General features: G+C 39.7%; 1 long non-coding RNA gene across 2 annotated transcripts; it reads left to right on the forward strand.

Annotated features, from left to right (window-relative positions):
• The first annotated feature begins 742 nt into the window (after positions 1-742).
• On the forward strand, positions 743-29,694 carry LOC126937634 (uncharacterized). Of its 2 annotated transcripts, XR_007719802.1 has the most exons (4): positions 743-902; positions 8,810-8,973; positions 17,730-17,822; positions 29,125-29,694. It is a non-coding gene; the product is annotated as an uncharacterized LOC126937634 (long non-coding RNA). The 2 variants fall into 2 exon arrangements; XR_007719803.1 differs by lacking the exon at positions 17,730-17,822.
• Positions 29,695-72,089: the final 42,395 nt, after the last annotated feature.

Genomic DNA, 72,089 nt, shown 5'->3' on the forward strand with positions numbered 1-72,089 from the left:
CTAAAGGCCAGCTCCTTGATGTCACGGAGTCCTCTGGGGAGAACTGATGGTGGAAGCGTGTACTTGTTTGTGTCTTTACGTGGTGGAATGCAGTCTTTATTTTTTATTTTTTTGTCAGGCAAAATATCTTATCCTTGTTGGCAAGGTGCCCTACAAAATGTAAAACGGAGTCTTTTCCTAAGACGGAGTTAGTTGCATGAAGAGTGCTCCATACAATGTGATAGGTCAGTTTAGCCTCTAAGCCATCAGGAATTAGCCAAGTTTGGTAAGCAAGGACAACAGACTCTCAGAGAGTCTGTCAGATTGTTATGCCCCCCAACAATGCTGCATAACAAACAACCTCATGACAGTGACTTAGAGCAGCAATCGTTTATGTTCCGTGGATCTGCAGTCAGCTGATGCTGACTGAGCTCTGTTTCTGGTGCCTCTCATCCTTTTCTTGCCACTAGAAGGTTGACTTTTCTGGATTCAATGGGCTAGTCTGGGCATGTTCTTCTCATGGCAATGGCAGAGGCAGAAGAGGGCAAGCACAGTCACTCAAGAGAGCATTTGATCATGTCATGCCCACTAACCTTCCATTTGTCAAAAGAAGTCACATGCCTGAACCCGAAGTTGAGGATCAGGGAAATATACTCCTGTTTTTCAGTGAGAGGAACTTCAAAGTCATATGGCAAAGAGTATGGATAAAGGGTGGGGTGAAGAACTGGGCCATTAATGTGCTCTCTTTCAGGGAGCATCTGGATTTAAGATGCCAACAGAAGAAAGAAGCATCTCATGGGGAAATGCTGAGAAGGAGCATATAAGGATGTCAGAGGGGACCAGAACATGGCAGAGTCCGGGAAGTAGAGGGAATGGGAGATTCCAATAGTGTCCAGTGCTTCAGAGGAGACCCATGAAATAGGGTAAGAGAAAAAAACTTGGTCAAAGAGAACATTGTTAATGATCTTGAGAGACTCTCTAAACAATCAGGCTCAGTTAATCTTTTAGTAGCAAGGCTGTGCTGGCTGATCATCTCTAGTCCAGAAGTGAACGGGTGTTTGTCTTGTTTTCTTCATCAAAAGGGGAGAAAGAAAACTTTGGTGAAACATAATGCTGGCTCTTTATGAAATATTTTGATGTGCATTTTAAATGCACATATATACCTGATTTTCTGTGCAAATTACCCTTGGTGTAAGAAGAGAAAGTTGCTAAGTAAGCAATTAGAAAGGAGAAGAGTAATATTTACTTCAAGTTTGATGATTTGCTAGCGCATGCACGTATCTAGAGGTAAACTGTGTTCTGAAATCCAAATTCAATAAGCGGAAAATATTAAAACACAATTGTTGATTAACTCAGTGAGCAAGTCCAGCGCACACATCATGCCAAAAAGATATTACCCAGCACAAGCTGCACAAGGTTGCAATCACAGAGCAAAGTGTGCACAGGTCGTGAGGATTTGGTAATCAGATTGAGCTAATCAAGGAAAAATTCTGTGACTTCACACACACAGAGTATCTTAAATTAGAACTGTAGTTGGCAATTGCATAGATACCTTTCTTTGCAGTCCCCAATGTGGGAAAAACTTTTTTCTATTTTGATCCAGTACTGAGAGTATCTGATTTGGAAAACACATCTGCTTACAGTCTTTTGATTTTTTGATAAAAGTTAAATCTTGGTTTTGACTAAATAGAAAAAAACCTTGGTGAGACCTTAATGGGTTTTGGGACCCTGTTTTCTAATGTCTTCTTGACCATTTTCTTGAAAACTCCTTCAGTTGCCATAAAATTTGCTTTTCCATATCTTGAATGACCTATACAGGTTTGATCAGCCAGAGTGGATAAAAATCACTCACCATAATACAAACACATGGAAGAAAAAGAGACACAGGAAAGTAAACAACATGCATGACAGAACACGCACAACTTACCGTGCTCACCGCTTGAGAGAGTGCTCAGTAGGGGGTGTAAATCGCCACTGACCAAGTGTGTCCATACGATCTGTCACTCACTCATGGTTCAGAGCAATGGGCATCATTCCGATGGTGAGAGGACATACTGGATGTTGTAGCGGACAGGACTTTATATAATATGCACACACATTATACACATATAATTTATATATTTATAAAATATATGTTCACATATCTATGAATGCATTTAAAATACCTTTTGAATACACTATATATTGTGTATTTTTCCAAACAGAAATTATTTCAAAGACAAATAGAATTTTAACAAACCACCTGAGTAGATGTAGATGGCTTTTTTTCCCCCATTGGGAGACTGCAGTTTTGCCTTTTCAACTGTGTTTTGTCACTAATTTGAAATTCTTCACTGCTGTGCTGTCAGTTGAGAGGAACGCTTGCAGATAAGCTCATAGAAACACCCAGACAAGAAGCATTTTAAGTAGGGCAAGTGAGCTGGGTTGTAACAAATCTGGAACAAAATAATTAAGGACAGAGAGCCTCATTTTATGTTTGTGAGATGACTTTGTGGGGGAGGGGTGGGATTTAAAGGTACAGAGCATTGGTAAGGACTCTGATTTAAATTGGTCCATATAGGAAGTACCACGGGTGACAGTAAACATGAAGATGTCTGTCCCTTCAAAAAAAAAAAAAAAAATCTTTTCTGGTCAGGCACAGTGGCTCACACCTGTAATCCCGGCACTTTGGGAGGCCGAGGCGGGTGGATCACGAGGTCAGGAGTTCAAGACCAGCATGTTCAAGATGGTGAAATCCCGTCTTTACTAAAAATACAAAAATTAACCAGGTGTGGTGTTGGGCGCCCGTAATCCCAGCTACTCAGGAAGCTGAGGCAGAAGAATCACTTGAACCCTGGAGGCGGAGGCTTCAGTGAGCCGTTGCACTCCAGCCTGGGTGACAGAGCAAGACTCTACCTCAAAACCAAAACAAAACAAAACAAAAACTTTTCTTTTTTATTTTTCTTCACCTATTTGTTAAAGTGAATCATGTCGGAAAGCTGTGGAGACTCTATAAAATGAAAGCAATTAGTGAATATGCCGCAAAACTCATTTATATTCTTTCCTCCCAATTCATTTATTATTTGACGTATGTTTTTTGATAGAGTTCAAATGCATAGGAGTATATTGTGGTGGGCTAATGGATGGAGAGTACCGAAGGAGGGAGGGGGAACCGTCGGGTCAGCAAGCATCCCATTCCCAAAGCCTGTAGATCCCTGGCTCTGCCTCCATTGTCCAAAGTAGTTTATGCCTCTGGCTTATCTAAATACACGTTCTAAAATCCTCACACTCACGCTCTTCTACAAAAGAGCACTTACAGACACGAGGCAGTAGCCTGGCCCAGTGTAGCCATGCGCATCAGGGCTACCTTCTTTTGCTCTTGGCCCTTGTACCTGTCCCTGTAGAGTGTCAGCCCACATGCAAGGAGCTCGTGCTGGTGGCATTGAACTTTGACAGCATCCTCTGCAGGTAATCTGCTTTTATGCCTTTGTTTTCTTCTGGCTTTAGAGTAAACCATTACTTGGTTTTATTGTTTTTGTTTTTGAGACAGGGTCTTGTTCTGTCATTTAGGCTGGAGTGCGGTACATGAACATGGCTCACTGCAGCCTCAACCTCCTGGGGTCAGGTGATCCTCCTGCCTCAGCCTCCCAAGTAGCTGGGACCACAGGCACATGCCACCATATTGGGCTAATTTTAAAATTTCTTGTAGAGAAAAGATTTCATCACATTGCCCAGGATAGTCTCAAACTCCTGGGCTCAAGCGATTCTCTTGCTTCAGCCTTCCAAAGTGCTGGTATTACAGGTGTGAGCCACCGCATCCAGCAGTAAACTATTACTTTGAGGATTCTAACTGCATCTTAGAGAAATTAAGAAGAAAGGGTTTCGTTGCTCCTATGTCAGGAGAGCATGGAGGAATTCAGGGCGAGGGAGGGGAGGGCTTGGCCTTCCAGGTTCTTGGCTTAGAGGAGGTGAGACCGGGGCTGATGGAGGAGCAGGGTAACTCTTCTCTAGATCTCTTTCCTACAGATGGTTTGCATGTAAAAATAAGGCAGATTGTGAGGTTTCTGTATTGGGGCAGAGTCCTTCAGTCCGTTGAGATGAGCTGCATTTACTTTAGAGAGAATCACATTTGCAGCATTACCCGTTAAAGCTCTTCATTAATTTTCTGTTCGTCTATGCCACTTTTCATATGTGCTGACAAGATGCACTGTTGATATTTTAAAAAGTTAAAAGGCTGGCAGAGTGGCTCATGCCTGTAATCCCAGCATTTTTTGAGGTGAGGCAGGAGGATCACTTGTGGCCAGGAGTTCAAGACAAGTCTGGGCAACATAGCCAGACCCTGTCTCTAAAAAAAAAAAAAAAAAATTAGCCACGCATGGTGGGCATGGTGGGCATGGTGACACACACCTGTAGTTCCAGCTACTTGAGAGGCTGAGGCAGGAGGATGGCATGAGCCTAGGAATTAGCGGTTATAGTAAGTTGTGATTGCATCACTGCACTCCAGCCTGGGCAACAGAGCAAGACCCTGTCTCTAAAAAAATTAAAAAATGAAAAAGCTTAAAAACACAATTTTCATACAAATATAGAGTAAGTGTATGTAAAAGATTTAACTAATTAATGAGGGTACCAGAAGAATGACAAAGGGGATATAAAGGCAGATATAAGAAGCTGATATCTATATTGTTATTTATATCTATCTATATCCATATCTATAGCTACACGTACATACATACATATGTAGTGAGTAGGCAAGATTGCTGGGATAGGATCACACAAAGTTAATACAAAATAGTTAATAAAAAACTGCTTCCTATCCTCCTGGGCAATAAAGCTGTAAGTTTTGGGGTTATGGTCTCTACCAGTTAGAAATCACTTGCTATTTATCAATCTACAAGGTAACATCTAACTTTACCCAGTCTGGGGCTTTATCAATTGTAAATGAGGAGTCAAAGTGAAGTTACATGCCCTGGAGCAGGATTGGCAGTTGAGAGCTGGAGCCCCAGCCTGCTCTGTGGAGCCCAGGAACACAGCACACCTATTCATCTGTGCATCACCTGTGGCCGCTTTTATGCTAGTGTGGCAGAGGTGAGTAGTAGCAACAGGGACCATATGTCCCGCACAGCCAAAAATATTTACTATCTGGCCCTTTACAGAAAAAATTTGCTGGTCCCTGCTCTAGAGGCGCAAGTCAGATACCCTGTAGGTAGCCTGCAAGGAGTCCTCTAGGATAATCCCAAAGGCCTGAAGATCCTTTTGCCTTGTTTTCATGTTTGGTATAATTTTTTCAACAATATTATGCACATGTACAAAGATGTGTGTTTAATCTTAAAAAACAGTTAAACCCTCAATGAGTGAATATTCAAACTAGAGAGAATCTCACAGCTCTGGCTAATTCTTATTGCTTTTCAACAATTACCTTGCTCCAGGAAAGACGCCTTGACCTCAAGCTGCACCCCACCCGGGCTGGGGGGTCCCAGCATTTGTGTCTTTATTTGCACTCTCTCTTTCTTCATATTCATGTGTCCTGCAGGAATGGCTGTGTAACTTGTGGGGCTGCAGTGCACAATGAAACTGCAGAGCCCTTGTTCAAAAATTATTAAGAATTTTAGGACAATGACGTAGAGAATTAAAGCAAGCACTGTGTGAGACTGCCCAGGTCACGTACTCGTAGCCCTGCCCTGGCCCCACTCATTGGACTTTGATCTCTCTGTGGTATTCACCTTTGCCTCTCCACTGTACAATAATAACATAGTAGGCACTGAACAAACATGTTTTGTGGAATGTTATTAATTATTCAACAGGTGTTGTAAAAAGTGACCCCTTTGATGACTGCATTTTTGAAATTCTATTAATTTTTGAGAATTTAGTGCAAAAAATATTTGTATGCACATATTTAAATGCAAGAACAGATTATGATGTGTATTCAATATATTATCTGCATACATTCACTTTTCACTTTTTTTCATTTTTTTCTTTCTGTTTTTCAGACTCAATAATTCCAACTATCCTATCTTCCAGTTCACTGATTCTTTTACTCGCTTGAATCTACTGCTGAACTCCTCTCCTGGCTATTGTTCTACTGGGTGAAGCAGGATCTTCATCCTCTGACAATGCTGTGTCAATGTCTCTTCTGTTCTCTTGAGTCATTCTGTGTCTGGAGTTGGTTCCTTCCAATGGGTTCGTGGTCTTGCTGACTTCAAGAATGAAGCCGCGGACCTTCGCTGTGAGTGTTACAGCTCTTTAAGGTGTGCCACCTTCAAGAGTGAGCAGCAGCAAGATTTATTGTGAAGAGTGAAAGAACAAAGCTTCCACGGTGTGGAGGGGGACCCGAGTGGGTTGCTGCTGCTGGCTGGGGTGGCCGGCTTTAATTCCTTTGTCCCTGCCCATGTCCTGCTGATTGGTCCATTTTACAGAGTGCTGATTGGTCCACTTTACAGAGTGCTGATTGGTCCATTGTACAAACCTCTAGCTAGCCACAGAGCGCTGAGTGGTGCGTTTTTACAGAGCACTGATTGGTGCATTTTACAAACCTCTAGCTAGCCACAGAGCACTGATTGGTGCGTTTTTACAGTGCACTGACTGGTGTATTTTACAAACCTCTTGTAAGACAGAAAAGTTTTTCAAGTCCCCAGGTGACCCAGGAGTCCAGCTGGCTTCACCTCAACTTCTTCTAGGCTCGTCTACTGGTCATGACCACTTTTCTGGGTCCTTCTGCCTGGTCTTGCTAAATGTGCTGTCCTGCACATTACAGGCTGCCTCACGATTTCTCCCTTGCATCTGCCAGGAGCTACCCCTCCTCCTGGTACAGACGCTTCAGGCTGCCCAAGTGGATGATATTCTGTGGAGAGGCGGAATAAGAGACCCCACTTCCTCATGTTAAATTTGTTAGGGATGTACGGAAACTGAGAACCTCATGTCTCAGTCTTTCACAGTGCTTGGTAGAACAGCATTTGTAATATTCACCTTTCTTTGATTTTCCCCCCTTCACCCACACACTCATACGCCCACATAAAATTTGGACACAGATTAAGGTTTGGAGATACACTTTTTATAACATGGCACTTGGCTTTTCTACCAACTCGAGGTTGTCTCACTGTTCCTTTCTTATAAGTCCTTTCCTGTAAGAATTGTTAGGCCCTTATGGAATACACTTTTCTGTAAGGCCACACCTGACTGGTTTATCAGACAGGATCTTACAGTCCTCCCCCGGCATGGGACATGCTGAACTATACCTCCCCGTGTCGCTCCATCCTCTTCAGCTCCGTGAATATCTGAGGACATACTTTGTTTTCTCTTAATGTCACTTGAACTCTATTCAGACCATCTGGGAGAACCAATGACTCATTTAGTGCAGTGGAGAGCTTGTTTATATTGTAATTAAGCAGACTTACTTAAAATGTTTTATGTACTCAGGGTTTCATATATTTGTCATGTTTGCTCAGAGTCCATATTTAGGAACGTAGTATAGCTGTGTAGGCATATTTGTCGTGTCTTGACGGGTCAGATTGGTCAAAATAAGAGGGAATAGCACATCATGTTTAGGCAGAGATTTGGTTCCAGGCCATCACCCACACAGTTGTAGAAAAAGAAAAAAGCCCACAAATAAGTACGAATAGGTTGTGAGTTTTAATCCATGATGATTAATTCACAGGTTTTACATTTGAAAAGCAGAAAAATGTTTTAAATCAAAAAATAAACTTTAAATAAAACTTCTGACAAGTTTTTCAAAAGACTTTTGAAAAGAAAGTTAACAATTCTATCTTAAAGCCAACACTGCTAACAGTAGTTGTATAGCATTTACTATGTGCCAGGCACTGTTTTAAGCACATTAAAAATATAACTTCATTGAACCCACAGAACAGCCTTAGAATGTAGGTCCTTTTCATTATTATGGTTCTCTAGTTCACATCTGGATAGGGTTCATCTGCTCTTTTGCAAATATGCACTACTGTTTAGAGAAATGGGTCATCACATACATAAGCCTATTGATTTTCATTAAAATATGTGTATAATTTTAAGATGTGTCTGATGAGCATCATGATTTTATCCATTAGCAATTAGTACAATATTTCCCTAATCACAATTGTCTACCTAATGGTTTATTTATATAATAGTTCTCATGAGTCTTTTAGCAGAGTTCAAACATTTTAACAAATAATTTTATATTTGTTTTAGAGAACAGCTAACATAAGGATACGTGATCACTTTGTCAGATTAACTAACCTAATGAAGATAGTTGATATCAATTAAATAAGCAATTGGAAAGAAGAACAAAATCAACATAGCAACTCAATGAGTTGACCTCTGAAAGACTGTTCATGTACATTGGCTGGTACAAAGATACTAGCCAGCCTGTACATCTATATATTATTCATGCAGATCATTCTTTATATATAGTTAATGGCATGCATGTGGCCTGGATTTTCTGGTTGGCTAACTATTCTGTCCCCATAAATATACTCCTGACTGTCAAACCAAATGTCCTGATATTTGTTTCAAAAGCTGTGGCCACTATATGATATAACAAGTACCCGTAAACACTATTGGGATATCAGTGTGACTAAGCGAAACTAGAATTTTTTTCCCCAGTAATCAGTAAGGTGTACCAAGTTTTTAAGAACACAAAACATGAATCAAAATCTCCTTTGAAGTCTAATTCACAATGTGAAAATGTTTAGGGTCAGATTTTCAAAATGTGACCCTACGGTGCACTGGAAGATATTCCCTGGTGAGGGTAAATGAGCAACAATGATAAAATGTGTACATGTAACTGCCTTCACTGAATTTCAGGCAGTGGGTATGGGGCTGCTTTCATTTTTAAAAGATAATTTGGCTTTTTTTTTTTTTTCAGATCCACTTCTTTATTATATTTTTGGAGAACAAGAATCTTTGTCTGGAAATTCCACAAGTATGCCTTCTGCAAGATTAAAAGTGCCACAAAGAACAAAAATGAGCCCAGAACCAGATGCGTGCTAGAAGACATCAGACATGTTAAGTTTCATCTCCATTGACCTGGTAAGCCTGCTAGTATAAATATACTTTTACCTCTTTACATATTATCAGCAGTAGAAAGTACATGGCAGGTTTAGGAGAGCCAGGTAGAATATGGGTTTGAGTTCTGACTCCACCAGCTCAGCACCCTTGTGACCTGCATGTTAGTTAATGAGTGTTTAGAACGTGAACGTTTACATTTTATGCTTAGGACAAGTAGCTGAGGGGAGGAGGGGTCAGAACTACGGGAGCAACTCCCCTTTAGCACTTGCCATTAGAGCAGGGCCTTTGTAATAATTGGAAGTTAATAGGCCGATGTGGCTGTGGTGAAGCCCTGGTGCAATCCATGCTATTGGGGATGGGGAGACTGGGACCCACGTGGGAAATGGAAACATAACAACAAACGTGGAGCACTTCCAGTGTTCCACCTTACATACACTCATCTGTGGCAGCAGGCTATTAAGGTAGATACTATCTTCATCATCTTTATTTTACACATCTAGAAATCGAATCACTGCTAGGTAAAGTAATTTGCCTGAGATGATGCAGCCATGGTGACAGAGCTGGGATTTGAACAGAGCCTGGCTTTAGCCTCCGTTTAATAAACTTCACACCAAATATTTCTCCCAGATCAGGAAGCCACAGCATGCTGCTTTTTTGGGCTTCCTCTGCAACAGGCTCTGGGGTACAGGTCCTGCTCTCTTATGAGTCCCAGACTGCTTTCTTATGGATGAAATGCGAATGCTGATGTCTGCTTTAAATTGTTAGTGGGACGAATGTCTGCAAAGAGTTGCTGCTCAGTGAAGGAGAAAAAACAAACAAACAAACAAACAAAAAAGCTTTCGAGCTACTTTGAGATACTTTAAGAGATATTAAAAAAAGTTAATAGTCTGAATAAATTCAGTAGCAAAACCCAGAAGTTTCCAAACCTAGAATTTCTTTGCTTAAACTTCATCTTTCTTGCCTTTATTCTCCTCAGTATAAATTGTCTTAAGTTTTTTTTCTGATTCTGGAGCATGCCAAGTCTCACTAATGCAGGCCTCCACAACAACGATTTCAGTACTGACCAAGTGGTTAAGTTAAAAGCCAGTGCCCTTATACAAAGGCTGGGATGTAACAAAAGCCCATCCAGAGTTTTGCCTAGGCCTTTCCTGGGCCTTAAAGCATGACAAAATAATGAAGGAATCCTTAACAGGACCCAGTTAGGGTTAAACAAGTTTTATTGTGGATCTGAAGAAACTCCCCAGGCCTCCACAAAAGTTTATTGGGGGTCTGAAAGAACTCCCTAAACCTCTGTGATTTAGCAGGAGACAAGATAAAGACAATTACTCCAGCACCTGGGCCTATTCAGATTAAGTAAATTTACTGAGGCTCCAGAGGAAGGTCTTTAGGACTCAGACCTTAGTGGTAGCTTAAAAGAAGTTAATCACTTATGTCTTGAGATGAATGCACACTTACATGTAGACCTGTAGCTTAGAAGGTATATAAGCTCTGGAAAACTTGGTAATTTTGAGTTGGTCTGGTGATCATTTCCAGGCCTTCTCCCTGTTACAGGTTGCAGAAATAAAAACTCTCTTCCTCCCTAGTTTATCTGCATTTCATTATTGGGCCATGAGAAATAGCAGCCCGGCCCTCAGTTTGGTCTGGGAACAATTCCTAAAGTAAAATATTTTCATTGTAAAAAAAATCAGATAATCAGAAAAATATAAAGAAGTGGAAATTCCCTGTAATTCTACTGCTGAGAGAAAAAGGCTGTGAAAATTTCACTGTATATCCTTAGACTTTTCCCCATGCATTTATACATTTATAGGCACACACACACACACACACACACACACACACACACACGTAAAACTGGGAGAGAGTGGACAAATTGCCTTTTTTACTTAATATAATGTGGACATTTTCCCATGCCAATGAATATAGTTCTACGTCTTCTCATAAAAAATTAAATTTTTAATTTCTGTGAGTACATAGTAGGTGTATATATTTATGGGGTACATGAGATACTTTGATACAGGCATGCAATGTGTAATAATCACATCAAGGTACGTGGGGTATCCATTACTTCAAGCATTTATCCTTTGTGTTACAAAAAAAATCAATTTTACTCTTAGTTGTTTTAAAATGTACAATTAAATAATGATTGACTATGGTCAGCCTGTTGTGCTATGAAATACTAGATCTTATTTATTCTTTCTATTTTTTTGTATCCATCAGCCATCCTCACTTCCCCTTCCTCCAACTCCCCCACTACCCTTTTCAGCCTCTGGAAACCATCATTTTACTATCTCCATGAGTTCAAATGTTTCCATTTTTAGCTCCCACACATATGTGAGAACATGGAAAGTTTGTCTTTCTGTGTGTGGCTTAGTTTGCTTAACATAATGACCTCTCGTTCCATCCATGTTGCTGAAAATGACAGGATCTCCTTCTTTTTATGGCTGAATAGTACTCCACGTGTACATGTAAAAAATTTTCTTTATCCATTTATCTGTTGATGGATAGTTAGGTTGCTTCCAAATCTTGGCTATTGTGAATAGCACTGTAATAAATATGGGAGTGCAGACATCTCTTCAACATACCGATTGCCTTTGTTATGGGTATACACCTAGCAGTGGCACTGCTGGATCACATGATAGCTCTACTTTTAGTTTTCTTGAGGAAACTTCAAACTGTTCACCATTGTGGTTGTACTAATTTACATTCCCATTAACAGTGTACAAGGGTTCCCTTTTCTCCACATCCTTACCAGCATTTGTCATTGCCTGTCTTTTGGATAAAAGGCATTTTAACTAGGATGAAATGATATCTCATTGTAGTTTTGATTTGCATTTCTCTGATGATCAATAATGTTGAGCACTTTTTCATATACCTGTCTGCCCTTTGCATATCTTTTTATTTTGAGAAATGTCTATTCAGATCTTTTGTCCATTTTTAAATTGGATTATTAGATTTTTTCATATAGAGTTGCTAGAGCTCCTTATATATTCTGGTTATTAATCCCTTATCAGATGGATAGTTTGCAAATATTTTCTCCTATTCTGTGGGTTGTCTCTTCACTTTGTTGATTGTTTCCTTTCCTGTGCAGAAGCTTTTTAATTTGATGTAATCCCATGTGACCATTTTTGCTTTGGTTGCCTATGCTTGTGGGGTATTGCTTAAGAAGTCTTTGCCCAGTCCAATGTCCTGGAGGGTTTCTCCAATATTTTCTTCTAGCAGTTTCACAGTTTGAGGTCTCAGGTTTAAGTCTTCAGTCAAGTTTGATTTGATTTTTTTATATAGCATGAGATAGGGATCTAGTTTCATTCTTCTGCATATGTATATCCAGTTTTCCCAGCACCATTTATAAAAGAGACTGTCCCCTCCCCAAAGCATGTTGTTGGCACCTGTGTTGATAATGAGTTCATTGCAGATATATGCATTTGTTTCTGGGTTCTCTATTCTGTTCCACTGGTCTATGTGTCTGCTTTTATGCCAGTGCTATGCTATTTTGGTTACCGTATCTCTGTTGTATATTTTAAAGTCAGGTAATGTGATTCCTCCAGTTTTGTTCTTTTTGCTTAGGATAGATAGCTTTGGCTATTCTGAGTCTTTTGTGTTTTCATATAAATTTTGGAATTGTTTTTTCTATTTTTGTGAAGAATGTCATTGGTATTTTGATAGAGTGCATTAAATCTGTAGATTGCTTTGAGTATTATGGATATTTAAAAAATATTGATTATTCCAATCCATGAATATAAAATATCTTTCCCTTTTTTTGTGTCCTCTTCAATTTCTTACATCAGTGTTTTATAGTTTTCACTGTAAAGATCCTTCACTTCTTTGGTTAATTCCTAGGTATTTAATTTTATTTGTGGTTATTATGAGTAGAATTACTCTTTAAATTTCTTTTTCCCCATTGTTCATTGCTGTCATATAGAAATGCTGCTGATTTTTGTATGTTGCCTTTGTATCCTGCAGCTTTAATTTGTTTAAGTTCTAACAGTTTTTTAGTGGAGTCTTTAGGTTTTTCCAAATGTAAGATCATATCATCTGCAAATAAGGATAATTTGTCTTCTTCCTTTTCAATTTGGATACCCTTTATTTCTTTTTCTTGTATCATTACTCTAGCAGGATTTTGAGTACGATATTGAATAGCAGTGGTGACAGTGGGCATCCTTGTCATGTTCCAGATCTTAGAGAAAAGGATTTCAGTTTTTTCCCATTAAATATGATACTAGCTGTTGGTTTCTCATATATGGTTTTTATTATGTTGAGGTATGTTACTTCTACACCCAGTTTTTTTAAATCATAAAGTGATGTTGAATTTTATCAAATGCTTTTTCAACATCAGTTGAAAGGATTATATGGTTTTTGTCCTTCATTCTGTTGACATAATGCATCACATCGATTGATTTACATATATTGAATCCTTCTTGCATCCCTGGGATGAATTCTACTTGATCATCATAAGTGATCATTTTAAGGTGTTGTGGAATTTGATTTGCTAGTATTTTGTTGAAGATTTTTGCATCAAAGTTCATCAGGGATATAGGCCTGTAGTTGTCTTTTTTTGATATGTGTTTGGTTTTGGTATCAGGGCAATACTGGCCTCTTAGAATGAATTTCGAAAGCATTAACTCTTCTTTAAATGTTTGGTAGAATTCAGCAGTGAAACCACTGAGGTCAGGGCTTTTCTTTACTGGGAGATTTTTTATTATGGCTTCGATCTTGTTACTTGTTATTGGTCTATTCAGGTTTTGGATTTTTTTTATGGTTCAGGCTTGGTAGGTTGTATGTGTCTAGGGATTTATCTACTTCTTCTAGCTTTTCCAATTTATTGGCATATAGTTGCTCACAGTAGCCTCTAATGATCCTTTGAATTTCTGTGGTATCAGTTGTAATGTCTCATTTTTCATCTCTGAATCTATTTATTTATTCTCTTTTTTTCTCAGACTGGCTAACGGTTTGCCAATTTTGTTTATCTTTTCAAAATACCAACTTTTTGTTTCACTGATCTTTTTTGTTGTTTTCTTCATTTCAATTTCATTTATTTCCACTCTGATATTTACTATTTCTTTTCTTCTACTAATTTTGAGTTTGGTTTGCTCTTGCTTTTCTAGTTCTTTAAGATGCCTTGTTAGGTTGTTTATTTGAGGTTTTTCTACTTTTTTGATGTAGGCACTTATAGCTATGAAATTCCCTCTTAGTGCAGCTTTCATTGCATCCCATATGTTTTGGCATGTAGTGTGTCCATTATCATTTGTTTCAAGAAATTTTTCAGTTTTTTTTTTCTTCATTGACCCACTGGTCATTCAGAAGCATATTGGTTAATTCCCACGTGTGGGTATGGTTTCCAAAATTCCTCATTATTGATTTTTAGTTATATTCCATTGTGGTCAGAGAAGACACTTACTATTATTTCTTGGAATGTTTTGAGACTTGTTTTGTGGCTCGACATATGGTCTGTCTTTGAGAATGATCCCTGTGTTGAGAAGATTGTGTATTCTGTAGCCATTGGAGGAAACATTCTGTAAATGTCCATTTAGTCTATTGGACAGATTAAGTCCAATGTTTCATAGTTGATTTTCTTTTTGAATCATCTGTCCAATGCTGCAAGTCTCCAGCTATTATTGTATTGGGGTCTCTCTCTCTCTTTAGCTCTAATAATATTTGTTTTATATATCTGTGTGCTCCAAGGTGCATATATAGTTACAATTGTTATATCATCTTACTGAATCGATCCTTCATCATTATATAGAGACCATGTCTCTTTTTATAGTTTTGTTTTGAAGTCTATTTTGTCTGATATAAGTATAGCTACTCCTGCTTTTGTTGGTTCTCATTGGTATGGAATATCTTTTTCCGTCCCTTTATTTTCAGTCTCTGTGTGTCTTTATAGGCGAAGTGTGTTTTTTTGTAGGCAACAGATTATTGCATCTCTTTTTAAAAATACATTCAGCCAGTCTATATCTTTTGATTGGAGAGTTTAGTTTATTTACATTTTATGTTATTATTGACAGGTAAGGACTTACTTCTGCCATTTTGTTATTTGTTTTCTTGTTTTGTGGTCTTTTCTTGCTTTTTTTTTTTTCTTCCTCTCTTCCTTTTAGTGAAGGTGATTTTCTGAGGTGGTGTGTTTTAATTTTCTGCTTTTTATTTTTAAGGTACTTGTTGTATGTCTTTTGATTTGAGGTTATCATGAGGGCTGCAAATAATATCTTATACCCGTTATTTTAAACTGATGACAAGTTAACACTGATTGCATAAACAAAGAAGCAAGCAAAGAGAGGACTAATAAAATCTCTATACTTTAACTCCATCTCCCTACTCTTTAACTTTTGTTGTTTCTATTTATATCTTAGCGTATTGTGTTATCTATGTTTTAAAAAGTTGTAGTTATTTGTGATCAGTTGATCTTTTAGTCTTCTACTCAGGATATGAGTAGTTTCCACATCATACACATCATAATTACAGTGTTATAATATTCTTTTTTTCTGTGTATTTTGAGTTTTTGTTTTGTTTTGTTTTAATATGGAGTCTCCCTCTGTCACTCAGGCAGGAGTACAGTGGCACCATCTCAGCTCACTGCAACCTCTACCTCCCTGGTTCAAGCAATTCTTCTGCCTCAGCCTTCCAAGTAGCTGGGATTACAGGCTGATTTTTGTATTTTTAGTAGAGATGGAGTTTCTCCACATTGCTCAGGCTGGTGTTGAACTCCTGACCTCAGGTGATCTGCCCGCCTCGGCCTGATCCCAAGTGCTGGGATTACAGGGGTGAGCCACCATGCCTGGCCTGTACTTTGAGTTTCATAACTTCAGATGATTTCTTATTGCTCATTAACATCTTTTCAGATTATTATTCTTTCATATTGAAGAACTCTCTTTAGTATTTCTTGACGGACAAGTCTGGTGTTGATAAAATCCCCCAGCTTTTGTTTGTCTGCGAAAGTCTTTATTTTGCTTTCATATTTGAAGCATATTTTATATAGATATACTATTCTAGGGCAAAAGTTTTTTTCTTTTAGCACTTCAAATATGTCATACCCTCTCACCTGGCCTGTAAGATTTCCACTGAAAAGTCTGCTGCCAGATGTATTGGAGCTCCTTTGTACATTATTTATTTCTCTTCTCTTGCTGCTTTTAGGGTCCTTTCTTTACCCTTGACCTTTGGGAATTTGATTATTAAATGCCTTGAGGTTATCTTTTTTTGGGTTAAATGTGCTTGGTGTTCTCTAACCTTCTTGTACTTGAGTATTGATATATTTCTCTAGGCTTGGGAAATTCTCTGTCATTATCCCTTTGAATATCCTTTCTACACCTATTTCTTTCTCTACCTCCTCGTTAAGGCCAGTGACTCTCAGATTTGCCCTTTTGAGGCTATTTTCTAGATCTTGTAGACATGCTGCATTCTTTTAAATTCATTTTTTTCTTTTGTCTTTAACTATGTTTTCAAATAGCTTGTCTTCAGGCTCATTAGTTTTTTCTTCTGCTTGATCAATTCTGGTATTAAGAGATTCTGATGAATTCTTTAGTATGTCAATTGCATTTTTCGACTCCAGAATTTCTGCTTCATCCTTTTTAATTATTTCAATCTTTTTGTTAAATTTATCTGATATGATTCTGAGTTCCTTCTCTACTATCTTGGAAATTTCATTGAGTTTACTCAACACAGCTATTTTGAATTTTCTATCTGAAAAGTCTTTGTCTTTCTGGGATTAGCCCCTTGTGTCTTATTTAGTTCATTTGGTGAGGTGATGTTTTCCTGGATGGTTTTGATGCTTATGAATGTTCTTCAGTGTCTGGGCATTAAAGAGTTAGGTATTTATTGCAGTCCTGAGCAGGTATTTATTGCAGATTCCCAACTGTAAAGCTGGGAAAACTTTACAGGTATTCAAAGGGACTTGGGTGTTGTGATCTACATTTTTGGTCACTGCAGCCATATCTACATTTAGGGGGAACTTCAAGCCCAGTAATGCTGTGGCTCCCGCAGACTTGTAGAGGTAGTGACTTGGCGGTCTTGGATACGATCCAGAAGTTTTATCTGGATTGCCAGGGAGACACTCTTGCTCTCTTCTCTTACTTACTTCCAAATAAGTAGACTCTCTTTCTTTGGGCTGAGCTGCCTGGAGCTGGAGGGGTGGTACAAGCTCCCCTGTGGCCACCACCACTGGGACTGTGCTGGGTCTGACCTGAAGCCAGCGGAGCACTGGATCTCACCCAAGGCTCACTGTAACCATCACCTGGCTACTGCTTATGTTTACTCAATGCCCTAGGGCTCTACAATCAGGTAGTGGTGAAGCCAGCCTGGCTTGTGTCTTTCTCTTCAGGGTGCTGAGCTTCCCCTGGCTCCAGGTGGGTCTAGAGATACTGTCTGGGAGTCAGAGTCTGGAGTTGGAAACCTTAGGAATCTACCTGCTGCTCTATTCTACTGCAGCTGAGCTGGCACCCGGGCCACAGGATAAAGACCTTCCCACTCTTCCGTACCCTTTCTACAAGCAGAAGAGTCTCTCCTCATGGTCACCATCACCAAAGGCCCATGGAGAGCACTGCCAGGCCACCAGTGATGTTCATGAAAGGACCAAGGGCTCTTTAGTGAATGCTTATAGTCCTGGCATTCACCCTTCAGGGTGGTGGGTTCCCCTCTGGCCTAGGGCTGGTTCAGAAGTGCTAACCAAGACCCAAGGCCTGGAATCAGGGTCCCCAAAAGCCCACTTGATGCTCTACCTCACTGTGGCTGAGCTGGTACCTAAGCTGCAAGACAAAGTCCCCTTGACTCTTCCCTTTGCTTTTCTTAAGCAGAAGGAGTCTGTCTCCACAGCCACCACATCTATGCATATGCTGAGTCACATGTGAAGCCAACACATCCCAGAGTCTCACCAAGGGCTCATGGTATGTACTACCTGTCTGCTGCTATTGATTATTCAGTACCCAAGGGCTCTTTAGTCAGCAGGTCATGGGTCTTGCCAGGACTAGGTCCTTCCTTTCCTGACAGTAGGTTCCCCTTCTGGCCCAGAGTGGGTCTAAAAATGTTGTCCAGGAGGTAGGGCCTAGAATGAGGACGTTATGACTCTACCTAGTGCCCTATTCTACTGTGGCTGAGCTGGTATCCAAGTTGCAGGACAAAACCCCTCTCCTCTCCCCAAGTGGAATGAAAGAGTCATTTTCAGAGTTGCAAGCTATTCTGCCTGGGGTTGGTGGGAGAATTGGAACAAGCACTCCTTTGGCCACCCCGACTGGTGTCTCCCTAGGTCATGTGCTCCCCGAGTCCACGGGCTTTGAGCCCAGCACAGCACTCAGACTTGTCTAGGAGTTGCAGTCCTTGTGGCCTAGACTGCCCTTCAAGTTTTTTTTAGACCCGTAGAGCACTTTAGTCCATGGTGGCGAGGCTTACCAGAATTCAGGTTCTGACCACTAGGATGGATGATTCCCCTCTTGCTACGGCTTTTCTAAATGTTTCCTCCATGGGTGATGCCTGAGTTCTGCCCAGTATTGCTTTCCACTGTGACAGGGCAGCACTGAGCTCCAGTGCAAAGTCCCGCAATCACTGTATTCTCCCTCCCCTAGTTGCACAAATTCTCTTTCCATGCCATGTGGTCACTAACAGCAGATGGGGGAGGGGTGGCTTTGGCAAGTAAAGCCAAACTGCCCTCTTTCCTGCTGCTTTCGGTGATATGAAGTTAAAACCAAGCAGTATGATTGCTTATCTGATATTTGGTTCTTATGAATGTGCAATTTTGTGTAGGTAGTTAAAATTGGTATTCCTGTGAGAAAGACGATAGGTGGAGGCTTCTATTCAGCTATGTTGCTTTGTCTCTTCCTATGCCTTCATTTTTAATTATTCCACAGTGCTTTATTGTGTATGTCTCATAATTTCTTAGAAGTTCCACTATTGAATAGCACTTCCATTGTTTGATTTAAAGCTATTATAAACAAGCCTGAGACGATTAAAGGTAAATCTATGCACGCCTGCTTGATTATTTTCTTAGGATAAATTACTAGAAATGAAATTCTTTGATCAAAAAGTATTCTTGTTTTTAGGGATTTTAATATATTAATGGATTTTGTCAATTCTTTCCCCCACCCCAATGGTATTGCTCTTTCACTCTCATCACCCAGTAAAAGACTGCTCGTTTCCCCAAATATGTAGCAATGTTGGAATCCGTGACACTGAATATTCACTCAAATTTTCACCAATGTGTTAAGTAAAATTTAAAAAAAATAAAGAAAAATTATAAATTTGTATTTTATTGTTTTTATTTGCATTTCCTTGTTTACTATTAAAGTTGTGCATTTCTCAGTTGTGTTTACTAGTCATTTGTATGTTTTCCTTTGGGAAGTGACTATTTATGCCCATTTTCCATTTTCTTTCTAAAATTAATTAATTTAAAATTTTATTTTATTATAGTTTCAGTGGGTACATGTAGATGTTTGTTACATGGATGTATTATGTAACAGCAGAGTTGGGCTTCTAGTATACCCATTATGCAAATAGTGACCATTGTACCCAATAGGAAATTTTTTGACCCTTACCCTCCTCTCAGCCTCCCTCACTTTTGGAGTCCCCATTATCTACTGTTTCCATTTTTATGTTCATGTGTACCCATTGTTTAGCTCCCATTTGAGAGCATGTTGAATTTTACTTTCTGTTTCTGAGTTATTTCATGTAGGATAATGCCCTCCAGCTCCATGTTGCTGTAAAAAACATGATTTTTTTATGGCTGCATAGTATTCTATGTTGTATATACCACATTTTCTTTATCCAATCACTTATTGATGGACACTTAGGTTGAGTCAATTACTTTGCTATTGTGACTAGTGCTTTGACAAACATATGAGTGCAATTGTGTTTTCTTTGTATAATAATTTATTTATTTTCCTTTGGGTAGATACCCAGTACTGGGATTGCTGGGTTGAATGGTAGTCCTATTTTTTTTTTTTTTTTTTTTTTTTGAGACGGAGTCTTGCTCTGTCACCCAGGCTGGAGTGCAGTGGCTTAATCTCAGCTCACTGGAAGCTCCACCTCCTGGGTTCATGCTATTCTCCTGCCTCAGCCTCCCAAGTAGCTGGGACTACAGGCACGTGCTACCATGCCTGGCTAATTTTTTGTATTTTTAGTAGAGATGGGATTTCACTGTGTTAGCCGGAATGGTCTCGATCTCCTGACCTCGTGATCCGCCTGCCTTGGCCTCCCAAAGTGCTGGGATTACAAGAGCGAGCCACTGTGTCTGACCAGTTCTATTTTTAGTTCTTTGAGAAATGTCCATTCTGTTTTCCGTAGAGATTGAACTAATTTACATTCCTACTAACAGCTTATAAGTATAGTCTTTTCTCTGCATTCACAGCAACATTTGTTGTTTTTTGATTTCATAATAGTGGCCATTCTGACTGGTGTAAGATGATATCTCATTCTGGTTTGAATTTGCATTTTTCTGATGATTAGTGATGAACATTTTTTCATGTTTGTTGGCCACTTGTATGTCTTCTTTTGAGAAATGTCTATTCATGTCCTTTGCCCACTTTTTAATGGGGTTGTTTTTTTCTTGTTGTGTTGTTTGTGTTCCTTATAGATTCTAGATCTTAGTCCTTTGTCAGAGGCATAATTTGCAAATATTTTCTTCCATTCTGTAGGTTGCCTGTTTACTCTGTTGATTTTTTTTTTTTTTTTGCTATGTAGAAACTTTCAAGTTTAATTAAGTCCCATTTATCTATTTTTGTTTTTCTTGCATTTTTGCTTTTGAAGCCTTATTCATAAATTTTTCATTTTCTTTTTGGTTATAAGTGCTTTTTATATGTTAAAAATATGAACTTTCTGTCATAAATGCTAAAACTATTTTTTCTATTTGTTATTTGTCTTTGATTTTATGTATGATTTTTCTAATTGTACAAATGTTTAGAATTTAATGTTTTTAAACGTGTCAGTTTTTCCCTTAGATTCTGCATTTGATCTTAAGCTTATGAAGTTCTTTTCCACATTAAGAATATAAAAGCATTTACCTGTATTAATTTTACATTCAATGTTTAAATCTACCTTAAATTTATTTTGGTATAAGACTGATTTAGCCAGTCCTAACTTTTCTTCCATATTAGGCCATATTTTCTGATGCTTCAGAAATATTTAGGATTTTTAGTGGGAATAAAAAAAAAAAACACAAGATGTTGTGCTTTTCAGGTAAATATGAAATATGAGCATCCATAGCTTATAAATCATGTTTTCCTGGTAGCATTGCTGAATTCCTGAACTGTCCATCCTGTTATTGTTAGCTTTGTCACCAAGGCTATGTTTCACTGTGGTCTGGAAACACTTTTCCCTTTGACCAAAGTCTTGAGATTGGCCTTGGGGACATCATGCTTCATATAACAATTAAATGGAAAAGTCCTTGGCACTGATGACACAACGAAGAGAGCAGAAAATCTTTCTTCTGAGTCCCATAGAAATGAAGCAAACAAACCACACTGAACACATGTTGAAAACCTTCTAGGGAGGGGAGCCAACAAGAGTATAGAGAGCGATGAAGGCTGTCTATGTGCTATACTCCTGCACACACCTCATTAACTGTCACAGCTGCACGTTGGGTGGATCTCAGCTTTCTACATAGCCTGTATCAAGTTCAGGACGTCTGGAAATGTCACGCTTGGAAGGAGATCACACAAGCCCCTGCCTGATGCAATGGAGTGGTAACTTGTCAAGAAAATTCTCTCTTGTATCTAGCTGACTTATGCTCGTTGAAATTTGTTGAGTCCCCTTCAAATTTTGTTGGGTCTCTTGGAAACAGCTGGTAATGCGGCCCGCAAGATACTAGGCATTGCCCTCTAAGCTTCTCTTCTTTCACAAGTGAAGCCTCTTTTTATTTGGACAAAGTGACCTCATGATCTGAAGCAATTATCAAATTAACATGAGAGGGACAAACAGGATGTGGCATCAGATTTTCCAGACGTCCAGACAAAATCTTTTCTTTCTTTTCGAATCAGAGGATAATTAGAAACATAGAATGTGCCATATTTTTCCTTCTCTCTGTTTAAAATAGGATCTTGTGGATTAATTAAATTTATTATATATTCTGTTTGCAAAAGAATGTATATTTATCTCCACTTGGTATTCATTTATTAATTCCATTGATATTTATTAAACACACATTATGTAAAAGGACTGAAACTGGTGTTTGAGTTTCTGCCAAGTACTGTGCTAGGTGCTTTTATAGATTATTTCCTCCTTTAATCTGTGTGAAAGAGATATTACACACACATAACATCTGAAGAAGCCAAGGCCCAGAGAGGTTAAGTGACTTACTCAAGGACTTTCAGCAGGCAAGTTTAGACCTGGGATTCAACTGTCTCTATCTTAGAGTGCATGGGCCATTTTTTTCTTGCTACTCTAGGGGTGATTCTTTTTGTTTTAAATTATCTTTTTACTTCTCTCGAAATTAACTGCCTTATTGTGAGAGAACATTGCTTATATGACATCTATTCTTTGAATTTGTGGAGGACTTCTTTGTTACCTTGTACATGGTATGTTTCTGTAAATATTCCATTTACTTGAAGAGATTGCATGTTTTCTGCTAGTGCAGAGTTATATATCCTTTAGATCAGGCATGTTAATTTGGTTTTTTAAATTTTCTGTGTCTTTAATAACCTTTGGTCTGCTGTATCTATCAGAGAGTGTTAAGATCACCTACCATGATTATATATTTGCCAAATTCTTATTGACATTCTATTAGTTTTGCTATATATATATATGTATATATAAAACTATGAATTTGTATGCAACTAATAGCATAGCCTAATGTGTGTGTATGTGTGTGTACATGTATATATATGTATATGTATATATGTACATGTATAACTAATAGCATAGCCTAATTTGTGTGTGTGTGTATATATGTATGCACACATATATAAATGGAAAATACAAAAACTATGAATTTATATGCAACTAATAGCATAGTCTAATGCGTGTGCGTGTGTGTGTATGTGTGTATGTATGTATGTATATGAATGTGTATGTGTGTATATACACACATATACACACATAATACACACACATTAGGCTATGCTATTAGTTGCGTACAAATTCATAGTTTTTATATTTTCCTGGTAAATTGTTCTAGTCACTATTATGTAAGCTTCCTCTTTATCCCTCTCAATGCTTTTTCTCTTAACTTCTATTTATCTTATCCAAATATTGTTATATTAGCTTTATTTTGGCTAGATATTTTCTTGGAAAAAATATATATTCCCTCACCTAATTTTATGCTTTTCCATGTGATGTTTCAGGTATGCTTTTGGTAGCCAGCTCATATTTTTATTTTAAATGCTTTCAGATAAATGCTGTCTTTTAGTAGCAAGTTTAATTGCAAGCACTGCTAAGGCTGGTCTTATTTTTTGATACCTGTTTTTGTGCTCGTTCACATTCTTTTACTGTGTTCCTTTTTGCTCTTTCTCTGCCTTCAGATGGACTCATAAACTTTTCTATATTCCCTTTTCACTCCTCTGCTGGTTGGCAAGCTAAAAGATTACACTTCTTTTAGTGGTTACTCTTAACATTTTAACATACATATTTAACAAAATAGTTTTCTAACAATATGGCAAGTTATATAAAATTTCTATCCTTCTGCCAGAAGTGACATGAACCTCCTTGTGCTGGAAGAACTCAGTGACTGTCATTCTGTCTTGCCATTTTGTGGAGGATTCTGTTTTTTTTTTCTTTTGTATCATCTCCCTACTCGCCATCCATGGCTGCAGATCTACCCCTGTCTGCTCCCTGGCTGTCCATCGTTTTTCTCTCATTTTGCGCTCACCCTTCTTGCTCACTCCTTTGCCAGGGCTCTGGCTCTGCTTGTCAGTTTGCATTTTTCTTCTGTTTTTAGTCCACAGACATGTTTGTCTTGTGTTAGAATCGGGCTGTGACTTCTTTTTACTTTAAAAAAAAGTCTATCATTGTTATGTGTTTGGAGGAGCAGAAATGTGTCAGATCAGAGCTCGCAGTAAGAGAGCTGTTCTGCCTGGAATTCTTGAGAATGATTTTTACAGTGTTCTCACTAGTTTGTAGGGGTCTCAAGAGAAGCCTCGTGATTGAAAAGTGCAGGTCTTTTGTTGTTGTTTGTTGATCTTATATTTGAATGACTCCCATTCTACAGTCCTTTATTTATTTGTTTGTTTGTTTATTTGTTTGTTTATTTTCTGAGGCAGAGTTTTGCTCTTGTTGCCCAGGCTGAAGTGCAATGGCGCGATCTTGGCTCACTGCAACTTCCGCTTCCTGGGTTCAAGTGATTCTCCTGCCTCAGCCTCCTGAGTAGCTGGGAATTATAGGCGCCTGCCACCACACCTGGCTAATGTTTCGTATTTTTAGTAGAGATGGGGTTTCATCATGTTGACTGGTCTCGAACTCCTGACCCCAGGTGATCCACCCACCTCAGCCTACCAAAGTGCTGGGATTATAGGCGTGAGCTACTGCGTCTGGCCCAGTCCTTTATTTTTAACTATAACCAAAGGCTATTTACTATCAGGATAGTCCTTAGCACATAACACACCTTTGTCAAATTGTATGATACTAGGTGGCTGTAGCCACTGTAGCCCAGCAGCTAGCAAGTGGGGGGCAGATTGCACTTCAGTCCCTGCTTGCCTCTTTGGCAGGTGCACATAAACCAAATCCCCCATACAGTGGCTCTGTTTACCAGCAACCTTACTAAATGAATTACTAAGGTTAACTAATGATTGCTACTTACAAACTACAGTTGGCATGTTCTTAGTATTTCCCAATGACACTTTCAGAATTCTTTCCAAAACACTTCATTGTTATTCATCAGTGCGGTTTTTCCTGTTCTTGTGAATGTACTATAGCCAGGATTTCCCTGGCACTTGGGCTCTGGTCAGAGAAGTTTGATATTTCTTGTACTGTGTGTTATAAGCAGCCTCCTTTAGGTGTGGGTGTTTCTCTAGATAGTAGAGGGGGCCACATCTTTTATCATAACTTTTATCCCTGCATGTTATATCTTAAGTGTAAATCTAGGTACAAGCATCAGAGCCTTAATATTTTAATGAAAACTAATATTAGCTATCAATAATCAAGAGAATTCCAGAACACTAATAGTTATTACCAGAGTTATGCTGACAAGTTATTACCAGAGTTGTACTGACAATAGTTATTACCAGAGTTGTGCTGGCAATCAATTATCTGAAAAGGCAAAACCTTGATTTCTGGTGTTTGTCAATTTCTGTAGTGTGAAAACTTCCACTGCAGCTTGATTTCAGGCCGTCTCTGCATTGATGTCACTGAACATGGAGTTGGGAAGACATACATACAATTGTCTTCAGCCTAGCCCTGGATCACAATGTATGGCTACCACATAAAATAGGACATTGATCCTTTTATTTCACGTTTCGTGATAATCTTGAAACTTGATTTTCAAAGTTCAAAGAATAACTAGTCCAAAAGAGTATCTAGTAGGCAAACAATGACCACAATCTTGAGGTCTGTCTGTAAATTATTATTATTATAATTATTATTTTGAGACAGGGTCTCACTCTATTTCCAGGCTGGAGTGCAGTGATGTGATAATGGCTCACTGCAATCTTCATCTCCCAGGTTCAGGTGATCCTCCCACCTCAGTCTCTTGGGCAGCTGGACTACAGGTGTGTGCCACCATGCCCAGACGATTTTTGTATTTTTGGTAGGGACAGAGTTTCACCATGTTGCCCAGGCTTATCTTGAACTCTTGGCCGCAAGTGATCTGCTTACCTTCGCCACCGGGAGTGCTGGGATTACAGGCATGAGCCACCATGTCTGGCCTGTATGTTATTTTATCTGCAGTCTATGAAGATGAATGGCTCCTACTCCACAGATGTTATTTTGCTCTTGTAGTCTAGGCTGGAGTCCAAGGGCACGATCTCGGCTCACTGCAAACTCTGCCTCCGGGTTCGAGTGAATCTCCTGCCTCAGCCCCCCGAGTAGCTGGGATTACAGGCACCCACCACCACATCTGGCTAATTTTTTTTTTTTTTTTTTTTTGTATTTTTAGTAGAGATGAGGTTTTACCATGTTGGCCAGGTTGGTCTCGAACTCGGCCTCATGTGATCCACCTGCCTTGGCCTTCCAAAGTGCTGGGATTACAGGCGTGAGCCACTGTGCCTGGCCCAGGGATGTTATTTTGAAAAGGATACCTTTTATTTAGAAAATAGTAAGTGGTTTTCTTAATAAAGATATCACTGTGGGCACTTACATATTTTCCATCTTTTCAATGTGCAATGTCCTTTTTCCACTGGAATTTTGCTTATCTTTGCTACCTCCAGCTGGTATTTGCCTTTCAAGAACTGTGGTGCCAACCAAGTATATCTCATTTTTATGCTTCATACCTTGGGTATCACATTCACTCTTGTAATTTGGAATAATACTTTGGACCTCCATGGTAGCTGTAATTTATCAGTGAATTTTTTCTGTAGTTATGAAGGAATGATACATTTTACTTTTTTTCTTTTCATTTGAGAGTGTCATGTTTTCTTGAACATTAAATTGACATTGTTGACAGTACTTTGTGTTATCTGGCAAAGCAATAACCTGGGAGCATGACCCAGCCTCTCATTGACTCCTTTGAGTTTTTTATTTCTAATAACAATTTGGAGAAAGAGAAATGTGAATTCTTTTCCATCTGCTTTCCTTTAGCATGCTATTCCTCTTTACTTGAAGGGGGTAGGTAACTGGTAGACATGCATTTTTACTGAACGTATTTGTGAACTCATCTTTTGTAATTTTATCTTGAAGATTCTAATAATCTGCCTCCACAGCTCCCTTTCTCCCCTACCTCCTTTTTAATAGGTTTCCACAGTGACTGCCCTGGGGGACTTAATTGTTTTCCTGTGTTGCAATGTTCCAGATTGAATTATGCTAAAAATATAAATAAGGAATTTGCCTTTAAGCAAAGGTAAACCAGTTCCCCAGTAGCAATGGTTTGTTTAAATTTCAGTGTTGACAGATGACAAATATTTTCAGTGATCCCAAATACCACACTTCATAGAATTGTATGAAGAATCAGAATCTAACTCAATATTTTTCCAAATGGTGGTCTTCAAAATGTTCATCTAGGGACTTCAATAGCTGCAGGAAGAAAAATTCGCTCCGTGATCGAATATATTTGAGAAATGCAGCGTACTCTATTTTCTTTTGAAAAGGTATAACACTTGTTTACCCATTAAAGTCAGTAGTCCAGTAGTTTTTAAAAAACTGACAAATCCTCTCCTCTCTCTCTCTCTCTCACACACACACACATGCACACACACACACCTACACACACACAACTTATTTGACCCAGTGTTTACCAAATATTTGAGAAATTTTTCTTCACACCATATCCATAAATATCATTTGAAAGAGTGTTCTGTGTAATACCAGTTTGGGAAATTTGCTGTAAACTCATTGACTCGTGATGACCATATGTGGACTCTTGTAGGTTTCATTGTTGTACTCATGATGGGAATGTGCAGCATTTTAACACTATTTAAGCAGCAGACTCTAAAACTCATTCTAAGAGCAAATAAAATTATTCTTGGATTCATCCATGTACATAAATATGATTGTGTTTCCTGAAAGAAAAGTTGTTGAGGGCCATTTTACTTCTTGTTAACATGTCACACATATGTCAGAGGAGAAAGTTTGGCATATAGATCTATCTTTTAATCAGTAAGAATTGTGTGGCACTAAGTCAGGAAAGTCTTATCCTTTTTTTTTTTTTTTGAGATGAAGTCTCGCCCTGTCACCCAGGCTGGAGTGCAGTGGTGCGATTTTGGCTCACTGATCTCGGCTGACTGCAACCTCCGCCTCCCGGGTTCAGGTGATTCTCCTGCCTCAGCCTCCCGAGTAGGTAGGATTACAGGTGCATGCCTCCAGGCCCAACTAATTTTTGTATTTTTAGTAGAGATGAGGTTTCACCATGTTGGCCAGGCTGGTCTCGAACTCTTGACCTCGTGATCCACCCGCCTGGGCCTCCCAAAGTGCTGGGATTACAGGTGTGAGCCACCGCACCTGGCGAAAGTCTTATTCTCATTATTGCATATTGTTGGTTATCAATGAAGTTGTAAGTATTGCAGATCTATATGTGCAACTATGCAGTGTTTTAGAGAAGACTTGGTGGAGCAACTATAGCTTGTGAATACACTATACAGAAGACTGGAAATGTCTTATTAAAGGGATGAAATTCCTTGGGAGCTAAAGCATCTTTCATGACCCTTATCTGATAAAAAATAAATCAAAGATTACAGTTTGTGTAATAGAGAAAGCCAGAAATATCACTTAAACTAATTTAATCATTTTAATGCCAAAGCAAAAGATAGTCTTTCAAAAAATTTTTGATAATAACAGAAAAGTAGACAAAAAATAAAATTCACCCACAGTGACATCACCTAAATAGAAACATTGCTAATACTTTAGCGGTAGTTCCTTTTAGCCCTTTTTTGTGCATTAGATTTTGTTTGTTTGTTTGTTTTGCTCTGCTTTTTTTTTTTTTTTTTGAGACGGAGTCTCGCTCTGTCGCCCAGGCTGGAGTGCAGTGGCCGAATCTCAGCTCACTGCAAGCTCCGCCTCCCGGGTTCACGCCATTCTCCTGCCTCAGCCTCCCGAGTAGCTGGGACTACAGGCGCCCGCCACCTCGCCTGGCTAGTTTTTTGTATTTTTTAGTAGAGACGGGGTTTCACCGTGTTAGCCAGGATGGTCTCGATCTCCTGACCTCGTGATCCGCCCGTCTCGGCCTCCCAAAGTGCTGGGATTACAGGCTTGAGCCACCGCGCCCGGCCTGCTTTGCTTTGTTTTTAAACAGAATACAGAGACATATTTACTGTGAAAGTAATAGGTCTGCAACTTCAGTTCCCCTCACTTGCGAAAAAGGGCTCTTAAGGCTCAGGAGAGACACTAGCAATAGGTTATCATGGTCACGTGTTTTTGTAAACTTTGCAGAAGTAAGGTCAGTTAACTGAAATTATTAAGACTGCTCTCTTTCTCCACTCAGACTTCCATCCATCATGCTGCTTCTCACATCAGGTGGTAACGAAGTGGCAGCAGGCATTCTGGGGATCTGTCTAAAAGAAGATGAGTTGTGGATGCATTTCGATAGGTTTTGTTTAAATGGTTCACGTCGCTTCCGCGGAAATGATGTCCAAGAAGACTTCTTTCTGCTGACCTGGCTGGTGTTCTGACTTGATGTTGCAGGGCCCGAAGTTGTATTGCAGTATGCACACGTCCTTTGATGCCTGGCACAGAGAAATGTGAGTAGCAGAGAAAAAACAAGATTTGATGTTTTTGGAACCAAAAGTTAATATGGGGGAAAGTCTTCCAATCAGCCGACATGAACAATGGTAAGTGCATGATTTAATTCTTATTGATGCCTAGTCAAACCACCAGAGAACTGCAGAGAATTGTAATTCACCAGAATTATAATGACACTGAATATGTAATTCAAAATTCTGTCATTTTCACTGGAAAATTATATCACTAGAATTTTCCACGTGAAAATGGCCTTTGTAAATCTTTTATATGCTGTCATAATATTCAATGTAGCTTAAGTCAGCGCAGAGTTTTGTGTTGGTATCCTACTCTGTGTGATGAACTGTACTCCACAACATAATTCTGTTCTGGACCAACTCTAACACAAGTTTTCCTCTCTTGGTGCACTTTCTCTGGCTCTGCTTCTGTCTCTCAAGTTCAGTGATTCCCTTTTCCTAGAATACCTTTCCTTTCTGTTTCTGCCTGGTAAATTACTCTCTGTCTTTTTAGATCTGGCTCATATCTCATCCTTTTTATCCACAAGGCTTGACTCCATGAATAATTAGTGTTCCCATAACACGCATCTGTGATTGCCTCGTAGTGCATGATGGTTTTAATTTATCCATTAGGTTATTATTTCTACATTGTCATTATTGTTGATATTTATATTGTGTAATGTAACAATAATTTTCACATATATTTACACTTACTTTTACATTTATATTGATTTAGCAGTCACTGCCATACTTTATAATGATGTTCTTTATTATTTTCTTGGATGGCCATACCATAATTCTGTTTCCTAGAAAGCCTTGTGAAACTGTCTTGTATCAAATAGTTCTCCTGGGACTTGAAAATTAATCATCATTTGAATTAATCAACAATTAAATTTATTTAAATTAATCATTAATTCATTAGTTACTTAAACTACTGTTATGGGAGACTTCTATTTTATCTTTGAATTTTTCTGTTTGACTTTTTTTATCTTCCTCAGGATACAGCGAGTGCTCTTCTTTAGCTGTCTTCCATAATTAACATTTATCCTTTGTTAATTAACAAAACTAGTTCTTTTTCTTTCAATATGCTCAATTTTCTTAAGCTTTCTTCTATATGTTCTTGACGTTTTCTTTTAGTAATTTCTGTGTCTAATGTGACCTTCACGTTGTTATGTTTTATATTCTCTATCACTTCATCTCCTTTATAAAAAAAAAAGTCATTTCCCCCTGAGTTTTTATGTTTTTTCTTTCTGCTCTCCTTTTTTTCTCCCCAGAGAGGTTATGTTTCATTTAATTTCTTTGATTTTCATTAAGATGTCTGATTATAATCTGAAACTGATTTTACCATAATTTTCTGATGTATATTCTTTCTTCACCTTGTTTCATTATGTTACTTTTCTCTCTGTTTCTTGAGGTATGTTTACATTAATTCCATGATTTCAACCTTCACTGAATGCTGGAAGTTTTCCTGTACCAGCTGTTTGTAGAAAAAAAAATACAGGGAGAAGCTGAGATGAGCTGGGATATTAGGAGAATTTGCTAAATGGCCTCTGAATACCTTGTCACAGCACCCTGCTGAGTTGGTATGATTCTGTTCCCTAGTTAGGAAAAATAATTCTGGCTCTTCGGTCACAGATATTGGTTGACAATTTACATTTTATTCACCTTCACTTATCCAAGGGCGCAGCTCTGCATGTCATCCAGGTTTATTGTAAATCCAGCCTCAGTCACACCCTGTTTCTTGCAAAATTAACCGCTCTCCCTGTCTGTGGGAAGCTCCCTCTACTTGCCCACACATCCTGACCTTTTTCTGCCAATTAAAGCACTTCAGTTTACCCCTCCAGTCGGCCATCTAGTCTGGAGAAGTCCAGGTTAGCTCAAGGTTTGCAGAGCTCAAGTTTCTCTTTCTGAATCCTCCCTTCCCTGTGCACTATTTCCAGTGCAGTCAGCAGCCCTTCTTTATAGACTGTGTTTTCCTTGTTAGTTTAAAGGAGAAGAGGGAATAGATGTATGTTGTCAGTACTATCTTAAATAAGAAATTAACATAATACATTGTTGATAAAATTAGTCGAGTTTGCCCACCACCAGTCAACATTATTACATAAGTTAACTGATGACAGTACTTTAATAACCGGATGTACTCTTTTTTTTTTTTCTTACCACTTTAAAGTTTGGATTTTTTTTTCCCTTCTAATTAAATCCAACAGGTCACAACCTAATATTAGAATTGATCAGCAAAGCTAATGCTTTATGGTGTATTTAATGCCTGCATCCGAAGAGCCTGCATCTTACCAATTCCCTTGCTTTTTTCAGGAAAATTTTTGTTTTTATTCCAAAGATTAAATGTAAATATTAATTTTTTTCTTGGTACCTACGCAGAAATAAATTGTTAGAGTAAGACCTGAGTTCTGTCTAAATAATAAAAACTAATTGATATGGGGCTTTGATGCTACCTATAGGTCTATTTAAACCATTGACCTGAAAATAAGTGACTCTAAATGTTTATTTCTTCACCAATCATCTGAACCATCCAGGCTCTAGAGAATTAAATCATCTAAAAGTGACACATTTTATAACAGCTAGTGGGATTTTTATTGACACCCTCACATGATCAATTCATGGTTGTCACCTTGCTTAAGTTGATCAACCTACTGTGTACGTGCAATGTTGTAATTACCTTTCCTTTTGACAAGGATGCATTAAGTGTGGCTGTAATATGGGAACTCCTTTCAGCTTTCATTAACTCAATATAAATCCAAAGCTTGCAGATTCAGCAGGGCTGTCTATAGTGGCTTAATTGGAATTGCTGGACAAGAACATTGATTCTGCTTCACTCAGGTAAAGATGAAAGTAACTGCAACAATGGATATTGCATTTGAAGGTCATTGAGTTGTAGTCAGGCAAGGGGAGCAGATATTAAAACCTACACACACAAAATAATGGGATTTTTTATTTAGCGTCTCGCAAGTCTTGAGTAACATAGTATTAATTGACCTTGAAATTTCATTCTTTTGTGACTCATTGCATTTGCTTTTGCGTTTCAGATTAATGTAGAGTATTTTAAAGAAAGAGTAATACAGCCAATTTTAATCTCTGGGAAGTTTATGCCTCACATAATTTATTTGTAGACTTTATGATAATATGTGAATTGAAGACCTCTGTTAGTTTGGGATGAATCTGACATAAGGACTAAAACCACTTCTTCATTAGCCTTTTTCTGATCTCAAATTTACACCTAAGAGATTTTTCACTCCAAAGTCTTCATTTCCAAGCCCAGACTGCTGGGTGCTGTGCCTTTCTGAGGTCTCCTCCCCAGCTCCACATCTAGCAGTGCTCATCATGCAATGAATTCCTGTCTGACCATCGCATTCCTATCTTTTGCAAAGTTCACATAGACCCATTTGAGCACACTTCTAGTGGCATACCAAGTTTAAGTGCCAAAGTTGTGTTTTAGTTCTTTCATCCAGAAAGAAAACATCAGCTGTTTCAAATTTTAGAGTCCAGCTTGGACAAGAGAATTGTCATGTCGTTGATTGTGTAGTAAGACACAGTGAGTGTCTAGCATTGTAAAATCAGTCTATAAATGAGAAGATGAAGACCAAAAGCATCGGATTACAAACATCTCACCAAAGCCCATTAGCAGGCAGAGAGCTCTCTGTGGAGCTGGAAAATGAGACTTTTCCCTCCTTTCTGCCTCATACATTAATGCTGATCTCAGGAGCTCATTTTTGCACCCTTTGTGGCAGACAACCATATAATCAAAGGTTCCCATTGCTAAATCATTTGAAAAGACAAGTAGAAATTAGCTTTAGCTAATTTAACTAGCCTTTGCCCCTCCTCCTGACCCTGAGGGTGACACATACATTTTATCATTCGTCCTCTGGGGACTGGCTTATGCTTGCTCCCTTTCCTTTAGCAGTGATTTTAAGCAACCAAGTTCTCATTACAATTCTCAAATTTAAAATTAAGTTCTGATCACATCTTCTCAGGGCATACCTAAGAGGCACTGCTTGTCCCCAGCCAAATCAATTGTTTCCTCAAGTGACCCATTCCTGAAAATGTTATTGTTTCTAATAACCAGCTCAAATATGTATTTTCACTTCATCTTTTCTTTTACCTCCATTTCACACGTGTTGCTGCATGTCAGGCAGTTTCCATAAGGATCTGTTGTGACATCATTGTGTGAGGTATGAATTTTTTTTTTTAATTTAAGAATTACTTTTACTCAGATGGTGGCTGGACTGGGAAATGTTCCCCGTTGCCCTGGGAGTTTCAGGCCAAGGCTTGTGTGTGTGTGTGTGTGTGTGTGTGTGTGTTGGGAGGGTCTCTCATTGCCTATTTCTGCTTATATAACACACACTGGTTTAGGTAAGTGGAGTCAGAATGGGAAGAGGAAGTTCCCTAAGTGTTTCTTGCATGCAAAAGTAAGCGGAGAATGCCCATCTACACACACAGGGCAAGGATGCAGTGGAGTGACCTATCTTTTCCCCTCCAACTCACGTGGTGGAGTTTAAAAACTGTATCAGGATGACAGAAACCAAAGGGCAAGACCGCAGCTTCCTCTGGGGATCTTCTATAAACTGTAAGAACAAACACGGTATTTTGTAGTTCTTCATCACAACAGGTCCTTTGCTGATGATTCTGGGTTTTATGACTGCTGTTTTATGTCCTACAAATAGTAACAGGCATTTCCCTTTGCCCTACACCACAGTAAGCCACTGGCCTAGACAAGAAGCAACTCTGCACTGCTTTTCAAACATCATCCTCCCTCTCGACTGCAGGGACTATTTGGTTTCTATTTTACTTCTGGCCTTTCATATTCCTGATGGTGCATTGGATGAAACCCAGCAGCTAGGCATGTGAACGTGGTTGAAAAGACCCACGGAGGACCAGCAACGCTTCCCCACAGCGTGGGATGGTCCCCTCCTGAGATGGCCCACTGTCAGCAGGACTGGTACATGAGTTGTTTTCCCAGCTGAGAGGATGGGTCATATGACCTGCTTATACTTTTTGTCCTGGTCTCTTTTTAACTAACTACACAATTGTATGATCCCTGGCCAGGGTCCATGACTGAGGACAGAGTTTCCCTGTGTAGATTGTTTTCTGCAGCAGACATTTGCACTGAGCTGTAGCAATAGACCGGGCATGGCCACCATTTTTCCAATTCCAGTGGGATTATCCAGGCAAAAACTTCAGAAAACATGTGTGGGATTCTACAGTAGGCCGAACAGGCTCATGACACATTCCCTGTCCTTACCAGACGCCAAGCACTGCATCCTGTCTGCTTCTTAAACAGCCCCTTCATTGTTTGTTCAGCTATTCTGCTGCATCTGCAGATAGCCCAGCCTGAGAAATAGCCTCAAACCAGAAGGAGAGGGTGGCAGCAAGCCTTAGAGAAACATGTAAGTCAAGGGTGGTGGTAGATGACTGTGAGGCATTTTCTTTTGCAAAAAATACCCAAACCAAAACAAGCAAAAAAAACTACCAAATAACAATGATGGGTATTCATTACTAGGTTAAAAAATTGACTTATTGCAAGTTCAAAGCACTATAAACAATCCCGATGTTTCCATCTCTTTGGCTACAGTCAATATAGTTTGAAGTGAGTCTGCTGAGACAAATGCTGATTTGGTGAATAAAAAAGATAATCTGAGTTTTAGAAGTGGTGATATTCAGCCACATAAGACACGGAAAATAAGGAAGATTGAACTTGACATGTATCATCATCACGGTCAAGACCAGGGAGATGCTATCTCAAGGTCTTTCCAGCTCCTTAATCTATGCAAAAATGTATATGACTTTTAGGGGGAGGTGTTGGTCAAAGTATACAGTATTTCAGTTAGACAGGAGGGATAAGTTCAAGAGATCTATTGTGCAATATGGTGACTATAGTTAATAACAATGCATTGTATTCTTGAAAAAAACTCTGAGTAGATTTTGAATGTTCTCACCACAGAAATGATAACTTTATGAGGTAGTGCATGTGTTAATTAGCTAGATTTAGCCACGTCTTCACTCTGCAAAGTGAGGGACATCATTGCAGTTTGGGAGCCAGGACTTTGAGAGGCTAGTAAAGGGCAGAACTTGGATTTGGATCAGGATCCACCTTCTATCAGCCTTGCTTGGGCTACTCTCCTGCCCTGAGTGGCTGAGGTGGGAGCCTGGACCTCATGGATGAGGCATTTGAATACAAGCAGAACTTGGTGGAAAGGTAGAAGGAAAGAAGCGAAACTTCCATGGCCTTGAACTTAAGATAGTACGTGGGCAGGAATTCTATCTACTCTCTCCCACTTTTTTTTTTAATAATTGGAGGAGAGAGAATAGAGAAGTCGTAAATAGATGCCCGTATGGTAAAACAGCATGTTGAAATGGACATTTTGGCTAAGGCCCTAGGATGACAATGTAAGAGACCAAATTATGTGCCAGATGGAGAGGCAGATGTTGAAAGCAGATAGCTGAGCACCAGTTAGAAGCCCACCTTCCACCCCTACATTGAGTGGTGAAGAAGGAAGGAACTAGGAAGGAGATTTCTTTGAAAAGAATCATTGGTATACTATGATTCCTAGTGCTAACACCCAAAAGAAAGGGGAGAGACAGGTGCAACAAGTCCAATCAGTGAGCTTGTTGCAGGACCCCCTACAGCTGGCTAGACAAGTGCCTGATTTGTACCTGAAGAAAACAAAGCTTGCTGCCTGCCCTGGTGGTGGGAGTGACAGAGGGGCTGCTGGTGCCCTGGGCATGTCCTTCTAGAATTTGTGGTGGCAGAGGGTACCTGAGTGTCCTCAGGACCAGATGTAGCCACACCAGAGACAGGGCAGGCATTTTAGACCTTGTCCAAGAAGGCCATTAAAAAAGGAAACCGACTACTTGTTGACTTAGGTGGTGCTCACAAAGGCTTACTTGAGACATTTCTGGTCACACGCTTATGATTTCTGCATTTATAAGTTTGTTATATGTCAGTAAAATTTGCTGTTAGGAAAATAGTGAAGAAGCCTCATCAGAGAGAAGTTAACAGCACACTAGTGGGTTCCTTGCCGCTGCAGAAAGAGGAGCAAAAAGTTGGAGAAGACATCAACTACACCAAAGGAACTTTAGGTGCTTGATCCCCAGCAAAGCTCATGGAATCTCTCTCTGCGAGGGAGAGTCAGTTTTAAAGCCCTCAGTCTGCTCTCAGTGGGTCCTGCCTCCTTCCCTACCTGCACCCCAGCACTGGGGAAAGGAGAAACCTCAGTTAGCAAGTTGGAGGAAAGGAGTTGAGGAAGGAAGAGGAGAGCCCGGCCTCCTCCCTCACTGCAGGTTTTTCTTTTCTTTTCAACAGTAGATTCTAGCGAGGGGAGGGCAAGTCCCTGAAACTTTGAATGAAGTTGGAAGATTTTACTAGTTTGTGTGTTTGGAATTCTAAGTAGAAATTGAGACTGTGTTTTGTGACTCAGATGACTCTAAGATTTTCTGTTACCTACGAGTGGCCAAAACGTCAAATCTTCATCCAGGGACAGGGTGAAAACTAGACCTACTGAGAAAGTTAAAAGACAAGGGGAAAACAGAATAAACCTGCTTTATTTTTACCTCCAAAATGTCCATTTATTCAATTTACTGGCTGTAGTAGTTTGAAAGCAAGGTTCTGTGGTATCACTCCAGAGTTGGGAGTAACGAAAGCTGGTCATCGTAAATACAGCACTGTCCAATGGAAATATAATGCAAATTGTATGTGTGACTTAACATTTTTTTCTGGTAGACTCATTTAAAAAGTAAAATAAACAGATAAAATTAATTTTAATCTATTTTATTTAACCTGATAGAATAATATATTTTCATTTCACAATGTAATCAATATAAATGTTTTTAATGAAATATATTACATTCCCTTTTTATTTTTGGGCTTACCTTTTGAAATCTGGGGAAAATTTTATACTTTCAGCACGTCTCAGTTTGGACTAGCCACACATTAGGAACTCAGTAGCCTTGTGTGGCTGGTGGCTGCCATATAGGACAGTGCACTTACAGGGTTTGGATGGAGTGGAAAATTGTCTCAGATTATGATAGGATTTCATGCTTGACAAAAGTTGAAGCAGTGTCTCCAAAGTGAGTAAGAGGATGAGCTAAGATTCAGTCTTCACTTGTATTGGGTCTGATGAATAAACATCCGGATGGCTACTGGGCAGAAAAATAACGGGGATGGAGGAGAGCTGAGAAGAGTCTTCATGAGCTGTGATGCCACCTTACACACTGCCACTGGAAACTGACCCTAAGTTAGACAGGAAGAGAAGAAATTGAAAGAAGACCTGATCCATGGGAGTGAAAATAAATTCAGGACACTTTTCTGCAGAAATAACTACTGAGTTGAAGCATACATTAAAATGAACACAATATGCCCTCAAGGGGTTGTTACGGTCTGCACAAACCAGCGTGCTTGTCTGAAATAAGTGTCCTGTACTGTGCTTAGCATTCTATACAGGATAAGTACTACTGTCGTTCTGGTTTCGCTGGTGAGGAAATTGAGACTGAGATAATATGAACCAAACAACCAACTTCTTGTTGATTAAACATTGTCCCTAAGGAAACCCTGAGAATCACTGGGTACAAGAGTCTCCCTGCACAGACGAGGAATCTGGGCTGCAGAGAGAAGCAAGTTGCCCAAAGGCTTATACGTAATCAGAGAGAGCTTCCTATGTTGTGTGTTAAGATTTCAGGGGCACCAAGATAGATTCTTTGTCTCTTTAAAAAACTTACTAGAAAACAGGAGCATGTTTTGTGTGGCAGTAACCACCCTATAACTGGACTTTGACTACGGAGATTGGACAGTGCATCCAGATTACTACCAAGAAGTTCACAGAACTGGGTTCAGGTTGAGCTAGAAGATTTCTGAGCTTCTTTTTTTTTCCAACATAAAGATTGATGGTTTGATGGTATGAAGTTTTTAGCATTATGTGATCTCTGAATCATACTATAGATCTAACTACAGGTGTTGGTGAGAGTTGTGGGAATATTATATAGGCAAGGAAATTGAAGGCAGAGGCCAGAAGAGTGGAGGTCTCAGCCTGACCCTCAGCAAGCTCTGAGGGTAATTTGGGCCTCAATTGGGTACTTAATCCCTGATTCCCATGTACAAGGAAAATTCCAATGACAAGGAAAACTCCAATATATGGAATCATCCTAAGCCCACCCCAAAGGCTTCATGTTTCATCATAGGTAAATGGAATTTGAACACTTTAAAATAATGAAAATACTTCATTACATCTGAGAAGCGGTATTTGAGTCATGTATATGAGAGAGTAAAGAAATCACTTTTCATTTGTTTTTCTTTTTGCTTTTTTTCTGAATCTGATTTTTATAAAATGGCTTTGAAGATAAGTGATTTCTAAGGATGATTGCCCTCATGTGGGCTAAGCAAATGGTTTAATAATTTGAGCCTCAGTTTCCTCTCTATAAAATCGTAGAATGAGATGAGATAAGCTTGAAATCACTTCTTGATTTAGTACAGTGTGAAGTTTCTATGCACATATGAATGCAAATAATGGGAACATCCTACAAAATGCAAAAATAAACATTAATTTCTTCAGGAAAAAAGAATTTGCTAGAGAACAAAAATGACAATGGGTTTTTTTGGTTTACCTTTTGTTCAGTTTTGCTTTGTTTTAAGATGTCAAGCATTTTTTTGTATGGAGCATGAAAAGTCTTTTTGGGATGGTGCTGTGGCTGTGATTGATACCACCATGATCTGGCACATGTGAGCCAAAGCCTCGGGATGGTTTTGATGAGAAAATTGGGTGGAGGTTGGAAAGCAAGACCCAAGGTGCAGGAACACAGGTGTGCTGTGGCCAGAAGTGAGGCACAAGGAAAGAAGGGAAGGTGGAGGAACTGGAGAGTGAGAACATTTGCCAAGGGCACTGAGAAAGTGGTACATATTCATTTTGGTTGGTGGGTGGGGAGTTTTAAGAGAGAAATGCAGGGGTGTGGGAGGTGCTTTGTAAAGTGAGGAGTTAGACTAAGAAGAGTTAGTCAAAATGGAACAAAAAAACAACAACAGGAAAATAATTGGCTTGAAATAAATGTCCAATAATTCTCAAATGTTGTTTAAAATTGCAGTTCTGTAGGAATTTTGAATACAAAAAATTCAGAAAGGTTGCATACCAGAGCTGTCCAATAAGGATATAATATGAGCCACATATATAACTTAAAATTTTCTAGAAGCCACCATTAAAAAGTAAAAAAAAGTTGGAATTAATTTTAATAGTATATTTAATTGAAAACAATATGTATATAAATACTATTATCTAAATACATCATCTACATACAAGTATTAATGAGATATTTTACATTCCTTTTCTTATACTAAAATATGTCTTCAAAATCTGGTGCGCACTTTGTATTTGCAGCTGATCTTAATTTGTACTGGACACATTTCAAGTTCTCAATAGCTACATGTGGTTGGTGGCTGTTATATTGAACAGCGTCATTCTAGACTGCTTCCTCTGCATCATCACATTTTTGTCCTTTATTTAATAGACTTTAAAACAAAATATGATTACCTCTATGTAAAATTTCAAAATGAGCAATGCTAAACAATTGCTTGCTTAGGGATGTATAAGTAGGTGGTGGAATTAGAACAAAATGCAAAGGAACGATGGTCACAAAGATAAGGAAAGTGTTTCCTTTATTCCATGGAAGTAAAGAAGAAGAAAATTAAAATCTCCCCCAAAGCTCATCAAGTAGAGATGACTGCTAATTTCCACTTGCACTTTTTTAGCAAGGGCAGATCCTGGAAGGGAATGATGAGCGGGTCGCATAGAGGGTGACAGGGTGGTGCCTGCCTTGCTATGGGCCCCAGGCATTGCCCATCGAGTGGAGTTTTCCAAAGTCAGAGTTGCACTACATCAAAGTCTCAGACAAAAGAAAGTGGGAGCATTTGAAATAGGAGAGAAAGGCAGACAATAACAGACCCTTGGCCAAATCTGATGATGTGCAATCCCATGGGACAACACCCTGAAAGAAAATAAAACAATTAAAGATATTGAGTTTTTTTTCCTCTTTCAGACATGAACTTAACCAATTTCCTGGCATTTTCAAAAGAATTTACTAGAAAAGAAGAGCAACAAAGCAAGCCAATAACCTCACAAACCATTAGGTACTCAGGGTTTCTGGAAGGGCAGCTCTAAGTGCACAGTGTATATCCAATTTGCGCTGTCATCTTGGAATGGGAAGAACATTGGAATGACAAGTTAGATTGAAAAGCTGTTAAAAGCCAGAAAAATAACGAGTGTCTAATCCATAAATGGAAAACTGTCAGTCCCTTATGTCTTTCTAAGACTTGGCTTCATGGTAATTCAAGCACAACTCCTGAATTTTCAACCAGCCCTTAATTGCAAAGAAAATAAACCATTCAGAGAAGAGGAACAATGGACGTCACTTTAGTGTCTGCAGTGGGTAAGTTTGGATAATATAATTTATTTAGGAGATCTGTACAGAGGTATGCATCTACAGATGTAAAACCTGGTTGGTGATTTTGGAAGTTAAACCCCCTTGCTTTATGGTAATGACCTTCAATGACCTTGCTCTGGGCATCAAACTGGAACATGTATCCACAGATAACAGAAAGATCCCTGGAAAAGTTGTCACCCTGCTGCCTATATCCACTCCTTCTCCTGCTTACTATCAGGGATTTGTATCTGAGAAGTTGGCCTCCGAGGGTAAGAGAGCTGTCTCAAAGTTTGGGGGTTCCATGGCTTCTCTTTCTCCACACTGAGATCTGGGAACCCCCATGAAGTCTAAATGGCAGCTGGTGGTGGTTGGTTACATTAAGGGAAAACCTCAGAGAAACGTGGAATGTATAAAAGCCACTACAGCATGGAAGCCAGCGGATCACCTCTGAATCTGGACTCAAACGCTGTAGGAGCCCTCTGTCATGCCATAAAAACAGCTGTGAGCAGCAAGCCTGGGGACACAGATTTGCATTGACAACTCACGCACTCACGGCAGTCTTAGGATTGGGGCCTTTTAATATCTTGGTAAAGACTTCTTTCTGAGAAGCTTCCAGTGCTACCCCAAGTAGATCAGAGAGCTGTTTTCTTATCTGCCTATCTCATTGCAGCCTTGACCATGTAGCTGAGGATGATTAGACCTCAGAAATGAGGTCTGCTCCATCAAGTCTGCCAATGTCTTGCTCTATTTATCTTCCCCCTGCTGGGCATTCTGGCTTCTTTTATTGCTGCCCATGTAGATGCACTCAGAAAGGCGCATGCTATTGCCTGCTGCAAGGATATTCACAGTTGCCGGAAAACCAAGTCAACAGAGCATGCAGTGGGGATGTCAAAAGAGAATCAGGGAGGACTCAGAGCTTGAGCTCTGACCTTGACTCTGGCATGACCTCACTGAATGACCTTGGGCAAGACTCATCACCTCTCAAGGGTTCAGAGAAACTGGGGTGAACTAGTATGATGGCTTCAAAACTGGGCTCTTGAGGGGCATAGCGGCAAGTGACTGTAGTCCTAGCTACTTGGAGGCTGAGGCGGGAGGGTTGCTTGAGCCCAGGAATTTGAGGCTGCAGTGAGCTATGATTACACCACTACATTCTAGCCTGGGTGACAAAATGAGACCCTGTCTCAAACAAAACAAAACAAAACAAAAGGCAGAAACACTCCTTGGTCTCTTGGCTCTTTGGAGTCTGCTCAGGGGGCTGCTGGGAAGTAGAGGGCAGAGAGAGGGGAATTCTAGCAGCTTTTACCCATCCCAAGCAGAGCAGGTCCACTTTGGGTGTTCACTGTTTTACTTACTGGGGTTCCTGAAAAGCTTTTATTTGAGGAAAGGGTTACAAGGCTTAAATGTTTTCAGAACCACTTAACTAGATGATCTCCCACTTACCAAGTTCTGATTATATGATTTTTCCCTGTTTGTTAGTTTTGGGACATTTTGCAAAGTGTTTTATTGATGGCTGATGTAGCAGGCTCCTGAATGAATTTTGGATTCAATAATTAATTTTCATTAATAGCATATATTAAAGACTATAAAGAAACAGATAATGACTTTTTGTCACTTCTTCTAGAGGATGGCTGTTGTCTTAGGGATGATATTAGTGGCCAGCTCACTAATGGTTGGAATGTATAATTATAACTCAAGAATCCGGTGCTTGTCATGACTGTGCCACTAACTATGGCTTTGAACACATCATTCACTCTTTTGGGAGGGAGGAAGTATATGGTGTGATTAAGAACTTGATGCACCAAGCGGACCTAATAGACATCTACAGAACTCTCCACCTCAAATCAATAGAATATACAGTCTTCTCAGCACCACATCACACTTATTCCAAGATTGACCACATAGTTGGAAGTAAAGCACTCCTCAGCAAATGTAAAAGAATAGAAATTATAACAAACTGTCACTCAGGCCACAGTGCAATCAAACTAGAACTCAGGATTAAGAAACTCACTCAAAACCGCTCAAATACATGGAAACTGAACAGCCTGCTCCTGAATGACTACTGGGTACATAATGAAATGAAGGCAGATTTAAAGATGTTCTTTGAAACCAACGAGAACAAAGATACAACATACCAGAATCTCTGGGACACATTTAAAGCAGTGTAGAGGGAAATTTATAGCACTAAATTCCCACAAGAGAAAGCAGGAAAGATCTAAAATTGACACCCTAACATCACAATTAAAAGAACTAGAGAAGCAAGAGCAAACACATTCAAAAGCTAGCAGAAGGCAAGAAATAACTAAGATCAGAGCAGAACTGAAGAAGATAGAGACACAAAACAACCTTCAAAAAATCAAGGAATCCAGGAGCTGTTTTTTTTTTTTAAAAAGATCAACAAAATTGATAGATTGCTAGCAAGACTAATAAAGAAGAAAAGAGAGAAGAATCAAATAGACGCAATAAAAAATGATAGAGGGAATATCACCACCGATCCCACAGAAATACAAACTACCTTCAGAGAATACTATAAACACTTCTATGCAAATAAACTAGAAAATCTAGAAGAAATGGATAAATTCCTGGACATATACACCCTCCCAAGACTAAATCAGGAAGAAGTTGAATCATCAAATAGACCAATAACAGGCTCTGAAATTGAGGCAATAATTAATAACCTACCAACCAAAAAAAGTCCAGGACCAGACGGATTCACTGTCGAATTCTACCAGAGGTACAAGGAGGAGCTGGTACCATTCCTTCTGAAACTATTCCAATCAATTGGAAAAGAGGGAATCCACCCTAACTCATTTTATGAGGCCAGCATCATCCTGATACCAAAGCCTGGCAGAGACACAAAACAAAAAAGAGAATTTTAGACCAATATCCCTGATGAACATCGATGCAAAAATCCTCAATAAAATACTGGCAAACTGAATCCAGCAGCACATCAAAAAGTTTATCCACCATGATCAAGTGGGCTTCATTCCTGGGATCCAAGGCTGGTTCAACATATGCAAATCAATAAACGTAATCCATCATATAAACAGAACCAAAGACAAAAAACACATGATTATCTCAATAGATGCAGAAAAGGCGTTTAACAAAATTCAACAACCCTTCATGCTAAAAACTCTCAATAAATTAGGTATGGATGGAACGTATCTCAAAATAATAAGAGCTATTTATGACAAACCCACAGCCAATTTCATACTGAATGGGCAAAAACTGGAAGCATTCCCTTTGAAAACTGGCACAAGTCATGGATGCCCTCTCTCACCACTCCTATCCAACATAGTGTTGGAAGTTCTGGCCAGGGCAATCAGGCAGGAGAAAGAAATAGAGGGTATTAAATTAGGAAAAGAGGAAGTCAAATTGTCCCTGTTTGCAGATGACATGATTGTATATTTAGAAAACCCCATCGTCTCAGCCCCAAATCTCCTTAACCTGATAAGCAACTTCAGCAAAGTCTCAGGATACAAAATCAATGTGCAAAAATCACAAGCATTCTTATACACCAATAACAGACAGAGAGCCAAATTATGAATGAACTCCCATTCACAACTGCTTCAAAGAGAATAAAATACCTAGGAATCCAACTTACAAGGGATGTGAAGGACCTCTTCAAGGAGAGCTACAAACCACTGCTCAATGAAATAAAAGAGGACACAAGCAAATGGAAGAACATTCCATGCTCATGGATAGGAAGAATCAATATTGTGAAAATGGCCATATTGCCCAAGGTAATTTATAGATTCAATGCCATCCCCATCAAGCTACCAATGACTTTCTTCGCAGAGTTGGAAAAAACTACTTTAATGTTCATATGGAATCAGAAAAGAGCCCACATTGCCAAGTCAATCATAAGCCAAAAGAACAAAGCTGGAGGCATCATGCTATCTGACTTCAAACTATACTACAAGGCTACAGTAACTGAAACAGCATGGTACTAGTACCAAAACAGAGATATAGACCAATGGAACAGAACAGAGCCCTCAGAAATAATACCACACATCCACAACCATCTGATCCTTGACAAACCTGACAAAAACAAGAAATGGGGAAAGGATTCCCTATTTAATAAATGGTGCTGAGAAAACTGGCTAGCCATATGTAGAAAGCTGAAACTGGATCTTTTCCTTACACCTTCTACAAAAATGAATTCATGATGGATTAAAGACTTAAATGGTAGACCTAAAACCATAAAAACCCTAGAAGAAAACCTAGGCAATACCATTGAGGACATAGGCATGGGCAAGGACTTCATGTCTAAAACACCAAAAGCAATGGCAACAAAAGCCAAAATTGACAAATGGGATCTAATTAAACTAAAGAGCTTCTGCACAGCAAAAGAAACCACCATCAAAGTGAACAGGCAATCTACAGACTGGGAGAACATTTTTGCAATCTACTTATCTGACAAAGGGCTAATATCCAGAACCTACAAAGAACTCAAACAAATTTACAAGAAAAAAACAAACAACCCCATCAAAAAGTGGGCAAAGGATATGAACAGACACTTCTCAAAAGAAGACATTCATACAGCCAACAGACACATGAAAAAGTGCTCATCATCACTTGCCATCAGAGAAATGCAAATGAAAACCACAATGTGATACCATATCACACCAGTTAGAATGGCAATCATTAAAATGTCAGGAAACAACAGGTGCTGGAGAGGATTTGGAGAAATAGGAACATTTTTACACTGTTGGTGGAACTGTAAACTAGTTCAACCATTGTGGAAGACAGTGTGGTGATTCCTCAAGGATCTAGAACTAGAAATACCATTTGACCCAGCCATCCCATTACTGGGTATATACCCAAAGGATTATAAATCATGCTGCTATAAAGACACATGCAGACGTATGTTTATTGCAGCACTATTCACAATAGCAAAGACTTGGAACCAACCCAAATGTCCATCAATGATAGACTGGATCAAGAAAATGTGGCACATATACACAATGGAGTACTATGCAGCTATATAAAAGGATGAGTTCACATCCTTTGTAGGGATGTGGATGCAACTGGGAGCCATCATTCTCAGCAAACTATTGCAAGGACAAAAAACTAAACACCACATGCTCTCACTCATAGGTGGGAATTGAACAATGAGATCACTTGGACACAGGAAGGGGAACATGACGCACCAGGGCCTGTCGTGGGGTGGGAGGAGGAGGGAGGGATAGCATTAGGAGATATACCTAATGTAAATGACGAGTTAATGGGTGCAGCACACCAACATAGCACATGTATACATGTGTAACAAACCTGCACATTGTGCACATGTACCCTATAACTTAAAGTATATTTTAAAAAAAACAAAAACGAAAGGAGTTGAGACATGAACGTAGAATGCCTGGGTTCAAATCCCAGCTCTGTCACTTACGAGCTGTATATTTTTGGACAAGTTACTTCATTTCCATGCTTCAGTGTTTTTGTTTTTTCGCTGTAAAATGGAGATAATAATACTGCTTACATCATTGGGCTCTCATGAGAGTTGAGTTATCTTACGCAAAATGATTAATGGAGAGCCTAGAAGAAATTGCAATCCTCATAAACATTAGCTATGGTTATCTTTTGCGTCTTTTTTTTTTTTTTTGTCGTGTGTAATATGAAGGTTTGGGTTGGGTACCTGATGGATAAAGTCAACGAGTTCATTAGACTGCAGACTTCTGGGTTCAGTATTGTATTCTTAGAGTCCGGAACAGGGCCTGGCAAATAGCAGGTGCTTATTATGTTCTTGTTAACTAAATGACTAAGATTCTGCTTTTCTTATAAAAACTGTATAAGAACCTATTTGCAGACATTTATAATGCTGAAATGTTACCTCATAAAATTAAAAACATTCAGAGTGCTAAGATGAATAACCTGAGAGCATCAAACTTTTAGTCAGGGTCCAGTCAGAAAATGGAAACGCTCAAGCCACAAATAGTTCAATAGACACAGTTGAAATATGGGGAGCTAGTTACAAAGAGGCCAGGAGAGCTAGAAAGCCATGGTGAGGCTGCCCAGAGATTAGTCACTACCACCCCTAGGTGAGTGGAGGAAAAGTGAGGAACGGTCCTCCTGGGACTGTGGAGGGAGAGGCGCTCTAGCCCTGCTGTATTTGCAGACTGACCAGCGAGCTCTCCCACCTCCAAACTCCCACTGGCGTCTCCTGTTGGCTAAATCCATCTCCTAAATCCATCCAGTAGAGCATCATGGCCTTAAAAACACAAATGGTGTCAGTTACAAGGAGTAGGCCAGGAGTATTGTTTTCACTGAGGCAAGAGAGGATGGGAATTGTAGTTTGCAGTGTCGGCCTCTCTGCTCCACCCCAACAGTGATCCAGAGAAGTGCACGGGAGGACAAGGAATGGATCTGAGGACAATGGGCCCAGGCCCAGGACCCCAACCAGGGGGTGTGTAGTAGTCACATTCTAGATGAGGTGATTGGCAAACTATGGCCCTTGGGTGGCATCCAGCCTGCTGTGCATTTTTATAAATAAAGTTTTATTGGAATACAGCCACACCCACTCATTTCCATACTGTCTATGACTGCTTTTGTGCTACAATAGCATAATTTAGTTGTAACAGAAACCACATATCCCCCCAAACCTAAAACATTTAGTATCTGGCCCTTTACAGAAAAAATTTGCCTATCCGTATTCTAGATTATGTCTAATCCTCACAACCTCCTGCTAGGTAAGTATTTTTACCCTTCTATTACACATGGGGAATAGGCTCAGAGATGTATCTGACTTGCCTGAGGATGAGCACCTAGGCCAGAATGGAATCTGCATTTCATCTTCATCGGATCTTTTACCAATTTCCAACTCCTTCCATTGTGCCCCTCTGCCTTCCTAATTTAAGGAATCTGGTCATGGTGACAGGCGCCCCACATGTCTTCCTGCACCCTCTGAGCCATCCTCGGCCCCTGCATCTCTGCTGAAACAAAAGTATGCCTTGGTTTGCTATCTCTCCGTGACATGTCTATGGCCCCTCATCTCACCGTCAAATTCACAGAGTACGCAGGAATCGAAGTTGTCTGAATTGGAAGCAGCCTTAGGTCATTTCCTAGGAGTGACTTAGAAGTGTTCTGCAGCTTGAAGCTGCTTGTTTGCTAGACTGTCCTTTCCAGGTAGGCAGCTGGTCCTTAAGAAACTCACTTTTTTCCTTTCTGCTTGTTTGCACAGTCATCACAACTAAGCAATAATAGCAAAAGATTTGGGAGAACATCTCTGACATAATGGAAATCAATGTTAAAATGAGATTGGCTTTACAAAATAAACAGTATAGTCAACTCTTTAGGCATGCTTCTCCTGTAAAGCTAAGTACACCTGGCTGATGGAAAAACAATCCCTTCAGAATGGAATATTATTGCCAACACTTCCCTGCATTGCTTGGACATTCATCTTAGGCAACAGTATTTATGAGTCAATCTGTGTTGTCTTTGTATAACAACAATAGCAGCAGGAAAAAGCTCTTAGAATCCATGTGAATTTATGTTTACTGGAAATTCCGAGTAACTGTAAGCTAGACACTGCTTGCATTTGCTTTGTTCACACAGATGGCAAAAATTGCAGCTCTGGGAAGGACTTAGAGAGGTAAGTAGAATGCACGTGAGATTAATAAAATGAGGATTTACATGTGATGACACACAAAAAAGGTGGCACCATGGCTGTAGTAGTATTTGACTTAGCATTTAGCCGACACAGTTATTTTTATAAAGTATAATGTGCTCTCTTGCCTCGGTGAAAACACTACGCCTGACCCACACCTCGTAGGGTAACTGACACCATTTGTGTTTTTAAGGCATGATGAAGCTCTACTGGCCACCCAGTCCCTCTTCCCATGACCATTAGAGGTTTGGAATGACTTAGCCTGCATTGCAGGGAGCTGGCAGATGGCTGTGGCCACAGGAGGGACTGTGGGGGTGCCTGTACCCTCGGGGTAGGCAGCAGGCACTTGCTTCTAAGGGGCTCTGGAGCTCGGGAATCTATTTCCATTTTGGGGATCCTGGGTAAATGTCTAAACCCCTAGATATAGAAGTTCACAACTATTTCATAAGAAGCAATATGATGGTGTAGAAAAACCTTGGGCTTCAGAGGCTAAAAGACACGAGTTTGAATCCTGCCATTACTAGCCAATCCTCTCATGAATCTGATCCCCTTTCCAGGCCTGAAAGAGAGGTGGGGAGGCCTCTATGACAGCTGAATAATAGCCCTCAAAGATAACCAAGTCCTAATCTCTGGGATCTGGGAATGTTACCTTATATGGAAGAAGGTCCTGTGTGGATGTGGTTAAGTGAAAGGTTTTGACATGGGGAGATTATCCTGGGTGATCTGAACAGGCACTAAATAAAATCACAAGAGTCCTTCTAAGAACGAAGCGGAGGGATATTTGACACAGAAGAGAAAGAAGACACTGTGACCATAGTGGAAGCAGGAAGAGACATGAAGATGCCACACAATTGCTTTTGAAGATGGAGGAAAGGACCACGGAGTCCAGGAGCACAACGAATGCAGCAGCCTCCGAGTGAGAAAAGGCAGAGAAACAGGTTCTCTGCCCGCCAGACTCTGAAGAGACTGTGGTGCTACTGATATCGTGATTTTAGGCAAGTGAATTTGATTTCTGCCTTCTGGCCTCCAGAACTGTAAGTGAATAATGGTGAGCTGCTTTAAGCCACCAAGTTTGTGCTAATAATTTGTTATAGCAGCCACAGGAAACTGATACAGTCTACCCTCATGGTTGTGTGTATAAGAATCATGCCTAAGAAAATATGCCAAATCAGTTCCCCAGATCATGCCCCACACAAGGGGGTAGGACCTGAGGTCAGTCATCTGAGGTGATTTTGAGGGCAGGGTGTAGTAACTGAGAATAAACTCACTGGCACTCCCAAGTTTATGTTAGAATGTAAGAAACTGCTCCCAGCATGGGCAGTTAGTATCTGGCATGGATGAGCCCACCTTTCCCTGTGTTCCATCTCCCTGCTGCCCTCCTTGGACCTTCATGGTCTTCCATCCGAACCTCTTGTCTGTTCAGCCCACTTTGCCTGCAGCCATCTCTTTCCTGCCAACCCGCACCTCACATTGCAGGATGGTGGGGAGGGCACACCCAAGTCCCTGGTCAGGAACTGACCCTCTTCCATTCTGTCCTGTCTTTGGCTTGGGAGTAAGGGTCAGAGCTGGTGGGTGGGAAATGGCTGGATGATTTTCAGGGATGAGGCCAATTAGAAGAACCTGAGGACTCATGGGGAGGAAAGAGAGATGGGTTGGAGGCAAAGGCTGTGTGCCCAACACATGTGGCCTCAACCTCAGGATAGTAGTTTTGAGCTCAGGAGAGCTACTGCTCCTCTCCTCCTCACCTCAAGGGCTCCAAAGAAGATTCCATAGCATTCAAGGGAGGCTTGGCTAGGACAGTGGCTTCACTGCCTAAGGAGCAAGGGTGCCAGTAGGAGGTCCCCGTGGGGCTTCTGATTCTCATGTGGGAGGTCTACACATAGGGCTGAGGTTAAGAATGACCCACATGGCCAACATGGCAAAAACCTGTCTCTACTAAAAATACAAAAATTAGCCTGGAAGTGGTGGCAGGCACTGGTAATCCCAGCTACTGGTGAGGCTGAGGCAGGAGACTCGCTTGAACCTGGGAGGCGGAGGTTGTAGTGAGCCGAGATTGTGCCATTGCAATCCATCCTGGGCAACAAGAGTGAAATTCTGTCTCCAAAAACCAACCAACCAACAAACAAAAAGAATAACCCAAAGAGTTCTCTCGGTATTGAAAAAAGGTCACACACACACACACCCCTCAGGGCTGCTTAGTGTAGAAACATCAGTATCCCTGGGAACAGAGGCCTGGAGAACCATCAGAGTGGTTAAAAACAGCAGTCCCCACTAATGCAGCAATAGCCACAACAAAACGTTTAGTTTCTCTACCTTCCAAGAAGTGAAAGGTTAAAGACCTTTACAAGAAACTTCAAAGCTTTACTGATGTGCTCAAGGCCTCTGGCCATCTGTTTGCTCAGGAGACAGGAACTTCCACCTGGAGAGAGCACAGTCTCAGGTTCGAAGGAATCAGGCAGACAAGTCTGGCCCACAACTGAAGGCCCCAGCTCAGGGCAGCATGATGTTTGCAGCTCAGTTGTCTCCTGGCCCAGCCTGCAAGGAAGAGCTGGAGGAAGGGTGCATTAGGATGAACTGCAGAGCCTCTTTCCTGTCCCTCAACTGCCCTTCTCCTACAGAATCAAAGGTTGTGTCGTGTCACTTCTCCAAGATGTCCATGTAAATCCATTATATTAATAGTGGTCCAAGTGGTTCTTCTACATTAGACCTGGGACAGTGCCAAATGATCCTCAGCCCACAGATGAAAGGGTGGTTTACAATGAATAGTCACAGCCCTGCTGTCAGGAGAAAGCCTTACCTCATATCAGGCTAGGCAGTGCTGAATCTAGGAATGACTGTACTTTCCTCAGTGAGCTAAACCAGTGGAGAAGTCACCTACAGCCTATACTGGTGGAGAGACTGGGCTGAAATTCAACACCAATACTTTTGTCTTCACCCTGTGGCCAGGCCTCACAGATGTCCTCTCCAGGTTCAGCAGTGACTGAGCAGAGAAAGGCTTCAGCATTCAGTTTGCAAGGTGATAGCAAGGAGGAATAAGGAGAGGCAGAGGGTCCCAAGGGAGGGAGCCCCAGATCCAAGGGAACTTGGAAGACAGGATCACATGGAAGGGTGGTAGGGTTGACTAGAAGGTGGGAGAGAGGGAACCCCAGCATTAGGCTCTCACCTTTGGGAGGTCTGATGCTAAAGGGCCTTTCCCTGAAAGTTCCAAAATCATAGCAAGTTCAATAAAGCTCCAATGTTTGTTCTTCTCATTCTGAGATCTCTTAGACTTTTTAGTAAAGAATTCCACGTATTGCACATGACTGGTCAAGATAAGATGGGTCAAGTGGAAGGTAGGGACAGTGATGACAGCCCCACTTTTCTTTAGAGGGCTTTGGCTGGACAAGGGTGGAAAAGGAAATATTCATAGGCCAGTAGGAATAGAGAGGGACTGAATTCCCCGCATTTTACTGTGGTCTGATAAGGCACAACCTGTAAGTCTGCAGTGGTGGGTCCTTGGCATGCTCCCGCTACCATTGCTTCATGGAAAATGCCACAGAACACTAGGCACAGTCCCTTGCTTGGGCAGGAGACCATGCTGTGGAGTAGTTAGGAACACTGACTCTGAGTTAAGTTGTGCTGGGTATGTAGCCAGCAGCAGACAGAGAGACTGGACAATTCACCTGTTTTTCCAGGGATCAGTTTTCTCTCTTACAAAGTGATGTTAATTGTGCTACTTCCCTCATGGGGCTCCTCAGAGGACTGAGTGCCGGAACACATGCAAGGTGCTTGGCCCAGACTGGGCTGTATTAGTTTCCCATGGCTGCTATAACAAATACCACAAACTTTGTGGTTCAACACAACATGCATTTGGTATCTTACAGTTTTGGAGGTGGGAAATCTGAAATTCGAAGCCGGCAGTATATCATTTTCAGATCTCTCTCTGATTCAGATTCTCCTGCCTCCAGATCGCACTTGTAGGATTCTTCTGATTACATCAGGTGCACCCAGAAAATCCAGGATAATCTCTCCATCTGAAACTCATATCTGCAATGTCCTTTATTTCCCAGGTAAGATAACGTATTTTGTTATCTGTGGAAGGGAGCCAGTATTGTATTAGGATGTTGTTACCTGTGGAAGGGAGCCAGTATTGTACAATCAGCACATTGGCTTACATTAAAAACTCAGTATATATTGGCCACTATTATTTTTCTTGTACCTCCAGCCAAATGGAAAATCATAAATAGGAAAAGGAATGCTTTCTCTTTTGGCCTGGACACCACCATGCTGTGTTGCCTTGAGTCTAACAATACACCACAGAGGTGGTAGAAATGGCAGTGGCACTATGTGAGGGCTGGCCTCCAGCAGAGGTGTTCATAGTAACTCACTGGATAGTGCTGCTTCTTAGGTGGAGAGAGAAGTTGTCTCTGATAGAAACAGTGATATCTAGTGGATGTTCCAGAGACATCAATACTCAACAGAAGGACTGAGGCTTAGAGAACCTGCCAGGTGCTGGTTGGGCTTGGTGGGAGGCAGCATGATGATGGATCCCAGAAGCAATGATCAAGTGTGGTGCCCATGTCTTTCCATAGTTTTGTAAACATTTTTTTTGCACAGTGATTAGACAAAAAGAGAAAGAAAATGGCAATTGCTGTAAGGTGAATGCCAGGATTTGTTGTCAAGCACATGTTTGATCCCACTGGGCATAGCAAAAATAATATGGAAGCCTTTATAGGGGGCTGGAACTCCTACAATAACAAGTAGCGGCAAGATCGGGTTAAATGTAGGTTCTCTCTATCAACATGTGCCCACTTTAAACCCTCCACTGGTGTGGTCTGGGAAACACCGGTTGCATAAGTCAGGTTTGCAGCTCAGTGCTGAGCACTCTGGAGGGGCTCTGGAAATGCCTGACCTCATTCCTCCCCTTCTCTCCCTTTCCTTGACTATGACCTCATTGACTTGCTCTAGATGCTCTAATCTTTCCCAGCAGTCTTATTGCTTATACCTCTCAGTTTATGCTGGCACCGTTTCTCTTCCCAGAGAGCTGCCTCAGCACTCTTCTACTCGCGCTGCCCCACTTTGAGGCTGAGGGTGAGGTCACAGGGTGGCTGTGCATCAGCATTTGCATTGCTAGAGCAGCACTGTCAGAGCCTTAGCTTGCATTCTCTCCATGCATCCATGCTCGCTGACCTGTCAATATTCTCATCTTGAAAGCAGCATATTCCTCTTCTTGAACTTGGCCCAGACATTGCACGTATGAACTCTTATGGGCTAATTTACAGCCCCTTCATTGAGGCAGCTCTGCAGGTGATTTCCCAAGTTTCTTATTTTAGTTATCCATCCCCAGTTCACCTCCCCATCCCCTCTATTCAGTCTAGGACTTACCTCTTGAGTATGTCACTCTTCATTAGCACCTCTTCCAGAAAAGATACTCAGGATGGAGAATTGTCTTAGTCTGGTTTCCTCTAAAAGCAGAGCCTGAGACAGGTAGTTTATTTGGGAGTGATTCCTGGAAGCCAGAGTGTGTTAGAAGTGAGATGGAGAGCAAGGGAAAAACCAATAAAGAGTTTGCAGTTGAGCTGATTACCACTGCAGGCAACTGAGGTTCACTTCCCTGGGATCCCTGAGGAACTGTGTAGAATAAACCTTAGAATTGTCTTTCTGAATGTCAGAAGCCTGGGACATTTATCCACCAACTCCTGTGACCTATTTTCAAAGTATTAACACCCATTTACTTCTGGAATGAGCCTGGGCATGGCTCAGTGGTCCTCCAAGGCTTAGGAGAGGCTTGGGGCGACCAACAGGGAGCCCTGACTCTTGAGATGGGAAGCTAGATGTGTGCTTAGAACTGTCCACCTCAGGTGTGCTAAAACCAAGTGGGCTTAAAAAGTGTCCCTCAGGGTGAAATTTACATGAGGCAGAAGTAACTTTAGAGAAGGCTTAAGAATGTAATCTTTCAAAATTGATCACCTAAACTGGTCATTTCTAAATTATCTATAAATTTTATATGCCTAGGCTGTTCCCATTGCTCCTCCTATGTTCACAAGAGGAATTGATCTGTTTGCCACTATGATTCCTTGACGATATATGATTGGCACTCTGTTGGTGACTTACACTCCCTCTGCCTAGATGCCTATCATTGTCATTCATTCTCTAATTTAGCCAATCAATTAGTAAACAGTCAACCCCAAAGAGAGACTGGTTAATATATGGAGGTGCATATTCATGTATTTATAATTCCTTCCTTTACATTCCTCCCATTCAAATAGAAGATCTGGACTTCATTGCTTCAGAGAAAATTCCTCTTAAGGCTGAAGGCAGAGAAAGTCAGCATGGATTTCTTGCCTAAGCTCTTGGGAGTTTAGAGAGTTTGTCAAGGAGGCAAAAGAGGCAAAGGGACTTGAGGATTTGGACGGCATGTCTCGGAGAAGTAGCCCCACTCCTAGAGGAGAAGTAGATGGTCTTTGGCTTGATGGAGAAAGAGGTGAGCAAGAGCTGTGGTCCTGGAGTAGAGGGGATCCAGGCCCGGGTCTCTGTAAGGGCTCCCCAGGATGAGAAAAAATCTTCAAGGTGGAATGGTTGGGTGATATATCTTATTCCTGCCTCCCAAGCCTGCTGCAGAAGTACCAGAGGGGATGTGTAGACAGAGACAGTGGAAGTCTTAGCAGTAATATGAGCAGACAGGTGGCTGAGCCCCCTATGCATAGCACTTTTGAGGCAGTGTGAGATCTTGGACTTTTTAAATGACCCCCAGGAAGGGGGAAGACAAACTAAGAAAGGGACAGGGTAAATTTCCTGCCAGCCTGGCGAAGTGGGGGCTTAAAGTTGGTAATTATATTGATTTATTCAAACTACACAGTTAGGGGGCTTAGATGCATACCCACCACATAAACATTTATTGCATGTTTATGTTGTGGCAGGCATTTTGCTTGACATTAAGAATGTAAATATGACAAAGACATGGCCCTTTACTTCAGTGGGGCTCACATCCAGTCAAGGAGGCATATATCTAAGGTGATGATGATTGAAATGTATATATAAAGATAGGTATCTACAGATACTATGGAGCCTAAGGAGAGGGTTTGGTGAGAGCTAAGAGAAGGGTTCTTGGAAGAGACAATGTTTGAACTGAGCCTTAAGAAGTGGAAGACTTTATCTATCTGGAGAGAAGAGGAAAGGGATGGGAGGCTGTACAGGCAGTGAGAACAGTTTGAAGGGAGAGGTACAGGGGTAGTATTAGTTTTATATTGCTGCATTAAAAATTACCACAAATTCAGCAGCTTAAAAGAACACACATATTAGTAGTTTACAGCTTCTTAAGTAACTTCTCTGCTGCAGTGTCTCACTTGACTCTAAATGTCCAATAATTCACATTTATGTTTCAGTGGTGAGACTATAGTCAAGAAAACAATTCCCCTACAATACATAATCTCTAGGCCTCCTTTTGATGAATACGATCATGAATTTACTCCTCCTACCTCCCACCAGAAACTGTAGTTCAATGGCACTTTTTGTCTTGGAAGGAGGTAGATTTTTATTGAAACGCATGACTCTGACCTTGGAGACTGCATTATCATTAATTTTGCTTTTCATGAGTTTTTAAATGTTTCCATCTGAACAATAATCATATGAACATGAGGTTGACACTTTCCCAAGAAATGGCCGATACTAACAATAACTCAGAAATGCAGATTTTGACAAGGCTAGATTTGATGATTTGCACATCTTGAGAAACTGTTAGAATTTTCGAGTGAGACCTTGAAACCAAGAAGACTCAGCCTTCTGGATTTACCTGAAGCTTATTTAACACCTGTCCTGAATACTGATTCCAAGGGGACTCAACATCCTCATAGAGTGTTATCTTCTCAGCATCTTCCAATTAATCTGTCCCGGAGCAGGCTCTGGAATCCAGGGCTCCCAATAAGATTCAATGTGGTGTTGCAATCTTGGGCCAGATTATCCTAATATTGAATTTATAGTGTTTAAGAAAAGAGTGTTGGGGTCACTACTCTTCTAGAGTGGTTTACTTTGGAATCACCCTGAAGCCTCTATGCATTCTTCAGTCATAAAAGTTGCTTTGAAAGTTGCTTTCTGAAAGGACCTTAAATCATCTTCCTTAGTTCTTCTATTTTAACTGCTCTAATCAGTGTTCTCTTGAAATTTTGCTAGGAAATGAAAACTTGTTGCCATCAATTTGCACAGAATATTCTCTTATGAAAAATTTGATCTCCTCTGTATCTGTGGTTATATCTTATTTCTAATCCTAAATATATTTTCTCTTTTTCCCCTAAGAGCTTACCTTTTTATTGGTCTTTCAAAGAATAATGTTTTGGTTTTATTTTTCCTTTCTCCTTTTTTTCTAGATCCAGTTAATTTTATTGCTCCTTTTCTAATTTATTAACTTGAATCCAAAGTATATTTAACTTTAGCCTTTGAATTTTTTTTTTTTTTTTTTGAGACGGAGTCTCGCTCTGTCACCCAGGCTGGAGTGCAGTGGCTGGATCTCAGCTCACTGCAAGCTCCGCCTCCCGGGTTTACACCATTCTCCTGCCTCAGCCTCCCGAGTAGCTGGGACTACAGGCGCCCGCCACCTCTCCCGGCTAGTTTTTTGAATTTTTTTTAGTAGAGACAGGGTTTCACCGTGTTAGCCAGGATGGTCTCAATCTCCTGACCTCGTGATCCGCCCGTCTCGGCCTCCCAAAGTGCTGGGATTACAGGCTTGAGCCACCGCGCCCAGCCAGACTTTGAAAATTTTTAAGGCTATAATTTTTTTCTAAGTATGATTTTGCTGTGTCCTGTGGATTTTGTTTAAATTATTCTAATTTCAATGACTTGCTAGAGAACTTGAAGTTTCAGTTTTAATTAATCTTTGATTCAAAGGTAGGCAGGTATGTTTATTAATTTATAAGTAGTTAAAATTATCATTAAGCTTATGATTGAATGTATGATCACTACAATTCCTACTTTTAAAAATTTATGACCTGGTGCAGTGGCTCACACGTGTAATCCCAGCACTTTGGGGGGCTGAGGGGAGTGGATTTTCTGAGGTCAGGAGTTCAAGACCAGCCTGGTCTACATGGTGAAACCCCATCTCTACTAAAAACTAGCTGGGTGTGGTGGCACACACCTGAAGTCCTAGCTACTCTGGAGGCTCAGACAGGAGTATCACTTGAACCCTAGAGGTGGAGGCTGCAGTGAGCCAAGATTGTACCACTGCACCCCAGCATGCGCAAGACAGAGCGAGACTCCATCTCAAAAAAAAATTATGAAGGTTTTCTTTGTGGCCATATGTGTGATTGATTTTGGACATACAAATAAACATATTTTTCTATTCTGGTATGTAAGTTCTTATATATGTACTAATTACTCTACATCCTTATTTTTTGACTTCAAGTTAAGTCCTGTAAGAGGTATATTAAAGTATCCCACTGTTTGCATTTCTGATAATTTTTATTTATTTATCTAGCACATATGTTGTGTGTGTTCTGAAAAACTTCAAGCAAACAAATTATATAAGAGAGGCCAGGAATTCATTGTAATCTTAAGTATCTGGTAGAATCAGATGTAAATCTTCTCTGGGTTAACATATTTTCAACTCAGGCCTCAAAGAATTCGCATATCTAAGTCCAAGAAACTTGCGCTCACAGTCAGACATCATAAAACACACAAGGAAATAAGGCATCGTGAATAAAAGCAGGAACCAATATTATTAGACACAACAGATAAATTAAATGTATTTAATATTTACTCATAAATTCTTATATGTTTCCACTGTGTGTTAGGTATTATTCTAGGTACTGGAGATACAACAATGAAAAACAACAGAAAATGTCCCTGTCTTTAAACATTTACATTCAATTTAAAAAAATCAACTGTATAGACTTAGAAGGAAAAGGGGCTACAGAGAAAAATATAGCAGGAAGTGAGTATATGAAATGTACACGAGGGAGCAAGATGGCCGAATAGGAACAGCTCCAGTCTCCAACTCCCAGCGCGAGCGACACAGAAGACCGGTGATTTCTGCATTTTCAACTGAGGTACTGGGTTCATCTCACTGGGGAGTGCCAGACAATCGGAGCTGGTCAGCTGCTGCAGCCCGACCAGCGAGAGCTGAAGCAGGGCGAGGCATTGCCTCACCTGGGAAGCGCAAGGGGGAAGGGAATCCCTTTTCCTAGCCAGGGGAACTGAGACACACAACACCTGGAAAATTGGGTAACTCCCACCCCAATACTGCGCTTTAAGCAAACAGGCACACCAGGAGATCATATCCCACGCCTGGCCGGGAGGGTCCCACACCCACGGAGCCTCCCTCATTGCTAGCACAGCAGTCTGTGATCTACCGGCAAGGCAGCAGCGAGGCTGGGGGAGGGGCGCCCGCCATTGCCGAGGCTTAAGTAGGTAAACATAGCCGCTGGGAAGCTCGAACTGGGTGGAGCTCACAGCAGCTCAAGGAAACCTGCCTGTCTCTGTAGACTCCACCTCTGGGGACAGGGCACAACTATACAACAACAAAAGCAGCAGAAAACTCTGCAGACGCAAACGACTCTGTCTGACAGCTTTGAAGAGAGCAGTGGATCTCCCAACACGGAGGTTGAGATCTGAGAAGGGACAGACTCCCTGCTCAAGTGGGTCCCTGACCCCTGAGCAGCCTAACTGGGAGACATCCCCCACTAGGGGCAGTCTGATACCCCACACCTCACAGGGTGGAGTACACCCCTGAGAGGAAGCTTCCAAAGCAAGAATCAGACAGGTACACTTGCTGTTCAGAAATATTCTATCTTCTGCAGCCTCTGCTGCTGATACCCAGGCAAACAGGGTCTGGAGTGGACCTCAAGCAATCTCCAACAGACCTACAGCTGAGGGTCCTGACTGTTAGAAGGAAAACTATCAAACAGGAAGGACACCTACACCAAAACCCCATCAGTACGTCACCATCATCAAAGACCAGAGGCAGATAAAACCACAAAGATGGGGAAAAAACAGGGCAGAAAAGCTGGAAATTCAAAAAATAAGAGCGCATCTCCCCCGGCAAAGGAGCGCAGCTCATCGCCAGCAACGGATCAAAGCTGGACAGAGAATGACTTTGATGAGATGAGAGAAGAAGGCTTCAGTCCATCAAATTTCTCAGAGCTAAAGGAGGAATTACGTACCCAGCGCAAAGAAACTAAAAATCTTGAAAAAAAAGTGGAAGAATTGATGGCTAGAGTAATTAATGCAGAGAAGGTCATAAACGAAATGAAAGAGATGAAAACCATGACACGAGAAATACGTGACAAATGCACAAGCTTCAGTAACCGACTCGATCAACTGGAAGAAAGAGTATCAGCGATTGAGGATCAAATGAATGAAATGAAGCGAGAAGAGAAACCAAAAGAAAAAAGAAGAAAAAGAAATGAACAAAGCCTGCAAGAAGTATGGGATTATGTAAAAAGACCAAATCTACGTCTGATTGGGGTGCCTGAAAGTGAGGGGGAAAATGGAACCAAGTTGGAAAACACTCTTCAGGATATCATCCAGGAGAACTTCCCCAACCTAGTAGGGCAGGCCAACATTCAAATCCAGGAAATACAGAGAACGCCACAAAGATACTCCTCGAGAAGAGCAACTCCAAGACACATAATTGCCAGATTCACCAAAGTTGAAATGAAGGAAAAAATCTTAAGGGCAGCCAGAGAGAAAGGTCGGGTTACCCACAAAGGGAAGCCCATCAGACTAACAGCAGATCTCTCAGCAGAAACTCTACAAGCCAGAAGAGAGTGGGGGCCAATATTCAACATTCTTAAAGAAAAGAATTTTAAACCCAGAATTTCATATCCAGCCAAACTAAGTTTCATAAGTGAAGGAGAAATAAAATCCTTTACAGATAAGTAAATGCTTAGAAATTTTGTCACCACTAGGCCTGCCTTACAAGAGACCCTGAAGGAAGCACTAAACATGGAAAGGAACAACCGGTACCAGCCATTGCAAAAACATGCCAAAATGTAAAGACCATCGAGGCTAGGAAGAAACTGCATCAACTAACGAGCAAAATAACCAGTTAATATCATAATGGCAGGATCAAGTTCACACATAACAATCTTAACCTTAAATGTAAATGGACTAAATGCTCCAATTAAAAGACACAGACTGGCAAACTGGATAAAGAGTCAAGACCCATCAGTCTGCTGTATTCAGGAGACCCATCTCACACGCAGAGACATACATAGGCTCAAAATAAAGGGATGGAGGAAGATTTACCATGCAAATGGAGAACAAAAAAAAGCGGGGGTTGCAATACTAGTCTCTGATAAAACAGACTTTAAACCATCAAAGATCAAAAGAGACAAAGAAGGCCATTACATAATGGTAAAGGGATCAATTCAACAGGAAGAGCTAACTATCCTAAATATATATGCACCCAATACAGGAGCACCCAGATTCATCAAGCAAGTCCTTAGAGACTTACAAAGAGACTTAGACTCCCATACAATAATAATGGGAGACTTCAACACTCCACTGTCAACATTAGACAGATCAACGAGACAGAAAGTTAATAAGGATATCCAGGAATTGAACTCATCTCTGCAGCAAGCAGACCTAATAGACATCTATAGAACTCTCCACCCCAAATCAACAGAATATACATTCTTCTCAGCACCACATCATACTTACTCCAAAATCGACCACGTAATTGGAAGTAAAGCACTCCTCAGCAAATGTACAAGAACAGAAATTATAACAAACTGTCTCTCAGACCACAGTGCAATCAAACTAGAACTCAGGACTAAGAAACTCAATCAAAACCGCTCAACTACATGGAAACTGAACAACCTGCTCCTGAATGACTACTGGGTACATAACGAAATGAAGGCAGAAATAAAGATGTTCTTTGAAACCAATGAGAACAAAGATACAACATACCAGAATCTCTGGGACACATTTAAAGCAGTGTGTAGAGGGAAATTTATAGCACTAAATGCCCACAAGAGAAAGCAGGAAAGATCTAAAATTGACACTCTAACATCGCAATTAAAAGAGCTAGAGAAGCAAGAGCAAACACATTCGAAAGCTAGCAGAAGGCAAGAAATAACTAAGATCAGAGCAGAACTGAAGGAGATAGAGACACAAAAAACTCTCCAAAAAATCAATGAATCTAGGAGTTGGTTTTTTGAAAAGATCAACAAAATTGACAGACCACTAGCCAGACTAATAAAGAAGAAAAGAGAGAAGAATCAAATCTATGCAATTAAAAATGATAAAGGGGATATCACCACCGACCCCACAGAAATACAAACTACCATCAGAGAATACTATAAACACCTCTACGCAAATAAACTGGAAAATCTAGAAGAAATGGATAATTTCCTGGACACTTACACTCTTCCAAGACTAAACCAGGAAGAAGTTGAATCCCTGAATAGACCAATAGTAGGCTCTGAAATTGAGGCAATAATTAATAGCCTACCAACCAAAAAAAGTCCAGGACCAGATGGATTCACAGCTGAATTCTACCAGAGCTACAAGGAGGAGTTGGTACCATTCCTTCTGAAACTCTTCCAATCAATAGAAAAAGAGGGAATCCTCCCTAACTCATTTTATGAAGCCAACATCATTCTGATACCAAAGCCTGGCAGAGACACAACAAAAAAAGAGAATTTTAGACCAATATCCCTGATGAACATCGATGCAAAAATCCTCAATAAAATACTGGCAAACCGGGTTCAGCAACACATCAAAAAGCTTATCCACCATGATCAAGTGGGCTTCATCCCTGGGATGCAAGGCTGGTTCAACATTCGCAAATCAATAAACATAATCCAGCATATAAACAGAACCAAAGACAAGAACCACATGATTATCTCAATAGATGCAGAAAAGGCTTTTGACAAAATTCAACAGCCCTTCATGCTAAAAACGCTCAATAAATTCGGTATTGATGGAACGTACCTCAAAATAATAAGAGCTATCTATGACAAACCCACAGCCAATATCATACTGAATGGGCAAAAACTGGAAAAATTCCCTTTGAAAACTGGCACAAGACAGGGATGCCCTCTCTCACCACTCCTATTCAACATAGTGTTGGAAGTTCTGGCTAGGGCAATTAGGCAAGAGAAAGAAATAAAGGATATTCAGTTAGGAAAAGAAGAAGTCAAATTGTCCCTGTTTGCAGATGACATGATTGTATATTTAGAAAACCCCATTGTCTCAGCCCAGAATCTCCTTAAGCTGATAAGCAATTTCAGCAAAGTCTCAGGATACAAAATTAATGTGCAAAAATCACAAGCATTCTTATACACCAGTAACAGACAAACAGAGAGCCAAATCAGGAATGAACTTCCATTCACAATTGCTTCAAAGAGAATAAAATACCTAGGAATCCAACTTACAAGGGATGTAAAGGACCTCTTCAAGGAGAACTACAAACCACTGCTCAGTGAAATCAAAGAGGACACAAACAAATGGAAGAACATACCATGCTCATGGATAGGAAGAATCAATATCGTGAAAATGGCCATACTGCCCAAGGTAATTTATAGATTCAATGCCATCCCCATCAAGCTACCAACGAGTTTCTTCACAGAATTGGAAAAAACTGCTTTAAAGTTCATATGGAACCAAAAAAGAGCCCGCATCTCCAAGACAATCCTAAGTCAAAAGAACAAAGCTGGAGGCATCACGCTACCTGACTTCAAACTATACTACAAGGCTACAGTAACCAAAACAGCATGGTACTGGTACCAAAACAGAGATATAGACCAATGGAACAGAACAGAGTCCTCAGAAATAATACCACACATCTACAGCCATCTGATCTTTGACAAACCTGAGAGAAACAAGAAATGGGGAAAGGATTCCCTATTTAATAAATGGTGCTGGGAAAATTGGCTAGCTGTAAGTAGAAAGCTGAAACTGGATCCTTTCCTTACTCCTTATACGAAAATTAATTCAAGATGGATTAGAGACTTAAATGTTAGACCTAATATCATAAAAATCCTAGAGGAAAACCTAGGTAGTACCATTCAGGACATAGGCATGGGCAAAGACTTCATGTCTAAAACACCAAAAGCAACGGCAGCAAAAGCCAAAATTGACAAATGGGATCTCATTAAACTAAAGAGCTTCTGCACAGCAAAAGAAACTACCATCAGAGTGAACAGGCAACCTACAGAATGGGAGAAAATTTTTGCAATCTACTCATCTGACAAAGGGCTAATATCCAGAACCTACAAAGAACTCAAACAAATTTACAAGAAAAAAACAAACAACCCCATCAAAAAGTGGGCAAAGGATATGAACAGACATTTCTCAAAAGAAGACATTCATACAGCCAACAGACACATGAAAAAATGCTCATCATCACTGGCCATCAGAGAAATGCAAATCAAAACCACAATGAGATACCATCTCACACCAGTTAGAATGGCGATCATTAAAAAGTCAGGAAACAACAGGTGCTGGAGAGGATGTGGAGAAATAGGAACACTTTTACACTGTTGGTGGGATTGTAAACTAGTTCAACCATTATGGAAAACAGTATGGCGATTCCTCAAGGATCTAGAACTAGATGTACCATATGACCCAGCCATCCCATTACTGGGTATATACCCAAAGGATTATAAATTATGCTGCTATAAAGACACATGCACACGTATGTTTATTGCGGCACTATTCACAATAGCAAAGACTTGGAATCAACCCAAATGTCCATCAGTGACAGATTGGATTAAGAAAATGTGGCACATATACACCATGGAATACTATGCAGCCATCAAAAAGGATGAGTTTGTGTCCTTTGTAGGGACATGGATGCAGCTGGAAACCATCATTCTTAGCAAACTATCACAAGAACAGAAAACCAAACACCGCATGTTCTCACTCATAGGTGGGAACTGAACAATGAGATCACTTGGACTCAGGAAGGGGAACATCACACACCGGGGCCTATCATGGGGAGGGGGGAGGGGGGAGGGGGGAGGGATTGCATTGGGAGTTATACCTGATGTAAATGACGAGTTGATGGGTGCAGCACACCAACAAGGCACAAGTATACATATGTAACAAACCTGCACGTTATGCACATGTACCCTACAACTTAAAGTATAATAAGAATAAAAATTAATTAAAAAAAAAAAAAAAAAAAAAAAAAAAAAAAAAAAAAGAAATGTACACGAGCAATTTATATTTGAACAAAAACTTGAAGAGGTGAGGAAATGAGGCATGTATATCTGGGGGGTTAGATGAAAACATTCTACAGAGGAATCAGCAAGGGCAAAAGCTTAGAGGTAGAAGTATGCCTGACATAGAAGGTCAGGGTGGCTGAGGTGGTGTTACTAAGTGGGAGAGGTAGAATTTAAGGTCAGAGTGACAATTAAAAGAAAAAAAAAGGATTGAAATACGATTATGGGAAAATAGACTATTAAAATAACTAAGCAGGTGTAAGAATAAGTGAAAACTTCTAAGACTAGAAAAATATCACAGTTAATATTTGGGAAATATTGGATGGATTAAATATCAGATCAGACATAACTGAAGAGACAATAAGTGAACTGAGAAATAGGGCTGAAGAAATTCTATACAACACGGCAAGGAAAGACAAGTAGATGACAAATGTAAAACAGAGATTTAATAAATTTAGCGGGAATTACAGAAGGAAAAAATAGAGAGAATGAAGGAAAAGCAATGTTTAAAGTCAAAAATGGTTTAGTATCTCAAGAATGGAAAAACACCAACTCTCAGTTTCAGGAAGGTCAATAAGTCCCAAATAGGATAAACAAAGAAAAAGCCACACCTAAAAACAACATAGGGAAATTGCCCAACATTACATACAACTAAAAATATTCAGTGAAGCTGGTGAGAAAAGACAAATACCTACAAAGAATGACAATTACAGTTATAGCTGACCTCTTAATAGTACTAATGGAAGCCAAAAGACTATAAACTAGTATTTAAAAGTTCTGAAACTATATCTAGTGAACATATATAGTGAATTTACTATATTTTATAAGTAATGAACTGTCTTCAAAGTTAAAGAAGACATTCTCAGACCAATAGAAATTTTGTTTACCACCCACAGATGACCATAAAGAAAATTTGGGAATGCGTATTTCAGGGAAAATGAAAATGATCCCAATAAAGATCTGAGATGCAGGAAGGAAGGAAAACATAGAAATTGGTAAATATGAAATTCAATATAAACACACATTGATTAGATAAAACACTGATGATGATGATGTCTAATTGGTGGATTAAAAAACAGAACAAAAACATTGATTAAGAGTGGCATATAAAGCATTGTAGAGGTGATGAAAGTGAAATTGCTCTGTAGTTCTCAGGTTCTTTCTGACAAAGGTAAACATGGTGAGCAAATTTAGATTTCTTAGATAAGTTTTCATGTTTAAATTTCTAGGGCCACCACTTCGTCTGCCCCCAGAAAAAGAAAGAAAAAAATAGTGTATAATATCTATTTACTTGAAGAAAAAGTTGGTATGAGAAAAAAATGGAGTCTGTATAAGAACAGGTCAAGAAAGGAAGGAAAGAGAGAAAAAAGAAAAACTAGAACAAATGTAGAGCACAACACAAGACAATATAAGCAAATCCAAATACCAGTAATCCCAATCGATGGAAATGAAAAATCAATTCTGATAAAAGGGAAAGGTTATCAAACTGGATTAAAAATATTTATGCTATGTATTAATAAAAATGAGAACAAAGAAATGTTGAAAACAAAAGAATGAAAAAGACTTGTACTAGGCAAATAGCAACAAAAAAGCTGACATATTTATATTAATAAAATAGACCTAAAACAATGCTTAGCAGAGAGGAAATGAATCACTACATAAACATAAAATATTCGATTTACCAGGGAAGACATAAAATTGTTTTTTTTTTTCTTTTTTTTTTTTTAATTATAATACTTTAAGTTCTAGGGTACATGTGCACAACGTGCAGGTTTGTTACATATGTATACTTGTGCCATGTTGGTGTGCTGCACCCATCAACTCATCAGCACCCATCAACTCATCATTTACATCAGGTATAACTCCCAATGCAATCCCTCCCCCCTCCCCTCTCCCCATAATAGGCCCTGGTGTGTGATGTTCCCCTTCCCGAGTCTGAGTGATCTCATTGTTCAGTTCCCACCTATGAGTGAGAACATGCGGTGTTTGGTTTTCTGTTCTTGCGATAGTTTGCTGAGCATGATGGTTTCCAGCTGCATCCATGTCCCTACAAGGACACAAACTCATCCTTTTTTATGGCTGCATAGTATTCCATGGTGTATATGTGCCACATTTTCTTAATCCAGTCTGTCACTGATGGACATTTGGGTTGATTCCAAGTCTTCACTATTGTAAATAGTGCCACAAAAAACATACGTGTGCATGTGTCTTCATAGCAGCATGATTTATAATCCTTTGGGTATATACCCAGTAATAGGATAGCTGGGTCATATGGTACTTGTAGTTCTAGATCCTTGAGGAATCGTCATACTGTTTTCCATAATGGTTGAACTAGTTTACAATCCCACCAACAGTGTAAAAGTGTTCCTATTTCTCCACATCCTCTCCAGCACCTGTTGTTTCCTGACTTTTTTTTTTTTTTTTTTTTTTTTTTTGAGACGGAGTCTCGCTCTGTCACCCGGGCTGGAGTGCAGTGGCTGGATCTCAACTCACTGCAAGCTCCGCCTCCCGGGTTCACGCCATTCTCCTGCCTCAGCCTCCCGAGTAGCTGGGACTACAGGCGCCCGCCACCTCGCCCGGCTAGCTTTTTTTTGTATTTTTTAGTAGAGACGGGGTTTCACCGTGTTAGCCAGGATGGTCTCAATCTCCTGACCTTGTGATCCGCCCGTCTCAGCCTCCCAAAGTGCTGGGATTACAGGCTTGAGCCACCGCGCCCGGCTTGTTTCCTGACTTTTTAATGATTGCCATTCTAACTGGTGTGAGATGGTAGCTCACTGTGGTTTTGATTTGCATTTCTCTGATGGCCAGTGATGACGAGCATTTTTTCATGTGTCTGTTGGCTGTATGAATGTCTTCTTTTGAGAAGTGTCTGTTCATATCCTTCACCCACTTTTTGATGGAGTTGTTTTTTTCTTGTAAATTTGTTTGAGTTCTTTGTAGGTTCTTGATATTAGCCCTTTGTCAGATGAGTAGATTGCAAAAATGTTCTCCCATTCTTTAGGTTGCCTGTTCACTCTGATGGTAGTTTCTTTTGCTGTGCAGAAGCTCTTTAGTTTAATTAGATCCCATTTGTCAATTTTGGCTTTTGTTACCATTGCTTTTGGTGTTTTAGACATGAAGTCCTTGCCCATGCCTATGTCCTGAATGGTATTACCTAGGTTTTCTTCTAGGATTTTTATGATATTAGGTCTAACATTTAAGTCTCTAATCCATCTTGAATTAATTTTCATATAAGGAGTAAGGAAAGGATCCAGTTTCAGCTTTCTACTTATGGCTAGCCAATTTTCCCAGCACCATTTATTAAATAGGGAATCCTTTCCCCATTTCTTGTTTTTGTCAGGTTTGTCAAAAATCAGATGGCTGTAGATGTGTGGTATTATTTCTGAGGGCTCTGTTCTGTTCCATTGGTCTGTATCTCTGTTTTGGTACCAGTACCATGCTGTTTTGGTTACTATAGCCTTGTAGTATAGTTTGAAGTCAGGTAGCGTGCTGCCTCCAGCTTTGTTCTTTTGACTTAGGATTGTCTTGGCAATGCGGGCTCTTTTTTGATCCCATATGAACTTTAAAGCAGTTTTTTCCAATTCTATGAAGAAAGTCATTGGTAGCTTAATGGGGATGGCATTGAATCTATAAATTACCTTGGGCAGTATGGCCATTTTCATGATATTGATTCTTCCTATCCATGAGCATGGAATGTTCTTCCATTTGTTTGTGTCCTCTTTTATTTCACTGAGCAGTGGTTTGTAGTTCTCCTTGAAGAGGTCCTTTACATCCCTTGTAAGTTGGATTCCTAGGTATTTTATTCTCTTTGAAGCAATTGTGAATGGAAGTTCATTCATGATTTGGCTCTCTGTTTGTCTGTTACTGGTGTATAAGAATGCTTGTGATTTTTGCACATTGATTTTGTATCCTGAGACTTTGCTGAAGTTGCTTATCAGCTTAAGGAGATTATGGGCTGAGATTATGGGCTGAGATGATGGGGTTTTCTAAATATACAATCATGTCATCTGCAAACAGGGACATTTTGACTTCTTCTTTTCCTAACTGAATACCCTTTATTTCTTTCTCTTGCCTGATTGCCTTAGCCAGAACTTCCAACACTATGTTGAATAGGAGTGGTGAGAGAGGGCATCCCTGTCTTGTGCCAGTTTTCAAAGGCAATGGGAAGACATAAAATTCTAATAAAATAACCACAACATAGTTAAAGTAAAAGCTGTTAAAAGTATGAGGAATTAAAGACAAGTCCACCATCATGGTGAAAAGGTAATACATATCAATTTTAGTAATGAACAGATCAAACAGATAAAGTCAATAAACATGTAGAATATTTGAATACTATAATTAAATTTGATAAAATGAAAATGTTTATAATTAACTCTAAAATCCACATTCTTTTATACACATGTAGATAATTTATGAAAAATGATCACCTTTTAGGCTACCAAGCAAGTCTTAACAAATTTCAAAGGATTTTGACAACATATAGAGCATGCTATCTGACTACAAAATGTTTTTATTCTCTGTTTCTACTAAAAAAAGTAGACAAAATCATATGTGTGGAACTTTAAAAGCCATATTTACTAAATAACCCATGAGTTAAAATGGAATCATAATACAAATAAAACTATCTGTGTAACTAAACCTTAATGAAAATATCAGAACTTGTGAGATGCAGCTAAACTAGGATTTGAAAGTTAATTTAAATTCATGTATTTGCACTTGAGAAAAAAAGGCTGAAAACTAATGATGTCAGCATCCCATTTTAGAAATAAAAAAAGAACAATAGAATAAACTCAAAGGCAGTAGATATTATAAATTGAAAACAAAGAGAATCAACAAGGCCAAATGAGGGCTCTTTGTAAATATTAATTAGATTGACAAAACTGTGGTAAGAGGAATAAGAAAAAAAAATATGCCAAATAAAATATGTAGATAACTAAAGAAGGGTCAGAGATTTAAAAGATAATGAAAAATATTATGAACCAACTTTATGACAAAAGAAGTTAAAAGTTAGATGAAGTGCAAAAATTGCTAAAAATATATTGACTCAAGAAGAAATGGAAAATTAGTATAGTCTTAGAAGCATTAATCTGTAGTTCAAAAATCTTCCCCTTAAAGAAAGCAAGATGCCTAGATGGTTTTACAGGTAAATTCTTGCTAACACTCAAGGAACAGATGATTTCAACCTTACATAAACATTTCCAAAAAATATGAAAATAGGAGCACTTCTTACTCTTTTAAAGAGGCAAGTATAACTTTGATGCCAAATCAGAAAAGGAAATAAAATGAAAGACAAATTACAGGCCAGTTTTACTCTTGAATATAAAGACAGAAATTCTTTGGAAAATATTGGCAAACTGAATTTAACACACATAAGAAATAGCATATCTCATTATCTAATTTGGTCTATGATAGTTATGAAAGTTTGGTTTAACATTAGAAAATTGATTAGTATAATTCACTACAATAATGGAAGAAAGAGCAAAACAATATGATTATTTCTATGGATGTAGAAAAGAAACTACTTGATAAAATTTAACATCCATTCATGATTTAAAAATAAAAAGTCTTTAGCAAATAAGAAATAGACTTTAAGTTTCTCTATCTGATAAAAACTACAAAAAAGTTTTCAGCAAATATTATTCTTTATGGTAAAGAAAGGGAAGAAGAAAGTATGCATGCAGTTATTACTTTTTTGTATACTGTCCATGATGACCTAGCCATTGCAGTAAGGCAATTTAAAGACATCACATGCGTAAAATTAGAAACGAAGGGAAAAATTTTAGGGTTGTCTTCATAGTAAACTCAAAGAAAGATACAGATAGATCAATTATTAGAATTAAGAAGATATATTAGCAAGGTTGCTAGATAGGAAATCAACATAAAATAACTGCTATTCTATATATCAGTGACAAACAGAAAAATAAACCAATTTTAAAACATAACATTGAGAAATATCAAGTAGCTAAGAATAAAGCTATCATAATATATGCAATAATTAGGGAGAAAACGAAATCTTTATTTAAAAAACCCTAAATTAATGAAGAGATATATTGTATGGCTCAGAGCACTTAACATTGTAAAATATCTCTCCAAATTGATCGATAGATTCAGCCTGATTCCTGTGAAGTGTGAAGGGTTTTCTTTTGTTGTTGTTGCTGTTGCTGCTGTTTTCTTCCCTCCACCCCCGTGGAACTTGACAGCCTACAGCTAGTTCTAAAGTGAATGTGGAAGTTCACAGAGCCAAGAATAACAAGAGCATTCTTAAAAAGGAAGGTGGGGGACTAGCTCTATAAAAGATCAGCATTTACTATAAAGCTATAGAAATGAAGACAATGTGATATTGGCACAGAGATAAACAATATGATGTTGAAACAGGAAGAGAACCCTGGAATAGAGAAGCACACATATGAACACTAGACATATGACAGAGGTAGTATTGAAGTTCAGTGGGTAAAGGGTGGATTTTTTATTACTTGGTACTGGGATATTTGGTTATCTAAATGGTTAGAAATGAAGCTGGAGTCCTTCCTCACACCAAATAATGAACCAATTCCAGGTGGTCTAAATGTAAAAATGAAAGATAACACTATAAACATTTGTAAGACAAAATAGGAGACTATGTCTGTTCTCCCACAGAGATATTCCCAGAGATTGAGAACAGTTTCCTGAAACATAAATGAAAAGATTGATAAATTCCACAACATTAAAATTCAGAATTTCCATTTATTGAGAGAGAGAAAGAGAGAAATTGAGAGAAAATAAAGACAAGCCACAGCAGGGAAGATGGCTGCCGCACAAATAATCAACATGGCATGCTTACCCAGAACACATAAAGAAATTTCATGATTAAGACAAAGACAACCAAATAAAAACAAAATTTCACAGAAAAGGAAACATAAGTGGCCTATACACATGTGAAAGTTATTTAAAAAAAAATCAATTCTTGGAGTGGTTGAGGAGCAGCGGGCCCTCTTATCCCCTGCTGGTTTGTGTGTAAATTGCTTCCACCACTTTGAGAAACAGACATGGTATAGTAAATAATAAAAAGTACACAATCAAAGATTCAGCAATTTCACTTCTAAGACATATACTCTGGAAAAAATGTTTACAAATGTGTACCAACAGAGGTGTATAACAAACATAGCAGTGATAGTACAACACTGGAATTAATTGCATTATATCCATGCACTGGAATATTATACTACAGTAAAAATGAATTAATTACAACTGCATGTAACATAAATGTAATGTGTAGCCAAAAATGCAAACAGCAGGAGAATAAACATAGTATAATTCCATTTGGGTAAATTTCAAAACATGGAAAATGAAACAATATGTTTTTTGGGGAATCTATCAAATGAGGTAACATTTTCAAAAAGAGACAGAACGATGATGCTTTTTACTAAAGGGTATGACAGAGGATGGGGCCTAAGGGGATCCAAAGATGGCTAAATCTGCTGGGTAGAGAGTACCTGAGTGTTTTGTCTTTTTGTCTCCTCTACCTAGGCATACAAGTGTTCATCTGGAAGTGTTTAATAATTAATAAAAACTATTTTAGAATAAATGAATAAAATATCTACCACATCCAACAGCCCTGCCTACAGGTAAACACATGGGAGTTTATGAGATTAAATGACTTGCTTGGTTTCCTTGTTTGGTTATTTCAGAGCCAGTTGGAGCATGAAGCTTCAGAATCGCCTTCCAACTCTCTGTGCACTGCACCAGCTGCTTCCCATAGACTCCTGGTAAAAT

Source organism: Macaca thibetana, chromosome 15, assembly GCF_024542745.1.
Source record: "Macaca thibetana thibetana isolate TM-01 chromosome 15, ASM2454274v1, whole genome shotgun sequence".
NCBI lineage: Eukaryota > Metazoa > Chordata > Mammalia > Primates > Cercopithecidae > Macaca > Macaca thibetana.